The sequence below is a fragment of the Gavia stellata genome, chromosome 26 (assembly GCF_030936135.1).
Source record: "Gavia stellata isolate bGavSte3 chromosome 26, bGavSte3.hap2, whole genome shotgun sequence".
Classification (NCBI taxonomy): Eukaryota; Metazoa; Chordata; class Aves; order Gaviiformes; family Gaviidae; genus Gavia; species Gavia stellata.
The window spans coordinates 6982968-7044627 of NC_082619.1; the positions used below are offsets into that span (position 1 = coordinate 6982968).

General features: G+C 42.7%; 2 protein-coding genes across 3 annotated transcripts; one reads left to right on the forward strand and one right to left on the reverse strand.

The window, feature by feature from the left end:
• Positions 1-2419: 2419 nt before the first annotated feature.
• On the reverse strand, positions 2420-23267 carry KCNJ5 (potassium inwardly rectifying channel subfamily J member 5). 2 transcript variants are annotated; one of them, XM_009812549.2, is made up of 4 exons: positions 23081-23267; positions 22767-22941; positions 13959-14905; positions 2420-3206 (listed from the first exon to the last, which is right to left on the reverse strand). In XM_009812549.2, the coding sequence occupies exons 3-4, from the start codon at positions 14896-14898 to the stop codon at positions 2860-2862; spliced, it is 1287 nt and encodes a 428-aa protein (XP_009810851.2). In that variant the 5' UTR covers positions 14899-14905; positions 22767-22941; positions 23081-23267; the 3' UTR covers positions 2420-2859. The 2 variants fall into 2 exon arrangements, with proteins under 2 accessions (XP_009810851.2, XP_059685788.1); XM_059829805.1 differs by lacking the exon at positions 2420-3206 and adding an exon at positions 9893-10101 and having other exon boundaries at positions 22767-23267.
• Positions 23268-56235: 32968 nt separating this feature from the next.
• KCNJ1 (potassium inwardly rectifying channel subfamily J member 1) lies at positions 56236-57351 on the forward strand. Its single transcript, XM_009812550.1, has one exon. The coding sequence runs from the start codon at positions 56236-56238 to the stop codon at positions 57349-57351; it is 1116 nt and encodes a 371-aa protein (XP_009810852.1).
• Positions 57352-61660: the final 4309 nt, after the last annotated feature.

Below are 61660 nucleotides of genomic sequence, written 5' to 3' on the forward strand. Positions count from 1 at the left end.
TGATTGCATCACCAAAACCCACATAACCGATTGCCATGCTACACAACTTGAAAATATGGTTCCCCACCTTTTATATATCAAATTCATGTGCTTTCAGCTCTGGAGGATATCCTCCTCCAGATCTGCTCAGCTTATTAAAAAACACAGGAGGATGTTTCTCCTATTCTACAGAAGTCAGGGAAGTTATTTTGCTACTGCTCACGCTGGTGCTGTTTGAAGCATCGATTCAAGGAGGTACTGTGGCATATTTGCCAATTTCAAACTCAGAAATAGGCTATGAAGCCAACAGAGCACACAGCTGCTTAAGGGCTTTGCTCAAGAGGGGAGAAATACGCTTCTTGTCTTACTCCCCATGCACTGCAATAGATTTGCACCCTGCTCCACTACGCCCCATCCAGCAATTATTCTTCTAGCAGTACCTGATGTGCAACAACAACAATACCTAACACGCAGGATATATGATTTCTCAGACTTGACAGTATTAGGAAAGAGCAGTTTTGTGTGATGAAATCTCGAGGGCAATGAGCAGATGAAATAACTTGTTGGGTATTTGAAGATAGCTAGCTTCTCTCTGGAGGGTAACAACCATGAAGAAGAAAGGTGCAGAGGCAATCTAGTCCCATTTTCCAAGCTGTCTATCTCTGGCATCACGCAAGGGCCCCTCTCTCATGGTGAACTGAGCTGGGCAAGTCAGCTCGCTGGGTAGAGCTTACGTAACACCTCTCTGAGGGGCTGAAATTGCCTCTGACTTGCACAGATCAGTTACTGTTCTACTTTCCGTTACTACCCCCTACATTAGGAGTTCACTTCAGCTACAGAACAAAAAAATGCTGAAAACCAATTTTGACACATAATTCTTTTGCAGAGGTAGGGTGAGAAGTGAGGGTCTCAGAAAAAGAACAAACCCTTCTAAGAAACCTCTCCCATTTTTCTCCCTGTTTTCTTCCTTCTGTTCCTCTGAGGCTTAGTGTGGAAAAAGAGGAAGCTGAGCAGAAAAACTAAAATGAGACCTTTTTGAAAAACACTACTTGCTCCAAGTCTGCATGATGCTTTCTAGAACTGACGAGTGTTTCAAATGAAGTTACTTCACTTTGAAACTTACTGTATAACGTAACAGTAATTCCTATATCCTGGAGGCCAAGCTGACTGCTGGCTCTTAACATGGCACAACAGAGTCATGTCATGTTCATTTTTCCACCTCCCTCAGAAAGACATATAAATTTCTCTTTTATCTACATTATAACATTAGGTGTCTAATTAAATAGTACCTCTGACCCCTGTAGATAGTATTCTCTTCTTTGTTTACATGTCAATAAAACCATTGCTTTCTATTTCCAGTTTGTCTTGTCTTTGTATTAAGAGGCAAAACCGTATTTAAGATCCCTAGTGTGCAGCTCAGTCCAAGCCTACTACAATGTTTATTTCACAGATAACATACAGTCCTTCCTATATGAAAAATAACTCTTGCATATTATATATTCTTCATTCCATTTTGATAAAGAAGTCATTCTGCAGGTATCTTATATTTTCCACCAAATTTTCGGGGGTAAGGGAAGAGATTTTCCCCAACAAGGCCATTTTTTTGTCTGTGTTGTTCAAATTTCTGAAAATTTTTCATCTCGCAGACTTCACCTCTTTTCTGGACATGACAATCCTCTTTGGGGAAGTATGGTTCTGTGCTTACCTCTTTGTAAAGACCGAACTTGTTAACTCAGTTTGGTGCTTCACAGGAGTAGCAATCTTAATTGGGCTGCAGGACAAAGCATGCCTAGAACACTTCAAGACGTTATTGGCAGGTTAGCATGGGACCTCCAGAGACGTTGTTGCTTGCCACTGACAAAAGTGGGGAACTGATCCTGATTTTGGACACCAACTAACATGCTTGCACTAGCCTGACCAGATGGCTTCAGTTATGTCAGTGCATGTTCCTATTGCTATAGGAAGATCAGCATCTAAACCTTTAGTTTAAATACGTGCTTTACAGAAAAGCAGAGAATTTTGCAAACTGTTATTTACCCAGTAAGTACAACTCCAGGGACTCTGAAATTCCAGAACATTTCAAACTCCCAGATGGCTACGTACTTTGTTTTAAATCACCAACTGGAACTGAAACTGGGACAGCCAGGCCAGAAGAAACGTTCACTGGGACAAGATCTAAACTTTCTCTGATCATGGACAGCCTGTGAAATGTGTCAGAGATTCCATGAAAAGAGTACACAAAGATAGCACTTCAGTTTGAAGAGACAGTCAAAAATATTGGGTAAACGTGCTAAAGGTTTGCAGGGAAAGTTGTCCTGTTAATATCAGACATTTTGCAGGAAATAAATCATGACGACTGTGATCCTGGAGGAAAACGCTAAGATCTATTTGTAAATGCATGAAGGCAAAACACTTCACTACATACCAGAGAGTTTTTTTTTCCTCTTCTTTTAATTTAGCAGTAACAATGTCTACAATACATTAACTCACAAATTAAATGAAGGTATGAAACCACATTCTTCATACTGAGATGGGACATTCTGGACTTTTACTTTTTAAATACCCTCTCAAGGGGGAAGAGTTCTGAACAGCCAAAGAACATCTTTTGAAACAACCCGTGGTGGGAATTTCAGTTTTAACAGTGACCATATTTAGTGACCCTTGTCCATAGAGGTCAAAATGCTTTGCAAACAACTGTACAGATAAAAGGGGAGGGAAACCGAGGCACAGCACTGTGCAGTGACTCGCCAGGCTCAAGCAGCAGGCAGCAGAGATTTGGACATAAATCTCAGCTCTCTGACTCCCAGTCAGCTCCTGACTCGCCAGGCCACAGTCTCCCAGTAAGTGTACGTGGGTATCTACTGTCCAGCAGTTCATGTGTTACACAGGCATAGCTTCTTTCACCTCTCCTGCTGTCCCGTTGGCTCCATTCAATCCTGCTGGCTCCCTGCCTTCTTCCTCCTCTTCTTCTTCCCCTTTTCCTGTCTCTGCTTCTCTGCCTCCGCTCAGGAGGGTGGCACTGGAGAGGTGGCTGAGGAGCTGGCCTTCCCGGCGAGACTCGGCCAGCTCTTTGGCACAGCACACAGGAGTGTTGGTCTCATAAGTGCTATGGAAGCTGTTATAGTCGACTTCGTAAAAATCCTTCTCCAGGGTGAGGACAGGAGTGAAGCGATGTCCCCACAGCACCTCGGTGTCCATGTAGGAGCTGCGAGCCTGGCAAGTCATCCCTGGGTAGAAACAAAGGGTTGTTAAATGCAAAGCTTTCTTACATGTTCACCCAACCACGTCCTTCATTTAAGAGCACTTCCATGTTATCTCCATACCTGATTGCTCTGGGACACAGAAAAGGTCTTCGCTTTATAAGCCTCACAAAAGCCTCTATCATGAAAAAGCTGAGCACCCAAAGGAAAAGGGATGGATTCATCGCTGCGTCTTCAGACTGTTTCCTGAACCTTGTGCTTACAGGTTTGAAGTCTGGTACCACTAAGACGCTTCTCTCTGTCCTTACATTGCTCTGTTGAGGTGTTGCTTGCATGGCTGATACTAACAGCACTTCAGGTGAATCGTGCTGGAATGACATCCAACCCTGCCAATGCACCTCAAATCCTGACCCACACAGCCCCTAAGCTGAGTGAACCACTGCCCCACACTCCCCCTGTGTCTGACCCCACCCCTCTACAGCAGTGCCAGCAATTCCCTCCTGCACTTAGGCTAAGACACCAAGTCCTAGAGCCAGAAAGGTGGAGAGGGCCACAACTCATAGGGATTTATATGGCAAGCTGGCTTTTAGATACTTCTGGAGGGTTCAATCCAACAGTATTGGGCTGGCAGAACCAAAACCCACAACACCACACAGTCAAGCTCAGAAGCATATTGAATTCCATGTGTTAACGGATTTTGGATTGAATGAACGGTGGGCAGTATGAAACTGATTTTTGTCAAGATGCTTCTCAGCCCCAAGGATCAGAGTTTATTTATTTACTTTGAAACAGTTTAAAGAGAAGCTTTGCAGAGCAGGGATAAGCGTTCAGCATTGACGTAACTGTGAACAAATTCTCTTGGAATCACCTGCCAATGTCAAGGCTGACTTCTCTTCCAAATGTTTGTCTTCTGTTTGTCCTAATGATGTTATGATTTTGGAACTAATTCTAGTGCAATTTGGAAAACCTGACCTCACAAAGTCCTCCCACTGTTCTCTTTTGGAGGGTGAGAGATAGGCCTGACTGGAATACATTCAAAACATGCACTTGATCCAGTTCCTGGCCAGTACTTCCAAGTCTAACTCCTGCAGCCCAAAGTACACAAACAGAACTCTAAAGCAATGAATAGGGGGAAAAACAGCAGTGTCAGATGCTTCAGGGAAGAGCATATAATGTATTCTCACCACGTGAGCTCAACTAAGTGACTGAAATCTCAGAGTAATCAGAAAACTCCCTTCCTTAAAAAAAAAAAAAGCACCTTTGTGAAAAGTCGAGTATTTTGTTCTCATAATTGCTCCAGTCCATTAAAAGACACCCTAAAAAGCAAGTTCCCCGGAAAGCTTTACTTGTCTCTTACTGCTTTCTTTAGCTTAAAGCTATCAGGCCAGGAATATATAGTTGCTTTTGGTTCTTAAAAGGGGAAAAAGAGGGACAGTGACACATGCAACACTTTGAGAAATTTCCAGTTCTGTTTCACAGACTGAAAAGCCAATTTTCCCCCCCCAAGAAGATCTGCAGGAGTATTTGCTTCTGGGCAGGAACAACAAGTACAGAGTTAGTCACAGCGTTCTAGCGTGCCTGCTTCCTGCACCGGAAGGCACTAGGAAATGCAGAGGCTGCTATGAAAATTACCCCAAGTGTTTTTGCCTTAAGGAAAGGCTCTATTGAGGTACAGCATCTTTTCAGGAAACTAGCAGCTCTTGCTTTACAACTAAAAAACAGCGTGGAGACCACTCCTGACTATATGCTTCAGGTGACACCGCAACGTGCAGCGTCACCCGCCCTGGACTCCTCAGCCCTCGAGGTGAAGCCTGGTTAATCTTCCCTCCCTTCTATCAGCTAGCAAAGAGCAGCTCAACACGCAAGCAGCTCACGGAGTCCTACTAATTTCTGAGTCCTGCCACAGTTTTTCTCAGGATTGCTGTGTCTCTGACACTTAATCATACCATTGACCTCCCTGGGCAAGGACTTTTATCACAGGCTGTTCTGAGGGTCAGTAACACACGACTAAGCCCATTTTCTGATGCTCCCTCATGCTGGGAGGCCAGAATGCCATACAACCAGCAGCATGTGTGTGCATAGTAAGGAGACAGTTAAAATAAACTAGTCCTTTTTCCTTCAGACAGAGCTGGTTTTACACCAGAAATCACAAAGGCCTTCAAGTGCCTCCTCCAAGCTCCGAGCACTTTCAAAGCCCAGCAGAGAGAGGAGACCACTCAGGCTCACAGGATTAGGTCCTGTGAATGAACTGGCTGATTCTTGTCATGGCTTTCTAAGTGCTGCGTAAAGGTACCATGTAGCTGTCCGCAAGGCCAAGATGGGGTGTTCCTGCTAAATGTGGGTGCCTGACACATCCTAAGGGAACTCCTGCCTTATAATCAGAGCCTGAAATAGCTCCTTCCCTGGGGGGAGAATCTGACAGTGAACCTGAACTCCAGAGACACAATCATAGTTATCTCCTGCTGTAAGTATTCAATTAAGGAAGGAACAATAGAAAGCTTTCAGCAACCAAATACCGCACACTGCCAGCTTCCTGCAGTAGCTGCTTTCTGTAACCCCAGGGGTACAGAGAGCCAGCACAATAAGACAACTTGTAATTGCTCCATAATCCCATTCAAATATTCCTTTTTAGCACATGTGCAGTGGTGTTTTAATTGCGTGGGGACATACTGCTTGGCAACTCCTACATTACCCAGTAAACAACAGCATTGTCTGTGCTTCAAATTCCATTAAGTGCCTGCTTTGCAGGCTGCCCTGTGCTCTCCAGCCTGGTTAATTAATGCATCTGTAATGTCCCTAGCTAATTATTGCCTCTGTAACTGCAAAAAGATGACAGAAGAGGTGTGGAAACAATAAACCTTACTTTTATTAAGAGCATATGGATGCAGCCACTTTCCACTTGCGTACAATGTGCACTGTGGCCTCCGCGCTCTGAATATCTAAGTTTCAGCTTGCAGTGGGGCGGAGTAATTCGCTAAACTAACATCTTTCCTACATGGCTGTGGGCTCTCTGCAAAAGTCAGCGGTTTCATTTCATAAGCCTTGCTTATCCAAGTCCATGGGACATCTTGGGTGTAGGGACTCGTTATGCCGTATGCTCCTATCCATCAAGTATCACAGCAACTTTGCCACTGTGGTTCTACTTCAGTGCAGTAGCACTGTCTTGTGCAACCCTGAAGCACTGACATTTTGGAGAGCACAAGAAATTGAGGGAGATTTCAAAGTCTCAGAATTTCTTGCAAAAATAACCGTAGTATTTATGGCCCTGACAAAGGCTGTTAATTATTTTCTTAAAGTAGATACAACTACACATTTTGGGTTGAAATGGTGCAGATACTTGGTATAGAGAAGTGGTATTTGGTGACTTGGGCATTTCATTTAAACAAGCTTCATGCCAAAAGAATATCCCCATTTCCCCTTTGTCAGTCTAACTAGGTGTGCTTCAAAACTTATTTCATGGAATGGACTCATAGAATGGTTTGGGTTGGAAGGGACCTTAAAGATCATCTAGTTCCAACCCCCCTGCCACGGGCAGGGACACCTTCCGCTAGGACCAGGCTGCTCAAAGCCCCGTCCAACCTGGCCTTGAACACTTCCAGGGCTGGGGCATCCACAGCTTCTCTGGGCAACCTGTGCCAGTGCCTCACCACCCTCGCGGTGAAGGATTTCTTCCTAATATCTAATCTAAATCTACCCTCTTGCAGCTTAAAGCCATTATTTAAAAATAAAGTCACAGAGATTTTTATTTTTCAAGTGTATTACATTTTCCAGATAGTAAGACCCTTATAAGTTTAATTTTCTCTTAAATAATCTGTTTTAAAAATGAAAAAGTATGTTTAATATAAATTTGTACAATCTGTCAATTGTGGAAAATGTGAAATGATATGTGAAATCTTCAGCTTTCAAGTTTTAGTTACAGCTTTTCTCATCTCTTAATTCAGCAGCTTAGCTTTCAGCTGCAAACAAAACTCAATTTTAATTGAAACCAGAAAAAAGTTTGTACAAAGTTATAAGCAGATGCACCAAGTTTTCAATAAAGCTGGAACCAGTTCCAGGCTTTTTAGAAAGCTGGAGACCAGAGGACCGTCTCCTGGTTTCAAGTTCTGCAATAAACATTTCATAGAGTTTTAACGATAATGTCATTATAGCAGAATCCTAAGAAGTGGATTTTTAGTCTGTTGGCTGGAGTCACTACATCACAGATCAATAACAGAGTTTGTGCATGTTCCTGTTTAAGGCAGCCATAGATCCCTTCCTAAACGGCTCGTTTCTGGTTTCCAGTAGATGAAAAGATACAAAATATATTGCTATGTGTATTAAACCAGGTGTTTCATTACATTCGAGAACAGAGAGAGTCACTGAGGAAAGACTGGTGTGTAAAATAGGTGTCAGGGAACTCTACCAATAAGGAACTTCTCTGTCATCAAAATCAGTTGGGATCAAGCAGCTTACATTTTATCAAAGACAAAGGAATGTTAATACGTGCTGACAAAAAGCAGTTATTTGATGGCTCCCTCAGTAAGGAGCCTGGTTTTTCTGCCACGTACTCAATGGGAGTTGCAGATTTCAGAACGTTTCACTGCTTGCAATGCCACTGATTATGCAACCGGAGCAGACACTTCTGGCTCTGCCACACTGCTAGGAAAAGTGGAGATTGCTCCTGATTTCCAGGTCTTGTATACCCTTAGGTTACCAGCTAAAATCAAACTTCATTATCACAGGCCAAATCTAGCTGCATTTGCAGCTATTGGGTTATCCAAAGATGAACCAGCAGTCTCTCTCCAACTGTTGGAGGATGCATATTTTCATCAAACGTACCGTCATAGCTAGTAGATTTACAGGCAGTTTAACCGGAGAGGGCAAGGGGACCGTAAAGCATGACCCACCAACCCAAGAAATTGCCACAGGCTTCAATTTGATCACATCAACAGTATAGTTGAATCTTTCAGTACTGCTACACGGTCTGGACTTTCTCAGTGGGTAGAGATATCCCAACCCCTGGGGCTGTCAAGACGTTTTTCATCAGCCTAAAATTAACTCTCCTCATTTAAATGCCACAGAGCTCAGTGATTATCTGCTGGCAAAATGTCATGTGGATGCTGACTGTTACGTTAGCCATATTTGCTAGGCTCTCTCTGCAGTTCAGACACAGATATTGCTGGAAGTGATTTCACTTCTCTGTCCTTGTTTTCATACACTATTGTATGCAGGGTGACTTTTTCCCCTTGTACTGGATGCACACAAAGCTGTATAATACGCACTCCGCTCCTTCAGCTGAGCTCCACCTACGCTACAAGAGTACGGAGAAAGAACTGATGGACTCAGCCGTATACTGACAAGACTGATTGATATAAGTTAGGATGGCAAGGAGTGGTCATGAAAATTTTAAGTTCTATCACTCTAATTAAGCAATGCATGTCTATAGATTAGCATCAGCATTTGGATAGTTATAAAATTCGTTAGTCCCTTCGCGTTAATTAGACCAAAGAACACTGTAATCTCCAAAAAGTCAATATTCCTCCAACTTGAAAAGGAATATTGGAAGGTAGGAGCACGGTCCTCCAATTATTTGTGCTTGTCTCCTTTAGAGGAGGACATGTCTGGGCTTGATTCACTTTGATTTTTATGCCAGAGGAGAGTAATAGGATTTTAATTTATCTGAATGCTCTCCAGGCATGCGAAAGCTCCTAGGCACTGGAAATGAAAAAAAATAAAATGAAAAGGACCTTATGGTTTAAAGATCTTGGATTTCGTTGCCATGTCTCTACCAGGCAGAACCTGAGCACCAAGCTCACACCATGTAACTTTAGGCCGCTCACAAAGGTATTTATAGTGACTGCAGAGACACCTAAGATGACAAGCCTGCCAACGTCTACCTCTGGAGGACCATTCAGCTCGTGAAAAGAGTGACTTGAGACATCTCTATCTTCCCTATAATTATATAAGCAGTTTCTGTAACACTTCTGCAAGGTCCTTCTTGCAGAAAAGAAAACGTATTTATATGCAAAATGCAAAACAAACCAACAAGACAACCCAAACCAGATGATGAATGCATGAAAACTCCATTTAGTAATTTCACCCTTCTGTTGTTCTCCCATGAAAATCGTGATTAATTTTAGGATATCTTATGTTGTGGCTGCTTCTTTTTGTCCTATATTTACAGCCAGGAAATTTTACTGTGTCCTCTGCAAAGGTGGATAAATTGAGGTGCAGAAAAGCTGCTGTTTGCCTACGCTCTGACAGGGACAGGATGAGGTAAATTACTTCTAATTGTTAAACCACTTTTTATCACGCAGACTCTAAGCCAGAAATATACATGCCTATCCTTTCCTAAGAGTTTACTAAAACTTCATTTAGTGACTGGACTAATCAGGCATGTGGACTATCTCCTGTGGCTTATTTAATGGTGGTGGGAAAAAGAGGTAATGAAAACCAGTGAGGACCAGGAGTGAGGTAAGAAGCACTGCTACCTCTGTGCCCAGACAACAGCAATGCTGGACACTGTAGATAGAGAATGAGGTTTGCAGGACAGCTACTGATAACTCAGGGTTTGGTTAATTGTCAGTAAATAGCAGCAGAAGGGTGAAGTTGGAAGAGAAGAGAGCCTCTTCAAATTATCTGCCAGAAAGTCTTGTAGGATGTGCAGACTGCGTCATCACATGGAGTGATGGCTTACAGGAAAAAAAAAAATCGGACTCTCCAATGTTCTCTAATTGAATCAGCCAAATTCTTCACCATAACCCAGGTGACTCTGCATGCACATGGAAGGGGGGGTCTGAATTTCCACTGCTCTTCTACGTTCCAGCAGCCTTGCTTCACACACTACGTCCAGTTCAGGGTCAGGAGGGTGAGGGCAAGAGGGCTGGCCAACAACAGCCTAGGCCTAGTCTGTCAACAGGACGGCTCTCGTTTTTTGTTGCCACTGTGGGAAGCAGAAAGGCAGTGAAAGTAAAAATGTATTCACTTTGCAAACAGATTTTCCACCTTCACTTTCTTCCCCTTTATTGCAGGTCAAATTTGGGCCAGCTGATCTTGGCAAGTGTCCCTTTCAGATAAGGCAAAAGATAATTAATTCCCTAAAGTAATCTCTGTGACCAACTCATTAAGTAGGCGCTGTGAGTGACGCTGCTGCTTTCAAGATGCCCACGAAGCAGCACTGGAAGTCAGAACACTTGTCGTCTATATTGATTTTCTCTTCACAGTGGTCATTTCGCTCAGCAATGATCACAACAGATCTGCCCAGAAACTTAGTCTCCCTTTGGCATTTTTTAACCTCTCGTGGAGTCACAGTGCCTCAACCATGCTAAAATATTGATCAGAAAGAGCCCTGTCAGTGGGCTTTCTGCTGCAGCTGGCTTCATGGGGTGGTTAGTAGAATAGCTGTGGTCCCTGGAGAGCTCTCACCAGAATAATAAAATGTTTATTTTCTTTTTTGGCGAAATTAAAACATTGCAGTTTAGGCTGGCTGGTACATTTCTTGTGTGTTGCTATTCTTCAGTGTGTTGTTATTTATCCTTATAAAACTTCAAGTCATCTTGAAAACAAAAACATTGTTTTAAAACACAATGTTTCACTTTGTAAATAAAACAACTTGAAGTGTTTAGGGAATTCAAGTCAACTTGAAAACAAAAACATTGTTTTAAACCACAATGTTTCATTTTGTAAGAAAACCAATGACTTGAAGTGTTTCAACTCTTCAGAATCTGTTCTATACTTTTTGTTTGAAACTATTTACCATCTTTGCCTTCCACTGGATCAGAATTAAATGTCAGTGAGAAGAGTTACTTGTTTGAAAGGAGACAATACATTACATTTGTAATATGTATGTGGTTGGAAATAGTTACAAAATTGCAGTCCCAAATGTTTCAGTGAAAAATAGTCATGCTTTTAGTCCAGACATTACACTTAAATTTCTTCAGTCATTTGCATGTTGACAATTGCCATTTTGACCTGCTTTCAAAATACCTTATGAAAAAATACAGCTCTCTTTTCCCCACCAGTGCAGGATGCATTCGCGGCATGATTTGCTGTTGTCTCCAAAGACGGAATAAGTTTCCATTAATTTTTACTCCCGACAATAACTGCAGAGCTGAGGCACCTCTGAGACAGCATGCAGGACTCGCTTGCCTCTTGCGCACCATGAACGGAGCTATATATGCTGACCAGCTGTACCTCTGAACACTGTGATGGTGGTTCCTAATTTTTCATAGGGGTTACTAAAGGAACAAATGGTCTGTTGCATTTTTATACTGCCCTGAACCTGACCAGGTTGTAACAGTGTCATGATTTAATAGAAGTCACGTTGCAAGTAAATGATAGCATTCCCAAAAGCACATGGGGCTTGAACAATACATAGGAAGAAAAGAACCTAAAGAATTTGCTTGGAGTAATTTTTAAGGTATGGAGGTAGGAAATAATATCCCCCAAACGGCTTTATCATTATTACAAAGTGTGAGAACAAAGCAGGAAAGCACAAACACTGTGCTTCTGCAAGCCACTCTCATTGTGGCAAAATATAACAGCCCCCCAGTTCCCGTATGTCATTCAGAAATCCGTCTCAGCCTCTGAATCAGATAACGGCATCATCTGAGGTCCACTCTGCTCCAAGTTCGATGCAAACTGGCTCTTCTAGCCCCAGTTTTGGAAATTCACAGCCTGTCTTCTGAGACCAGGATAATTCATTTCCACAGATGTATGCTCCTTAATATCATTACACACTGGCCTGTACAATCCCTCTGGGACAGGAGCCCATTTGTAAAGCAATATTATTCCTATGCCATGCTTTTAATTTTGAGGTTGTTATTGATAATGACTTCCTCTCATACATATCTAGCAGAGGCTGAGTTTTCATAAGAGGAAGGCAGTGCAGTAGCTGTTCAAACAGAATTTGATAGTGTCACTGTGTGATGAGGAAAGAGGCTTTGGACAAACAAGGAACTGCATTCCATGCTCAGATTGAGAGATTCTAGTATCTAGCAAATGTTTAGGCTACAAAACAAGCTTCCATTACAAATCTTTGCCTTTGATAGTTTCTTCCACCCACCCCTTCTTTTGCCACATCTCTACAATACTCTGCTGGGAAAGAATATTTGCCTAGTAATGCCAAATGAATTCCACTTCTACAATATAGTACTCCAGCCTAGGTACAGTGCAGTCTATACATAACCTCCCATTAGTTCTGTTTGGAAAAGTCAGCTATTGCTATTCACCTAATGACTAAGGGGAGATACTGGGAAACTGAATTAGCTCTCTAGAGAGCTGTCTTTAAGAGCAAAGGTCTGAGATGCAGGAATAAGAGACTATTTCCCCTTCCATCTGGCTGTTAGCAGACTAACAAGGACAAATCTCAAGAAGAGGACAATATTAATAGTAAGCGAGGACCAGAGTCTGTGAGACAGGGTGCTGATAGCACTGAGTACTCGTATCAAACTGAAAACCCTTGCTAGTGTTTCAGAGAGAACCCATGCCTCATCAAGACGGAAAAAAAAATCCAAACACCACCAACAGAAAAAACTTGGGTTCACAGTGCCACCTCAACTAAAATCCTTAAACACCAAAGGGCAAAACTATTTATAAAAGCTTTTTTGCATCTGACTCTTTCCATGTTTCCACATCTCTAGATAGCAATTCTTTCCTCGGTGCTGCCTGTAGCCCCATTCCCCTTAAAGGCCCTGATTCGGCCAAGGCATGCTGCCAACCCCAGAAGCAGAAAGCCTGCCTGAAGGGAGCCTCAGCATCTCAGGGTGCTTAAACACACTTGCTGTGCTAGAAGCACAGCAGACAGAGACTGCCAGTTCCTCCTCAAAGCCCAGAATAAAGGAATTAGCTGCAAGTGGCAAGACGACCCCATTGTGCCATGTCTTCTAGGTGAGAGTCCAGAGTAAAAGCATCCTCCTCCCTAGCCAGACCCCCAGGAGATACACTGCATCCCACCCATGGAAAGGAGCCTGGAGGCCTTTGTGGCCATCCCTTTGCTCAGCTTGAAAGGCACACTGCCACCTCCCTTTTTTACACTTTGGAAAGCTGAGGCACACAACTTTTCCAGATTTATTATATACGGACGCAGACGTCTTTCATCGCCTGCCACAAATACACCCATAGGAGGAAACTGGGAATCAGCTGAGTATGTCTCTTAATCTACCCATTACACAGCATTGTTTTAAGCTGTTGAACAGCTGCTGGGTTGCAAGAGTCTCAAAAGTAGTTTCTGTATTTTTCCTCTTCGAGCTCCTTTTGAAAAAATATGTCCTGCATCACGTGCAAGTCATTCAGTTTCAGCACATGCTGTTTTATGGGATATAGTAATACTTGGGCACTTCCTTCATAGCCTCCATTAAAAAGCAACACTACAGCAATACCTAAAATAGCACAGTTACAGCCAATTTTTAATACAGAGGAGAAATGGAAAAAGATTTGCGCCATGAATTTTGATCACAGGAAACAGGACCATAAGAGACTTCTTGAATCCCCTTAGTCCATTCCTTTTTTCCCATGGATCAGTTCTAAGTGATTATGGACAGCTCCTAGACTAACCCCTTCATCTAAATCCTGGACTTAAAAAAACAGTGCAAAACACTACAACATGAGCTAAAGGACCCATCCTTTAATTGCTAGTTATCTCAGACCACAATATCCCACCGGAATCAGTCATTAGAGATAAACAAATCCCAACATGTTCTCATTCCAGGTGACATTGACAGTAAAATCTTAATGCCAAACTGCACTGCATTTTCCCCCTTCCCCCCTCAAAATTATGACTGACTTTTGTCAAGTCCTTACCTGTTGCTTCCACCATTCCTTCCAGGATGACCACAATTTCAAACTCCTCCTTCTCCAGTTGGGTGCGGGACATCTCCCAGAAGGGGCTTTTCTCATTGATTTCATGCGAGATGATAAGAGGCGACACCAGGAACAATCTGTCGTCTCCAGTATCAAATCCCACGTTGATGTCCGTTTGGTTCAAGGGGATAAACTCTCCTTCTTTGGTCTGTTTGGACTTAATCAGTTTGGCTCTAATGGAAGCCTCGACAATGTGGGAATTGCGGAGGTCTCCAACCCGGAACATGAGACAGAGCTTCTCATCCCTCATGGAAATCACTGCGTTGTTAGAAAACATGAGGGTTTCGGCCCTCTTCTTTGGTTGGCTGATCTTGACAAACATGCATCCCACCATGAACGCATTGACAATGGAGCCCAGAATAGCCTGGATCAGGAGCAGTACGATGCCCTCTGGGCACTTCTCCGTTATGACCCTATAGCCATACCCAATTGTTGTCTCAGTCTCGATAGAAAACAGAAATGCAGAAACAAATCCACTGAGATTTTCAACACAGGGGATCCAGTTCTCATCTTCAAGATGGTCCAGGTCTCCCCGGATATAGGCGATGAGCCACCATATGAACCCAAAAAACAACCAAGTGACGGTATAGACCATAGTGAAGACAAGAAGATTAAAACGCCACTTGAGGTCCACCAGCGTAGTGAAGAGGTCACTAAGGTATCGATAGGTTTCTTGGACATTTCCGTGGTGCACATTGCACTTGCCACTTTTCTCCATGTAACGCTGACGTGGCTTCTTACCTTCTGCTGATATGAGGCGGGTTCGGTCAGTGGCAATGGGGACATCATCCCGAGCCTGTTTGGGAATCTTCTTAGGCTCTCTGGATGTAACTCCGATGTCCATGTCCTGGTTCATGAAGATCCTAGAATCTCCGGCCATGGCTGGGCTGCAGGAGAACAAAGAAATAAAGTTTAAGATAGGAGGAAAGGAGTTGAGACAAAAGCCATTTCGTTTTACTGTCTGAACCATTACGACAGACCAGGACAACAAACATTGCAAATATTAATGCTACACTGACAAACTTTGCCCCATGCTAGTACAGGGCTGGATACTGGCTGATTCTACATCAGGAAAGCTTTTCGCTAGGGCCATGTCTTTCCTCCTAGTATTGATTTGGGAAACACTTTGAAAGGCTTCAGCACTTCTCTCACAACAGCTACTTGCTAAATATAATGCTGCATTGAACTGGATGTTAAATACTGATCCATAATACACAGTCTCTTCGAACATGAACCAGCTGCCAGTCACTTTGCTTAATGCACTACTGGAACCTCAGAAAATATGGTGACGGGCACAGTCTGGGAGTCATGAAATAGGTAAACCTCATTACATTTTTTTTGGGTTTTTTGTTTTGTTTGGTTTTTTGTTTTTTTTTTTTTTTTTGTGGGGTCCTCAGATTTTTTTCCACCAAAAATTTGCTTGAGATGACAACTAGGAGCAAAGTAAAGATATATCAACACATATTTTCAAGAGGGACTGGAGTTTTTTGATGCCTCAGGTTTTGGGTGCATACCAAGAGAAACCTTAGAAATTAATAGAGAACGCTGACATCTGACATTAGACAAAAACACCAGACACTTTCAGAAACTTAACAGACAGCTATTAAAAAGCCCACCGTCCACATGCAAAACTATGCTTAACAAGATGCAAATAAATGATACAAAATGATGGCTGCAATGATTTTTGCAGGTTATAATGTAACATCCTGTTTACCGAGATGATTAGATACTCCATTAAAAAAACCCACACACACCCCACTGAAAAATGAGAATCTTGACTCTGAATGCAGGACACAGACAAAACCTCTGTGAAAGACTACCTAAGAAGCCTTAGGGATATCAAAGATAGAGTAGCAATATTCTCTATGGCGTTCATTCTCTGCATTGTCCTCTGCAAATCCTATTAAAACCTAACTAAATCTATTACTGCTCCCTCTATCTTTAATCTTCTTATGCGTCTGTGAATGAGAAAAGGTGTAGAGATACAATTAAGAGTATCTTGGGAAAGACAATTTTAAGATTGAGCAAAGTAGCTTCATCTTTTCAGTATTAAAAAGCACAAAAGGTGGGTGGGAAGGAAGCAGAGGCAGGATGAATAAATGAAGCAACAAATTTCCACTTCCATTCTGCTGTAGCCAAGTCTGGTTAACAGCAAAGAATTACTCTTAGCCCTTGTATAAGTCACCATCAATCATTACTCCAATGAAGCGGCCAGAGCCTGTTGCTGGAACCATACCCGCTGGCTCTGTTCACTAGGGAGCCCAGCCATCTGTTCGCAGCACAGTCCCAAAGCTGCTTCGTGCTGGCAAATTTGCCTGGTTTGAAGGGTTTGGGCCCGGGCTGAGCCAGTGCAGCCACAGGAAGGGATAAATAATAGGGATTAATGGCGCTGGGACGGTAAGTTAGGAGGAATCAGGTTTGCTACCCCCACTGCATACGATCCTGGGCGTGGGATAGAAAACCCCAGCACTGTGCTGCTCCCTTCTTCAACCAACAACGTCAAGTGCTTTGGCAGAATATTAATCTCTACCTTTATTTCTTTCACTTCTGAAGGTAGGACTCCTGAGAGCTGGCTCATGGTATATTTAGATATATCTTCAGCCATTTTCTACTACTTGTTGCAAATTCACATCTCCTGGACCACCGGTCTGGCTCTCTGCTGCCTTATGGTGTGTGTCTGTTTACATGCGTGCAAAGTGTCTGCCTAGATGCTGTCAAATTATAAGGGTACATATTGATTCTCACTTCACAACATGTGAAAGCATATGCCAAGTGCAATTCAGAACAATCACATACTTTTTTCTTTCCTCTTTAATAGGGAAAGAAGCATCCCATCCACTGACTTAAAGAGAATTAGGTACAGAGAAGAACCTCTTCGCTTTCTTCTTATGAATATTACTTTTGATCTTAGTTTGCATTTTTTGATTAATCTAAATTTACTCCATTTGGACTAAAAAGCTTTTGATCAATCTACGTGTAGAAATGTAAAAACAGGCAAGTGTTGCATGTTTTCAATTCAAAAAGAATTGTTTTAAAGATAATTTTGTTATAGAAGTTATATTTGAAGCTGAGTTTCACTTACACTGACACTCCGTAAGAGCGAACAATCGATTTCAAGACATTAATCTATAGTGTAAGGCTTCATATTTTAGATTCATACCAAAGAGACCAAAAGGATCTTCAAACATATTAAAAAGAACAGAATAGAATAAAAACAATCAAAAAGCCTAAATCCCTAGAAATATCACTCTGGTGAAGCAGGCTAGAGGGAGTGCCCATTAATGAAAGTACAGGGAAACTTGCTTTCACTAGAACACTCAAGGGACTGGCAACATCACTTTTCTAATGCTGCTGATCTTTAACAATAGGTCAAGTGAAATCTTTCTGGAAACCTTCAGGAACACCTTACAAGTGGTCCATTAAAGCAGAAAAATTCCTGCTGTATATGAACTTTACTGACAGCTTCAGTGGCATTACAATTTCTCCTAATATTTAATCTTAAACTCTCCCATCATAGTATAAGCATAACCTCAGTACGTGGTTATTGAAAATAATCAAGCAGATGAATATTTGCATTAGATTCTTTAAAAGGAATAATATTGGTTAGCAGTTTGTGCACAGGTCTGGATATCTGAAGACTAGCCAGCTTTCTGTTCCAAATGATTTCAGTACTTTTTCTCTAATTCAGAGCAAATCACTGCTTTTCCCCCTGCCTAAATTCCCCAACTCTAAAATTTATGATACGGATATGAATGGTCTGTGAGATCCTAGGCACAAGAATCTTCTAGGAAATTTGCTATCATTCCCTTATTATTTTAACTGCTCTGGGAATCTTTAGCACAAATGACAAGATACTATAAAAGGAGCACTGTACCTATGTAAGGATTTGGTTAACTCCTTCACCATATAATATACAGCCACTGCTATCAAGCATACACATCTTTCCCAGAGAATGGTAATGGCAAGCGTCTCACAGAGATTTAGACTTCAGTTTGTAAATCACTGCTCCCTCCAGCAAAGAGATCTGTGAGATGAAATTGCCTCTTATAGTCACATGCACCGTCCTGTTTCATTGGCATTTACCATCTTTGGTTAAACGAGGCCAGGATAATAAAAATGTCACTTTTGTGCAAAGCTGCTTTCCTTTTGGACAAGCTACTGCAAAAGGAGATGTGAGTCAGTGTATTATCAACCTTGCAAAGAGGCTTTTTATCGGTCGCTGCTGCTCAGCTTTTGCCCAGACGACAGACTCGGGGCAGGCGGTGACATTTAGGGCTCTTAGATTTGCTGAAGAAGAGTCAAGCTGGGGTTAGCTAAGTATCTTCAGGAGGCATTGTTTTGCAGAGCTGTCTACAAGCCCTGCCTGACAGAGCTGATGTACCTCCTGATAGCTCCAAGTCTTCAAGATAGAAATTTGCTGAAGACATGGTAGAAGGTAAAACAAGAAAAGTCTGCAAGAAACTTTTTTCCCCTGCTGACCATGGTGACTTTTTCAATTTAAACGATCGCTGAGCTCACTTAAGTAAATGGAAGTTTCAGTGGGGATAGGATTTGCTTCTGGAGAGGTCTAAACTGGCAGGCAGGAGGAGTTCGAAGACATGAATTTGTCATCAAGTCTGTCTGTGTAAAAAAATACTTCTTTTTGTTTGTTTTAAACCTGGTGCCCACGTTTTCTTGCATTATGAGAACAAATGAGCAACTATTCTTTAGTAAACCCCCCAGAGCTTCCCAAATCAGGATTCCACTTAATTACGTCCTCTCTTTGCCCAGACAGAGAGTCTTGTACTACTCAATAAGCAATGAATACAGCAGTAAATACTCCACAGATCATTACTGAAAAACTTGACCTGGTTCTTTTGCTGCCTGTTGGCCCACACCACCTAAAACAGAGCCTAGGTTACTGTCCCCAGATTCCCCGGGGGCACATATTCGCCTTTGAGTAACACTGCTGCAAGGGAATGAAATTCTTAATTGACAGACACTAGCAACATGGGAAAGTTGGTAGAGGAATAGAGCAAATTAAAGCAGTAGCACCCAAAGAGAATAAAAGATTGCTGAACACCGAGTGCTAGTGGAAAGATGGAGGAAGAAGAAATATTAGGGAAAGATGGCCTTTGACAATCTGAAGATAAATGGCTGTTAGCTAGGCACTGACTGACAGGTGGGGCTTTGATTTCCCTGAGAAAGGCATCTTTCCTGCTATCCTTTTCTTTACTGCTTGTGTATGACTGAGACTGAACAGTCAACAGTGCCAACACGAGATTACCTTTCGAGGCCTACATATACATGTGACAAAAAGAAAGGCAGATAGATTTTGTGCAAATCATGTCATCTTTCAGTATTCTGACCTATAAATAGAGATTGGGGTGGCTGCCTCTTTGGAAAGTGCTTGGAGATCCACAGGTGGAGGGAATGGTGCAAAAGAGTTACGCTATTCAAAAACCAGGGCAAAACATTTAAGGAAACTGCACAAGGAGGGAGACCCGTGGCACTTCACTAATAAACATGTGGTTCACAAGCTCCCTCATCCAAATCATTGCTTTTCAGAGTGTAATCTCACTCAGCACTGAAGTAGGAAGATGCCTCTCATTTCCTCTTTGAGTTTTCATTAAGTCGCAGCACTGCTTTTCTAACATGCTGACAGGCATGATTCTACAAGGGAGTTCCTCTGGGGCTAGAGGAGACACCCACCCACCAGTACACCAAAATGGGTGACTGATGATTAACTAGGCAGCTACTAAAGAAGCAGGATGACTCTGTGCTTATTACAGAGCTGGGCGGACGATGGCACCCGTCTGCTTAGAGTTCATTAGGCTCAGAAATACCGAAAGAGGAGGTGTTCGGTGTTTCAAAAGAACATACCTTGTAAGAAAATCTCTCTGGGTAGGAAGCTAATATGACACAAAGAAGGACAGAGCTCATGGACATGTGCACTTTACTGTATCTGCTTACTACCTCCCAATCTATCCTTCTCCCCAGCAATGCTGGATAACCACAGTTCTAATATCCCTGAGCCCTTTCACTGTCAGTTGTGAGGTAGCGATGTGGCCCCCCATTCCCAGAGTATCCAAATGCTTCACAGTGTTCAACACAGGTTTCATGTGCTTTAAAATTGTATTTATTTATTTATTAAGGTCTATGGAACAAGGAAGTGCTCTGTTTCCTCACGTTGGGAGTCTGTGACAGGGCAGGGAATTAAACCTAGAGTTTCCAAAATCCTAAACGAGTGCCTGTAATCACTGCACCACTCTTCTTCCCTTCCACCAATCCAGCAGCAGTGAATACAGTCCCTGTCTGCTTCAAGTGTCTCTGAAGATTACTCTGAAAAGCCTACATAGCCTGATCTAGCAGCATGAATAACCTAGCGAGATTATTTCTAATGCCAAGAAGTAATGTTTCTGTTCTCTTAAGTAGCTATAGGTTTCAAATACATTTTTCCCCCCAACTATAGATTAAAGTATAAAAAATCCCATACATAACACAAGTTTGCAGTTACATTAAATATATTGACTTCAGACCAATGCAGAAAAGAGTGGAGAAACTAAACTGTAATGAGAATAGAGACTGGGGTGGGTTGGGTTTTTTTTTTCCCGTAAAAAAGATGAAAACTAGAAAATGCCTTATGAGACATCATAATGACCCCACTGTACAGGCTATAATAATTTTTTCTAGAACAAGGACTGGAGAACATGGAGTTTCCACAACGTAAGGGGTATCTGCTTCTTGATATACCACAGTTCAAATGCATAGGGTGGATGGGAGGATATAATCCGTGTAACTTTCAGTCAATTACCTTATGCTTTATTGAATTAAAGAAGTTGAACCTGAAAAGCCCGGGTGCAAAGACGCAATCACAATATTATGCTCTTAGGGGTTTTTCTTAATTTTGAACAGTCAAATGATATTTTCTTTACCAACAAATAAAGCCTGAAAATAAACCAGTTTGATCCTTCCACCTCCAAGGAAGTGACTCTGCCTGAGGCACTCTGCAGACTCTCTGTCCTTTTACCCCAGACTCTATTTTTAGGGGGACCTTATGGCATCATTGAAAATTTGATCATTATCTTTCAACCAACACAACTGAACAAAGAAAAAGAGACACTTTTGTCCTGATAAGACACTCCTGTTTCTCCTGCTACTGGCTGTTTACACACACCACCCACTGAATATTGGGGAAAGCAGAACCTCAATTCTAAGAGAAAATCCTGCCCCAAGTGCACTAACATCCCTGTTCTCCTGAAATATCATTGTTTAGATATTGCACCATTACGGCAACTGAGAATCACTATGTTAATCTGCAGCTGGCTTAAAAAAATAAAAATTGAAGGATGTTAATACCACTTCACACTTCGCCAGTGACTTGCATCCAAACAGTTCAAAGATGAATTGATCAAATGCAGGCTCTTTCTGCCCCGAGACGTTCAACAGTGCTACTGAACCCACTGCGCAGACAAGAGAAGATGAGTCACAGCAGAACAAACTGACCTACCTAATACCAAACTGCTGGTTAAGTGCCAATGCCCGCCCCAAATGTCCGAGTGGCTCTCCTGACCTCAAACTGAGTAGAAAGTCAGTGACTTATATAAAATAGTCTGGAGATTTGTCTCAGAACACGACTCCAAAACTCTCTTTGCCTTTTTCAGAGTCTGTAAGTAATGGGGCTGGAACCTTCCAGAGATGGAGAGTTTTCTCTCATGGGAACCAGAAATGATCCTGATCCTTTATCTCCAACTGAGTAGGAACAGTGGGGGAAAAAACTGTTACCCCAGAAGTGAAGTAACTCCCCCAACACAAACACTGCCAGACACACTTCCCACATACTATAGAAGACACTGGTTGCTTGGATTGGTCAGAGAACTAGTGAGAGAAGCCAGTTTTGTTTCCCTCCAAGCTACTCTACTATAAATCCAAGGTAGTTGCCTACTTAAAGGGTGCAGGAGGAAGGATCTGCTTGATTACAGAATCCCCAAAAGTCAGATGGTAAGCTTTTTGGGACAGGGACAGTTTCTGCCAATTCTTGATTGCTTCCTGAAACTCTCAGGTCAAAACCAAATGAGAGACATGCTGTATAAAAGTTAGCATGTTACTCCCAATTAGCATGTGCTAATACAAAAAGGAGGATTCCGGGAGCCTTTTTGACTGATGCAGCAGGACATCAGTAAAAAAATTAGTCACGCTTTTACCTCCCAGAACCATAAACACCCCTAGGGATTCCCAATGCATTAAATTGCCCGGCTCCTGCAAGGGCTGAACATGCCACTTCATCGTCTGGAGACTACACTGCAAGGGCTCTTTAAACCCCAAGCTGACTAGTAAGTATCCTAATTATAAAAGAATGTAATCTATGACTCTAGGTGAGGATGATGGAGTCACTCCATGCATTTCAGGGCCGCTCCCCGATCAGTCTCCCCCTGCCCACTCTATTCCAGTGATCTCCACTAACTTGATATCTGAGCAGTTCATAATTTTTAATGTCTTTTCCTGCGTAACACCTTTACTAGATCTGACAGCGCTTTTGCCCAAGATCAACATCTAATCCCCGGCTTCCCAAAGAGTTCCCTAGCAGCTGGTGAGTTAGACAACAGCACATCTCTAGCCTGCGCCCAAGCAGGTTTGGGCATAGAAACCTGGTGTTCAGCTGACCTAATACCTCAGCCGCTTGTCCTCCTGCCTTCTGGGCTCCTGATCCTTTGCAACCAGAGAAGAAAAGAAGTGATCTGGAAAAACAAACAAAATCAGGTAACTTACTTGTTAAGAGCGGCTCAGCATCAGTCTTGTGCCTTGGCACGTCGGGGATGCTGGACAGTGACGGGACTGAGAGGTAGGTAAAGCAGCTGCTGGAAAAGTGTCCAATCCATGCCATCACCAGAGAGCTGGGCTCGTCTTCTGATCCCCGGGCTGTCTCCTTCCTTCTTCCCTCTGCCTGTTATTAGAAAACATTTATGTGGCACTGAAGATTTAAATGCACACGCCCCTGTCCCTAGGTATCCCTGATTTCCCTTGCTCTGTCAGAGCTGACACAGGGTGCTCCAAACCCTCACCCTCCACTGCTGCAGTGCTACCTTTGCCTGTCAAATGCCTGCCTTTCCTTGTTCCTGCTCTCTCCCAGACAAATGCGTTCTTGGTGGTATAAAGCTTTTTAAAGGGCTGGGGCAGAGGGGAGGGAGAGGAGAGGACTGCATGTGACGGGGAGCATCATCTCTTCTCAATGAGCAGCAAAGGGAAAGGTGGCGGGAGTGGAAGCGGAGAGGGGAGGGGTTTCAGCCGCTGCTTTGCACAGAAAGCGCTCCTGGGGAGGGGGAAGAGAGGCGTGTTCGGTGCCTTCAGAAAATGCGAGGCACTGTGCTCCCCTGTCACCACATGGTCTTCGCCTTGCTTGCCGGTTCCCCAAGCGCTGTGTGTTCACTTCTCCTCCCCTTGCCCGGGTTCCCCTTGCCCGGCTTACTGGATGGGCTTTCATTTTTTCAGGGGTGGGGGCTGACGCTCTTGTTTTAGAATCACACAAACAGAAAGCAGTTCTTAAAAGAAGGGCAGGGAGAATGCAGAAGCTGCACGTTTACGGGGAGCACATATGCACATATTCATCGGCGTTGTGGAAACTCTCTCGTCCAGGCTGGACCAAGGAATTTGGGAAAAGTGGGGAGAAGGAGGCAGAGCGCGATTCCTCTGGCACTCTTCCCTCGCCTGTCAACCATCAAGCTGCTGAAATGGTGTTTGCTGAGTTGTTTGCCTGTGATCCAGCTAGTCCCAGGGAATGCTCTCAAAGCTCTTCAGTGCTTTGCTGTATTTTTTGTCTTTCCCTTTTTTATTCTTTTTTTTTACCATCAATAATAGCACACTGTCTCCCTAGCTTAGTAAAAGATTCCCTCTTCTGAAAAGCAAATGTCAGGTCAGCTGCATATGAGATAGATCTGCCTGGTGACTACAGGTTACCTTCAGGCTTTGTTGCCCTGTTCCCCTAATCCTGTCCCCCTGTCCTCCCTAATTCTCTATGCCAGGCCCACAGGCATTACAGCCCATCAGAAATGCTTTCACAGAAGGTCTTCTGGTCAGGAAAAGAGAACTTGTCAAAACCAAAGCACTGTACAGGAATATGTTAGTGTTGCTGGAATCTGAAAGCTATTTTTTCCCTGTTCTGCTTTGAATGACTTTCAATTTTTACAATTTTTTTTAAAGTTACACTATCACTAATGAAATATGTCAGCGTTAGAATGATATTTTTATTTTACTGTATGGATATTTTGCAACTTATTATTTGCATTCTTGTTTTGGAACAGGAAAAAAATTGAACTAGTGGAACTTCCTGTAGATCGGAAGATCTGATTCCTCACCATCTTAAATCTAGGATACATAACAGCTTATTATGGAAGCTAGACTGGAAAAATTCAGACAGACACGCTGAAGAAAGGGAAATAAGCACAGCTTTGAATATCATTAATAGTCATATTGCACAGGGGACTGGGTTAGGAAAGCACATCTCTATACACGTAGCACTTTCTGCCAGTGTTCTTGTTCTCTGATCTGTACGTGGAGGTTGGATCTGGCCAGATAGGATAGGAATCCGGAGCCAGACCAAGGACTTAGGCCATTAAAAATTAGTTTTGCAGGTGTAATTTTGCTTTTCCACTTGTTGTTAGTTTGTATTTCCCACTTCACCACAGAATGGGCAATGAGATCAGACTAGCCAGTTTGGCTCCTGTTTCGCAGGCATTAGAACAGTGCTACCCCATTTAGGGTGCAGACAGCACAGAGAACTAAATTCAAATCAGCAGCGAAACTATTTTCAATGAAAGTAAAAGGCATGGTAATAAACTGTTGATTAAATCCTATGAAATTATGTTAGATCCTCTACCTGCTCATAACAGTTAGGAATGCTCTTTTCGGCAATATTTATTTTACCTTTCAGGAGTATGTCTATGATACATGGAATATCCTTGTAAAAGTGCCTGGGAGGAGTACATTAACAGTTTTGGTTTTTTAATAAGCATTCAAACGTATTTAAAAAGTACTAAACAGTAATTCATACAGCATGAGAGTCAGTCCCCCCTAAAATCATAACGTTGGCTTTCAGAGCAGGTTAAGTCCCTGGATGCTCCTTCACCAGCACTAAGGACAGTGTCACCTTCATAAAGGCATCAGCTCTGCTTCTTCTTTCATTTAATCGCTTTTAATAAGATTTAGAATGAATTTTTGTGCTAGGAAAAGCTGCCCAGCCAGCAGCCCTAGAGGAACAGAGTCTCTGCCATTCTGCAAAGCTAGTGTGACACGGTCAACATCAGGAGAAGCCTTCCTTCCCACCTCCCACACACGCTTATCCCGTGCATCTCAACTATGAACCCAGTTGACAGCCTCTAAGTGGGCAGGGGTCTCCCAGGCGTGCAGAGGAGTGGGCTCGCAGTAGGGTCATTTCTGTGGTGACCGTTTGCCCACCGTGAACTACACCATTGCATTGCTCATGTGCGAGAAATGGCACTGTTTCCTGCAATGTAAATAAACACATTTTCACGTTTAGAAGAGACTCCTATTTCTTCTGACATGAGCGAAACTCTGCTAACAGGCACTGCCATCTGCTGGCACCTCGTCCTGCCACCGATTTCCCTACAAACACTGGCAAAAGTGGGGCACAGTGAGGGTTTAAAGCGGAGTCTGGGTTTTCACAGCACCCACTAATCTGCAAGGCTGCGGAAAGCCCTGTTTCCCCAGCAACTCACATGTGTTACTCAGCTGGGAAAAAAGAGACCTCTCCCCTAGCGAGGTTTGTCAGTTCATGAGCAGACACGTAATTTTGACCCTCTTCTCTCTTTGCCACAGCGCTGCCAATACCTTATGCAATTACACAGTGCTGTGCGCACACCTCTGTCCAGATGTCAGCTCAGGGGAGAGAGTGGGATTGCAGCACTGATCTGCAGATGCCACCCCACACACCCCCTAAGTGCATTTGTGTGCTGTGGTTGCTGTCTGTCACACGACCTGATGCACCAGACACATTACAAAGCACAGCGAAGGCCACAGAAAAGAGGGCACTTGAGAGGTACCTACTTCAATCAGCGCTAATGGCCTTTTAGGAGCTATTTATTTCATCGCCAGAGAGGTAGTACCTTTTGCATGGGTCCATATGAGTGCATGCGTCTTGGTAGACTTTTGCTTCTTTATTCCTACACTGTAAACTGGTGCATTGTTTCATGTACTATTTCAATAGACATCTTCCAATTTGTACTGATTAAAGACAAGCCAGACCTGAAAACAGTTTTCAGGTGGAAACTACACTTCAGTGAGTCAGCGACACCAATGTGCCCTCGCTAAGGTGGTTAAAAAGTTGTCAACAGCCTCACAAGTTTGAAGTATGTTAAAGAACTCCAGGTATCGGCTTGCTGCAGAAGGGCAGGTTTAACACAAAATGGCAGTATGGTTCGGGCATAGTCTTGGACCAGTATGCAAACACAGATTGCTTTTCTGAGTTCTCTCAGTGTTTGGGATGGGATTCAGCTTAGGCAGTGCCATTTAGGATGCGCTGGTCCGCGTCTAAACAGGCATGCTACTTCCTTTCTAACTGATGCAGAGAGACAGTATCAGAAGGCATCTAAATTAGACCCTTACGTTAGAATGGGATGAACGATCTAATTCCAGGAGCGCATAGATACAAATTTCACTTCAGTGCAATATCTTGATTTTCCTGGGGGTGCTCACAAGCTCTAACAGCTGTGCTTCACTGTTCAAAGGATGTACAGGGCTATTTACAGGGCTGAAATTATGGCAACTGTGGAATGCTTAGCTCCTGGATTTGTAAACAGAAGAACAAGATGTGGAAGAACAAACTTTAATCTCATTTTGGTATAACTAAATAGCTCTCTGAGGACATTTAGTATATAAAAAAAGTTTTCATAAAACAAACAGTCTGGATTTTTGCTGGTTCCTATAGAATGCAGCAGGGCAATCCAATTTTTGAGCCTTCATGAACCAAATAGGGAGTAACCTCCATTTCCCTGGGGTTTCACTGCACATAAATGATCCACGCCCCTGAAGAGCACAGACTGGCCCATGACGTTTATTACCCAAAGGGACAGTCTTCAATCTGAGCACCAGTGACAGAATCTGTAGTTGCTCAGAAATCAGTGGGATCTGTCTTCAGCTTTACAAGTACTGAGAGGAGAGGGAGCAACAGTGCCTTCAGGGAGCATTTTAATTTGTTGTGCAATTTGATCTCTGGAATGAGAGATGTCTCCTCCCGTTTGTCAACTATTAACCTACCATCCCACTAGAAGAAAACAGAGTTGTAAGAGCCAGTGCTGGAAACAGCTTCTAAGATTGTCTCATCCACCGCCACTCTTCCCTGGTGCACTAGACGGAACAGGAGCTGAGCTTTCAAGTCAAGCTCTGAGAACCCAGATGTGACAGTCACCCACTCCGTCTCGACTTCCTTTTGTGTTTTGGGGCTTATTCAAACCCCAAACTTGAAATGAAACTTGGGAAGTAGGAAGAGAGGCAGACAAGGGGAAGGAAAAGTTCCTGCAATAAAGCCAAACTCCCCCGCCTCTGTGAAGCGTGTGTGGAGGAGTCTGCTTGCCATTTCCTTTGATATGATAATGAGGAGCTAATGCTAACCTGGGGAAAGAGACTCTTCTCACATATAGCTCTTCTCACAGCTATATGGGGCTATTGCCTAGCACTGATCTTTGCCAGCCAACACACATCCCAAGTCTTGCTATCCCTTAACTTCTGATTGCCCGCAAGTGTGTTAGTCCAGTTCTTGGTGAACTGCTGTTATAATTAACACTAATTAAGCTCTCGTTTTGCAGGTGCAGCAGCAGAACCTAAGGCTGAAGGGCACCCAGAGACGAAACTTCCCACTGAGGCCCACGGTAGCTGCAGGGCTAGAAAACACTGGCGAGGAGCACTGTTTGAGCGCGTGTGAACTCGCACACGCGTGACATCTCTTCTGTGAATAAACCAACACTTCAGCTTCCAAAGTGCTTGGCTGTTTGCTGCCTGTGAGCTCAGAAACAACAACAACAAAATGCAGTAGTCATAGCATGCTGCTAATAATAGCAAATTTATGAAAACAATTTCCTTGCTAGGCAGTCAGAATTCAAAAAGATTTCTGACAAAAGCAAATGCCTTGGTTCTTTGAGGTGGGAATCTTGTTGCTTTAACTTTCCTCGTAAAAACGTACAGCCTTCCCCTTGCAGAAAGGGATGGCTGCATCCAGGAGGTAACCAGAAAGGTACAGTCTGTTTCTCAAACTCAGCCGGTAAGTAGCCCCTTCATCGAAAAAGGATCTCACCTCTAGCTTGTGTTTTTCCCAGCAATGGTAAGAGATAGACAAGAGGTAGAGCCAGCAACTCCTTCATAGAGCTATGAGGACTCCAGCAGGGTACTTAGTTGATTCCAAGGGATTCCACAAAGGTCTTTGCATGCGAGTGTAATAGACTAAAATTTGCTTTTGGGCACAAGTAGGAGCTCAACCAAAGCCCAGCGCGCACACCTGAAGTTCTGAATTGTTGCCCTCTGTGAAACAACGATCCACTGAACATCACAGATCAGCGCAACATAAAACAGTCACTTCCAGCATATTCTGTGGTTACTTAGCAGAAAGCACAATCTACAGGGCAAAAATAATATTCTGAAGATAGATTTTAAGCAATGCACATCAGCATGTCTAGTTTATTTAACTGGCATATTTTAATACTATTTGCAATTCGCTCTTAGGAATTAAAAGCAACTCATAATTTGTTATAGCAGTTCTCATATGTCATTGCTCTGAGTTCACGTCAGGATTCTTTTCGGCTCTACTCTGGCTGCAGAAGAAGTGACCCCCACTGACTCTAATGAAGTCTTTTTATTACTGTTTAATCTCGTGTGTGTGTGCCTGGCAGCAGACTAGCTGCCCTGGGGACAAAAGGCCTCTATTTAGCCACAAATGGGTACTGTATGGACAGCCTTTCCCCAGTGCTGCCCTGTCACTATACCCCAAGTGTATTCAGGTGACCGGACAGAGCAGCTCTGGAGCCAGAAGCGGTCTGTTAGAGAGGCTAACCAGCACGATGCATGATAGGCAGATTAGTTGGTAATACCCAGGCAATTAACCCTTGGCTTCTCTATTTCAATGAGCAGCGGCTGTGGTGGAGCTCAGAGCCCTGTCCCTTAGGATCTGACTGACGTCACTAGGGATTTAAAGCTTCAGTCATGGTTAACCTAGGCTAGATTTGAACTAGAGATCTGAAGGTGAAAAATCTTCAAACCCCATTTTAAATTCACAATATACACGGCTCTGAGTTTTAGTAAAAGACTAAACTGTACCTTGCACTAGGATCCTTTTGGTGTGAGAAGGGTAGCGGGAGGGTCCATAAAAGAACCAAAACGTGAATTCCTGCTGCCATAGTGGTTGCTGACCACACAAGACTCCAGCAGACACTGCCTGCGCACTCTTTTCCCCTGCAAGGGCTGGAAGTGCTCTACCAGAGGAATTTTTTACTTTGTCAAAATTCTAGCACTTAAGCTGGGCAGTGGATCTCCTCTGCAATTAAGTTTTATTCTTTTACATGCAGCAGACCTTCAAGCCAATTTCTGAGATGCATCTTACTATAACAACTCCTAGGCAGTCTTTAAGAACAAAACCAATTGTGCCATGCTTCCCCAAAGTGCCTATGACCAGTAAGCAACTTGCATGGACCAGTTAAATTCAAGAACTATGACTGTTTTTTAGAAAATCCCAGTAACAGTTAGGTAACTTCTGAGCTCTTGGATTTCCACATAATTTACTAACATGAGGAAGATTTTCAGCAATTTTTCAGTCATTTGGGAGCTTAAGAGAACCATTTCTAGAATTCTTTTTCCAGACCTCACAGCAGCATTCAATATTTATAAGGAATTCCCTGCCTTGGTAGCAACAACTGACAGTTACGAAAAATAAGTACACTATAAAATGCATTAATATTTTAAGTCTGCCAAAGACTGCTAGACAAAGATATTTCCAGCTTTTGCCTGAATGGTTGATATTTAGTTCAAGCAAATAACTGACAAAAGGAAACATATCTAGGAGGGAAAGGAGAGGGTGTATGGGAACTCGCAACAGCTACAGTAAAAGATTTTTCTGTGTTTACACAATAAATCAGCAGCAGAATCACGAAACGAACCAGTCTTCTGGTTTCTACTCCAGCCGCTTATTCAGGGAACCACACTATTATGCGCTCAGATACCGCTGTAGGATTCTGTAGTACATGAATAAAAGCCTTCCTCATCCTCCAAATAAAATTTTGAGATTGTGCTGAATCTAGGCTTTTCCACAAAAATGCGGATAACTCACGTTTCATGATGCAAGGGAGAGAAAAGATAAATCTTGATATCACTGTAATAAAGTGCTTTTTTATGAACACTCCTGTATGCTTGCTGCCTGACAATACTGGACGTGATCCAGATCTGTTTACAGTGCTAGCGTGTCTGTGTCCCTGACTCCTGGCGCATCTGTACATTTTGTTCTTGGCATATTTGTATCTATGGAGCCAGCTGACCTTGAAACTCTCATCAGAGGGGAAAAAAATGATAAAAAAATCAGCAGCCAGAAAGCCTACCACCCCCCATATATTTCACAGCTATTATCAGAATATTTTTCCTCTGTTCAATTTGCACAGAGATGACACTCAATAACACTGAAAATGTTCTTACTGTCCCTAGAGAGGCCTGTTCAGAGTAAAACCAAAGGAAATTAAAGACCTATCAAGCAATCCCCTGATACAGGTTCATAAATATAAAACTGCAGGCACTGACTGGCTAAAGCGCTAAGGACAAAATGTGCTAAAACTCTTTGACCTGCGTCCCTCTGTTCCTGCCTCCCCCATATTCCCTGCTCGGCAAGGAGATGGGGTGCGTTCCCTACCACTTGTTATCACTGCATGTTCACGTAAAACAGAGAGGATGAAGCATTTGCTGTGGGACTAACATGCCATAGTGCACCGCCTCTGTGACAGCAAGGCTTTGCAGCCATCTCTAAAAATACACTTCTCTTTCAGACGGCAGCCTACTGCTGCTGCCTGCTGTAATGACTCCTTCCCTCAAGTAATGGATTGGTGTGTGATGGGACACACTCAGGCAGCACACTAGAATGCCTAAGGCAGATGATGCTACAGACTGTAGGATCTGAATTCCCCGGAAAAACGAGTGACGCAGACACCTTCTCCTCAGTCCTGCCAGACCCTCTCCCTTTACACAGTCTGTAAGCGGGCTGTCCTGCCTGGAACACAAACTGCAGAATTACTTTTGGGGAATCCTAAACTTGCAGACCTTCCTTGAAGTGTTTCCCATCCTCCTGAAGAAGGAACAGATGAGTTTTGCTGGGACCTGCTTTACAACTGTATGAAATCACGAGGCAGATCGGTGACGAGGACCTTTCAGGCAGTCCTGAGAAAGACACTGCACTGCTGCGAGACAAACTGGGTCCTCTGCCATCTTCCATCTCTGGAAGTATGCTGAATTTAATTACACTACTGTGCTCACTAGTGTGCTCCCTTACATGCTGTAACTTGTGCAGCAAGAGTTCACTAACATTGCAGCCACTGTTGGATTTACCCTGCAGTCATTCAGCGAAGCTTTCCTTTCTGGTTGGATTTGCCTGGGGCTTATTCCTTTGCCACTCGATGCACCAACTCAAAATTTCAGATCTGCCTAGTGCTAAAATTGTACAAGAAAAGATGCTTCACCCAAATGGGTGAAATTTACTTTACTTTTCTGTTAGTCATGAAATTTGTCCACTGTTCGATATATCTGAGCCCGAGATTAAGGAGATCAGTGGAATCTCAGGCCATTATAAAACTTTCTCAGCGTGCAATAGAACCATAGAAATAACTCAAGATGACTCTACGAGTCACACTGCTCTCTGTTGTGAGAGCAGACACAGGAATTATTGACTAGATTTCCCAGAATGTACCGGTGTAAATGAGGCGTAACAGCAGAATTGTAGACATGTCAAAAAGCATAAAAAGAAGTTTTCCCACGAAATATGATGCTGTACGGACATGGTCTTTGTTCTGGTGAGGCTTCTTTCAGTTCCCCAGGGTTTTCTATGTCATAACGTTTTCTAGCAAGATGACTGGGTTATGTCATCTCAGCACTGAAATTGCCTTGGGCTGTGGTGTTTCCACGCTGACGATACCACTGGAACTTGCAGATTCAGTACTGTCCCGTTCACAGAGAATTGATTCATTTGCGCTGACAGCTTCCATACACCTTGTCATACAATAAAGTTATTGAAACTGAATTGCCAGAAAAGCTACGATCATAGCTTTGGGTGATTTATCCAGGACTTATTCAGCACTCTGAGCCAATGCCAAGAAAATTCCCTCATCTACCTAGACCAGATGTTGTTCTCATCTGAACTATGTGAAATCTGAGATAAAACTACTAAAGCCAACAGACATGTAGTGCTACTATCACCCTTGTTTCAACTCAGAACTACACTCCCCTCTGTGTCCACCCCATCCCCCCAAAAATCAGCAAAACAACCACAGCTGGACAAAAAGTTCAGCCTCTCTGATTTCACCTGTTTGCTGTGCAAAATGATTTTGGCATATAAGAAAAGGTTGACTAATTTTTTTTTTTTTTAACTGACGACACTGGCCCTAATTTAAAAAGGAGTTTTTGTGAGCTTTGTGGTACTGGGGCAAGTCTGACGTGAAAATGCTAACAGAAGTGCTTTCTGCCAAAAGCTTCACCTTCACCCCCCCGCACCTTTCTTTCACCCTTTTAAGAGATTTGGCCATCCCATACAGAGCCAGCATTACTTCACGCAGTCCCTGCACAGGCCGGGAGAGGGTGGTGGGCAGCCACATTGGTTTTTTACTCTCCTGATCATTCTCAGAGGCAAAGCCACACATCTCTCTGAAACATTATTTAACCACACACCCTATTTGCAAGTACAAAAGGTTAAGCATGAAGCAGGAGCTTTACTGAAATAAAGTCTTTCCCCATAGCTTTTTCATGGAAATGATAACATGCCAGTTTTAGGTACTTTACCCATATATGAGGAGTATATATGAGTTTACAGTTTTAGAAAGCACTTATGAGTTACTGTGCAGGACAAGCATGTTTTGGCACATCTACCATTTGCAGAAAAGGCTGTGCAACGCCGAGGTTTATCTCAGTGTGGCTGATGGAGACCTACAGAAAATCTTGCTACAAGAGATGCAGGTGCCTGCCTGGGCGTAAATTAAGCTCCTCTTCAGAAAGCACCTCATGGCTCTGTGGAAATAGACATGACAAAAACACATTGTAAAGGGGAAACATCAGCACAAAGAGACTTTGTGGATGCATTGTGAGAGGAAGGACAGAGGACTGTCTTCAGCTACCTAACCTGGTCATTGAATCTCTTACGGCATTATGAGGTCAAGAGTTGGCTAAACTCCTGCACTAGAGGCTGTAAAGCCAGCTGCCTCTTGAAGGAAGCTGTGTATTGCCCAGAGCAACTTGTCCAAAACTTAAGTAGGAACAGTCCAGCCAGAGCTGTGCCCACTATATCACTGCCCCTCAAAGACCATGTTTTTTCCAGCCTGCATGTTAAGCCTTACATATACGAAGACACACCACTGACCATTTTCATTGCTCATGCAAAACTAGCAGGCTATAGCTGATACTTCAGGCTGCTTTCTATTACCAAATGTGGTAACATTTAGTGGTGGACTTAGCAGGGTTAGGTTTACAGTTGGACTTGATGATCTTAAAGGTCTTTTCCAACCTAAACGATTCTATGATCCCATGAACAGCTCTCTGCTCTCAAGCCTGTTCTTACTGCCGCTCCGAGTGACTCATTTTGATGGGTTCACTCATCTGTAAAACAGTCATTCTTTACATGGCTATTTCTAATGTCCTGACCTTCAAAAGCCAAGGCCCAGGGTTTTTGCATGATCGTCAAGTAAATGTACTTCTGTAAAGACAGCATGTAGCCAAAGTACCTGCAGTTCTTTGCAGGGAGAAAAAAACCAGGATGCTTCATATTTTTTTCTTTCGGTAACAGCAACCACACACAAAATCAATGGCAACTTTTATGGGCACAATGTGAGACTGTCAGCCCACTCTGCTGCCCTTAGAAACAAGGATGAAGTTACCACCCAGCTCTGTTATTACTAGTGGTAAAGGGTCAGCTGTGGATTTACCAGAGGGAGGGCAGGAACTACAGGGGCTATAGTTCCCATTAGCACTGCACACAAGGTATACATACTCTTCAGCTATGCTTGCAGCTGCTCAGAAGTGCAAACTTAGCTCCTGGATCCAGCTCTCCCTGTAGAGGCATTGCCCAAATTTCACAAGGCCAGGCTCCATGGGACTGTGAACTAAACTCAGACAACAATCAGTGATAACCCTTTTCCCAGTGAAAGAACAGAACAAAGAGCATAATACATGTAAAGAGGATGTGCTGATTTCTTCACTACCCTGTCCTATGACTGTGTTGCCTCTGGGACCATATTCCTACTCTTGGGAAATAACTAAATAAACGATCACTCCACACAACTTGCTCACTTCCTTACTCTGCCTAACACTGTGGGCTCCATCCAACCCATTAGCTGCAAAGGGAATTCAACAGAGCTCTAATTCTTTCAAGCGATATGCTCTCAGCTTTCTTCATGACTCCCATGAGAGATCAATGTCTGACTTCAGTGGGTCGGGATATCAAACCAGGCTTTCTACCTTGCTTTGCCTTTCTCTGCCTTGGTTATCATCTGTGAAAAATAGGATGATGACTGCTTCCTGTATCTTTCTCTCTCTCCCTTGCATTCTGAAAGAGAGGGTGAATTTCATTTATTAATGCTGATAGAGTCCATGGAGACTTGCAGATAAAAAGACTCAATGTGAAGCAGAATATAATGTTCTACCTTGCAGAAAGCTTATGCTTTAGTATTTCTTTTCAAAGCACCTACTGGCATTGCTAGGCAACTGGGACATTGTCCAAAATAAAAACAGTAATAATAATCAAACAAACAAAACCTGAGTCTAACAGTCTCTAAAATGCAGCTGAGGGCTGTCAGGTAAACAGACAACAGATGGAATGAATTCCTAAAGCTGGAAGAAAGAGAAGGCTAAAATGGTCAATTGTCAGTTGACCCAAAAAGTAACCTTAGAGATACATCCCAAGGGGGACACGACCACCATCCGGAAGGTCCTGCCTCACAGGATACCAGAAGCATGGTAATATTTGGGAGCTTTTGAGGAGCAGCAAGATCAACTCATTGGATTGTCAAGGAACCTTAAAGAATGGCAGTACAAGGGGTTGTCACTCTTGTGCAAAGAATAATGCAGTGTTTTATCTATATAGAATTCTTCCTTTCTTCATCTGCAAAGTACAAAGGGTGGAAAAACTGAGGCACAGACAGCAGACTTACCAAAAGTTCATATTTGGTTCTCCAGAACCCTGTTCTCTGTTCTCCAGAACTAAAGTTCAGAAACCAAACTTTGCTGGCAATATTTAACACAGCCCCAGAAAGGCAACTGCAAGTAAGTACAATATACCCTAATCTGCTTATTCCTGTTCGAATAGCTGCCATCTGGCAGACAGGAGACAGTCCCACGCAGGTAGGCCTGGCTGTGCAGCGTGTGCCATCCCGCTCCTTATCAAGCTATCAGGTTTGCTCAAGCAAGCAGGATATCACATGCTCCAGAAAAAGCCTTTGGCTAGACACATCTGTGCTCACAGCAAACCTGGACCTGATAGCCTCAGGGGCTCTCAAAGGTTGATGTAGGGACAACACCTTGAGACCAGCATTTTAGAAACATCTCATGCCCTTGAGAACAACTTAAACTTCCATAAATACCTTTTTAGAGCTTACAGAAGCACGTTGATTTGGAAAACAATGAGAGAGGAAACACGTAGAGGATGAAACAAAGTGTGATCCCATTTTAAGGCTTCATACCATTTGATCAACTGCAGCTCAAAAAAACCTTGTTAGAGCACAGCATGTACCTGAGACATCTGTGCTCGTTCTTCTACCAGATTAATAAACATTGTCACCGAGTTGCAGCTAGTTACCACTTTTAATACCATCATATATAACAGAGGGATGAGAGCTCTAATGTCTAATGCAGAAGCCTGATGCTACTAGACAAACCTAAATGAAAATCTAGAAACAAAACTTCAACAGGTGTTAACTGGTGACACCGGTTGTTCAATGACTTCAAACACTTTGCTACATACAGTGTTTTAAACTTCTATTTTCCTAGCTTCAGGCAGAAAAAAATATTTCAGACACACGCGAGTCAGATGTCAATGTCATTGTTCAGAGCAATCACTAGGTTTGTAGCATCACACACATATTTTCGTCCAGATTGCCTTGCTTAGGAGTGCCGAAGAGAAGGGGCGAGGTGAAGGTGACAAGGACACAGCTGCCAACATAAGAATATGGTGCTTTCTATCAATACAGGTCCTATCTTCTCCTCTGTATGCTTAGCTTAACTTTTTAAAAGGAGGATTCAGTGACTAGAAAAAGGGAAGTGACTCATGACTTAACATCCCTCACTGTATTCTGCACGGATCATTACGCACCTCTGCCCAGCTAGGGTCTACTCGGAGGTGCTGTTAGCTCACTGATCCAGCTGCCCTGCTCCGTGTCCTACGCTGAGCTGGGTGGCTCGCTCTCCAGCAGCTGAACAGCATTGTGCTGAACACCCAGCTTCCCACAGCCAGGGAGGAAAGAAGTGCCTTTGTTGCAGTCCACCCATGCCCTACATTTTCAGGGGAAGTAAGGACTTCTCTGGCACTGACCTCCTCTGCCAAGCAGCTGAATTACAAGTAAGTACAAGTAATGAGCTTTACTCCTTCCAGTGAGAAGTTGGCATAATTTCCTCCATGAGCAGAGTTGCATAAAACCCACTTTCCCCACAGCGCATTATCAGCAAAGGTGTTCTACCTTGTGGGCTTGCCAGGGAACTGGGGGGGGTTCTAGGCCACACTGTTCCAGGAAATCTTTATTGCAGCTATGCTGTTCTAGCATAACAACTTGAAGACAGTGCTGAATTCTTGTCACCAATTCTCTGTGCTTTCTGAAAAGTCACAGAAAAATTAAGTGTGTGAACGTGCCTAAAAGACACAAAACAACTCGACGGTGGGCAGCCAAGTTTCTCTCTCATGCTATGAAGTCACGAGTACTGTTTTCCCCTCTCCCAAGCCCACCTGCACTGCTCTGTAAAGAAGAGGGCAGATAATACGAGGCCTCTGTTGCTGTTCAACTACTGACTATGACTTCAAGGAGTTAAATAACACAGGTCTCTGCCTTTCTGGATTTCCACATGCATTGCCAAGCCAGCACTACAGCCAGCTTTGTTCTTGAATTTAAATAGCCTATGCATTTAAATCTTGTCATTACAGTTAACAGAGGAGGCCAAGGGCTTCAGCTACCTGCTGTCTAAGAATAAGGAAGGCTGAAGTGATTAGCAACTTTTTACTTTCATTAGCAGCAACGCTTGAAGGTGCTGGAAGGGATGAGGGATATAATCAACTTCATCTATTATACTGTTCTTCCATTTCAGACACTTGCTGTCCTAGAGCTTCACACTTTCTTCAAGCTTATCTGCATGCTGGCATGTATGGCTATTTATTTAAGGAAGGGTGTCGGTGACACTCCCTGCTAAAAGGAGCAAAAACCCAGTTCTCATATTTCTCTCTCAGCTATGATGGTGCTTGTTCACAGAAAAGAAAGTGTTGGGAATGAATTACAACTGTACACACATCAGACTGACTATTCAGTCCCCCGTTACTGTTACACTCTTTGCTACACAGCTACCTAGAATATGCTCAGCATTTTACTCAGACAAAATGAGACATAACTGGAAGGACAGAATCATCTCTCCGGGGACTCAGAATAATATTGCAATGGATTTCAAATCCCTCCCCATGGTAAGCACAAAGTAAATAAGTAGTGGAAGGCTGCCAGCCTAGCTACACTGAGGTTAATGAATAAACAACTGCCTGCAGTACTGACTTCCCTACTATACTTAAAATAGGTATCTTTGATTACATCCTAGGGAGACCTCCTCTTCTATAAATAACCATTCCAAAAGATAAAGGCATTAAATCTTTTTTCCTTTGACAAAAAGGAGATTATCAACATTTATACAGAAAAACTGCTATTAGGCAAACAGGCTTTTCATAGAGGACGTGCTTTTTATAGAAAAAAAATGGAAAAAATGGAAAATGGAACACTAAAAACCAAGAAAAAATTGCAAACCTAGCAAGGGAGATTCTGAACATGTTAGCTCAGTCACACCTCGTTTTCCCCATTTCTTCTTTATGGGAGATGCTCTCAAAGCATACATTTCCAGGAAAACAATGAAGCAAGCTCAGAAAAGGGGATATCATTATGAATTAGGAGAGCTGCTGGCATACCGAGGTCCCTTCTGAAAATGGGATTTAATTGCTTGGTTATGGATGCATTTTGGGAAATGTTACCCTAGGTGAATAAAATAATCAGTTTAATGAACACAATAGTTTAGATTTCCAAGAGCGTCTTGGGTGATTTTGAATGTCCACCATGAGAGACAATAAAGAGAAGTCATTTTGCATTGTACTTTGTGGGAATCTCCGCCATTTAAGGGGTCTCAGACAGAGCACCTAGGAGTCATTTGTCACTTGTGAAAATCTAGGTCATTTACTCCCCTCCTCCTGCTCTGCTTTTTTCATGCCAAATATAGAAAGAATTTTCAGGCTTGCGACTGAACAAAGTCGTTAATTACACTCTTTCCTAAAAACCTGCAATTGAAATTCACTTGGGGAGTTTCTGAAAGCTGTGGAAAGCTATTCTTTTTTATAATATTCTTTTGACATGTCTTAGAGGAAAAAGGAAGAAAGCCCATTTGCTTTTAATTTCTCAGTTTTGAGGATAATATTTAACAGAAGTAAATCCCTTTAAGGGCTCAACTATGCTCTTTGAAGCTAGTGGGAAAAAATCCCATTGAGTTTCATTGCAGGAGAACTAGCTTGCTTCTTTGAAAACTTATGATAAACAATCTGCAGTATGTTGTGTGATGCAAGAAAATTAATTTGTGCCATCACGAACTGCCAATAGGTGAAAAGGACAGGATTCCTGCATGTACTAGGCACAGTATAAAAATAAGCAGATTATTTCAGAGTATACCACATCAATTAGCTCCTGGTAAAAGTATCTGGAGCAATGCCATAGTCAGTTCCTGGTGCTATAAAAGCCTATATGTGTTGGTATCACTAACACCATACCTGCCTCACAGGAATGTTAAGCGCTGTAACAGATGGATTAACATGCTTTGGAGATGAAAAGTGCTGCTTGAGTATTATCAAATGTATTATTAATGACAGAGCTATTAAAACAATGGGATGGCTAATAACAGAGCTTAATCCCTTGTATCAGCGCTTTTTGTCTTCAGAACACTCTGGGGCAAACGCTTGCGTCACTGAGTCACAAAGCTCCTGTTGGTTTAACAGATCTGGCTCTGCCCAAGCGTTAAATAACTTTTTTTTAACATACAAATCCGGTTCCCAACCTCCTCCAAGACTCAGAGGATCCTGCCTGCAGGATATCCTCCACCTGTCCCTGGTAGGTGGCTAGAAGCACTGGGTTCTTATTGCTGTGTAACCAAGGGAAGATCAGCTTCCAGCCTGGGGAGTTTAATGTTGAGGGTAGAACGCATTTATTTACAGCAGGCCTCCAAAAGATAGGGATATAAACTGCTCCAGCCATCTAAGTCCTCTCTCTACTCATGGAGAAGGATGGGCACCTCTCTACAAGGCAATGTGTCCTTAGATGCCTGTCTTAGAGTGAGAAGAAATGCCTTCTGAACACGAGAGGGAACCAGAAGAATCAGCTTTATTAGACACCTAACTTTTGTGTGCCTGTAGGTAAGTGGGATCATTCCAGGCTTACGTCACTCGGTCCCTTATCAACAGGATGCAAAGGCACTCCACCAAAGGACTGAGAAATACAAGAGTCGCACATCTCTTTAAGCTCCAAGATGACAGCAATGCAGAGAGAGAGTAACAGCAACTTTACAACAATGAGTTAACTCCTGCAGTCAGTCCTCTGCAAAGAGTTCAGATGGACTCTGAGTTTCAGCTCAAATCTAGGAAGGAAAGTCTAAGCAGGAATTTGGGCAAGGGCACACGTGTTTAATCTAGCACAGACCAATAAATCAAACTGCAAAGGGTTCTGCAGAATATGGGAGGTATGAAGAGGCATCTGGTTCTTTCCAAAACCACAGTGCCCATGCAAAGAAAAGGCCTGATCCTCACAAGCAGTCAAGACACTTCTGTTGTGCTTGTACTGGTGGCATGGGACAAGAGACTCAGATGTTGGCGACAGTAAGAGTCACATCAGCTTCCTCAGGTAATATTGCACTATTTTCCGTAACTTTGGCAGCTCAAGACTTCTGCTGTGTTTTTTATCCATCCAGCAGCCATTCCTCTGCCTTTCACACACAACATATAAACCGAGCCACAATGTTAATGAGCCATTGCATATAGATGAGCTGGCAACCAGTCTGAGCTGACACAGCCTCACATAAAAGCCAAAGAGGGCCTTGGGCTCTCTTCCGTTGATACAGAAGCTGTTGGACCAAAGTTCTGTGGAAATTGCGTGGTCTAGGGGACACGAAGCTGGACGGCTTTTTCTCCCATCTCTCTTCTGCAGTCTCCTTTAATGCTTAAGACACAAGGTAAGAGGCTCAGTGCCATAATGTTTCTTGATAGCTGACTGAGAAAATACACGATATTTCCAGATAGACTGTCCCTTCTGTTTCCTTATACAAAACTGTCAACTAATGACTGCAGCAAGGGAACCAGGGAGTCCTTTTTTGTAGAACAGGATGTTTGGATTCTAGTCTGCTTTACTCACTGGCTTACCTTTCCTTGGGCAACCCTCTTGAGAGTTCTCTGCTTCAGTTTCTGCTCCCATAGAACAGGGTAAGGAAAACATTGCCAAAGAAAACCTCTGCATCTCCTGTAGTCATCTCAGATACAGAAGGCAGAAAACGGCAGTTCAGGTGTTACTCTTCTTTGGGAATGCTGAGTGGTATTTCTGACAGTGACATGGGGCTGGAAGGGCCTTAAAGGATGGCTATGCAAACAAACTAGGTGGGAATAAGCTGATACAAGTTTACTGCATACGAGCTGTTGTGTGGTAACTGTCAGTACTATTGTTTTAACCCTGTGATGGTACCAGCCAGCCTGTCTTCACCTCATAGTTATTTAAAGGCTAAGCATATATGACTGGACAGTTAACAATTTTCACAGCTATACCTTAAGTTCAACCTGTTTCAGTTTAACAGCAGTAACCTGCACATAGCAGAAGTTCCCTACATTCCAATGCACTGAGATGCTCAGAGGCTACAAAAACGAATTTCTCAAAACTACTGTTAAAAAAAGTAACCACCCTTAAATTATCTTCCATTTTGGGCATGACAACATGTAGTGCATGGTTCACTTCCTTAATCTCACAGTCAATTACTTTTCTCAACCTATATAAACATCAGCAGGGAAGAAGAAAAATCTGCATATGTGTTAGTAATAAATTCAAAAATCAGGGCATACCACTTAAGGGTTGACTTGTCAGAAAATGGTAATTAAAAGTGTTCCAGCTGACAGTGCCCCTTTAATGAATTATTAGTAATGTTCTCTGAGAACATTTGATGAAAGACACCATAAGAGTTCTTACTTAAACAAATCAATTTTCTGCATGATGCAACTCCACTGCACAAGAGGGGGAAAATCTCCATTATAGAATCAAATTATGAAAATAACAAAGTAATGGTTTGAATGATCAGGAAGTAACAGGTGCCCCTTCTGTACTGATTGCCTCTATTTCCTATACCACAGTTTTTTTCCATAGGCACTTATCTAATAACTGCCACTATGTTGTTTAATTTTGTTCAAAAAGCCCAATAAGGTGTAGAGTAAAAGAGTTTCGGTTACTAGTTTCTAACCGTCAACATACATACTACAGTGACTGACCAGCTCAGTTTTAATGCAGATACAGCAATGCCCAGGGACTGATCCTTTCGGCTAATACCTAATCACGCCAGCGGCTTCTGAGCAGTGGTACGTGCATTACACAAACTTCAAAACAGTCAGCTCGTGCTGGGCAGTGTCAGCAGCAGCAAGCACCCTCTCCTTCTATGCACAGTCTTATAGGTGCCTTTGCATAAGAGCCTCAGCACATGCCGATACATCTGATTAGACAGAATTTGGTGTTGTGCATACCGGCACGGTTTGGGCTGCTGGATCCTGACCCTGCTTTGCTGTGCTCCTGACTGAGGACAGGGGAGCTGAACAAGGCACAAAAGCACATGGGTGAGGAGGGGTATGCTTGAGATGGATGAGCAGAGGGCATTGGACTCAGGCTGGGCTCTCAAGTTGAGAAGCAGATGGCAAACAGCTAGGGGGTACATGAGGACTTGGAAACACAGCCCTGTTTAGTGGGAGCAATGTGCAGCGTGGGGAAGGATGAGGGCAAAGGGCACTAAGTCTTAATCATGGATTTGTATTTGGGTGTGAAGGAGACGGGGGGCTGGGAGGTGGTGAGACAGGTGGTGGAAAGAGGCTCTCATGCCTCATTTCCTCCCACTGAGTTTCTTGCTGGTTTCCAGCTCCATCCAGATCTGTTGTTTGTCCTTGACTGTTTCAGCAGAAATGTAACAGAGAGCAGCTCTGGGAATTCACGTTTCTTGGCAGAAGTTCTGTGGACCCTCCCCTATAGCTGGTAAGCAGTGATATTCTGGGGTAACTGGGTGGTTCTTGAAGGGGGGTGGTCATGGTGAAAACACTTTCCAGCTATGGAGTTCAGAGCATCCTGCACCTGAAAGCTACTCTTGTGTTCCAGCTGTAACCAGCAGCTCCCTTTAACATGCGATAACTAAGGTGCATCCTTAAGTCTCTGGGCTACAGTGGGAATGAGAGGAGTTTGACACAGGCATGTAGATTTACCTTCCAAGCCAAGTTGCTACGGAGGTGCCAGTTGTCTATTCCCTCAGCAGCACAATCCACCAAAAGAGGTACCAGCAGTATATAACCTGAGGCTCTATTTCTTGTCCGTGAAACAGGACTGTAGTTCAGCCTGCATACTGGAGAAGGAGCTTCATAGTTAAGATTCAGAGTATTTTGTTAGCCCACCCAGAATATATTCACAAGTCTTTTCTACAGAACAGGTAACTTGGACCACATTTAGGCTGTGGGTGGCTGATGAGTTTGCACGCTCCATACTGAGTGCTCACAGAGGTAAGATGGTTTTACTTGTTTCACAACCCAGGGTTTTGACTTGTGAACTTCTTTCTCTGCAGTATCCCATGATAAATGCAAAGTAATTTAAGTTGGCTCATACTTTAATAAACCCTCTCGACTACCTTCTGTGCTGTAGGGAGAAATGTGCACAGAGTAACCGTGGAACAGGTAATGAACAGCAAGATATTGTTTGAAGCCCTAGGAATTTCTGTCCCAAAAACAAGCAGTTACACAAGTGACACTTGCATCACAGGATACAGCTACTGCCATCTGAATGGCCACCCTGTATGTGAATGTTTGCTGATATCAAGAGATAAACAAGGAAGTTAATCTCACTTCCTTTATTCATCTAAAATTTGGAGGTTATGTCCAGTCTTGTCACCCAGGTTGCTCACACAACCTGGTGGTGGGCAGGTGAGATGAGATACCGTGAAGAATAGCTACTCCAGTCCTCATACACGCTCCAACTCTTGTCTCTCTCTTAAATTAGCTGCCTGGGCTTTTCTAACACGTTGAGGGGTAAAGTGAGGTGTGAGTAAATCCTTCGCTGGGTTTGCACCACTTTACTAGGACTCTGAAAATCTCAACTCACATCCCGAGGTCTGCTACATAATTGAATTCTGCATGACCTAGAGCAACCAATACAAGATTTTTAAAAGCTTGGCAATAACTGAGGTAAGAGCCTCACTTTTGGAAGTAATTTAGTCCCAGGTTCAAATTAGGCACTTAACAGAAGCAGAAACTTAACTCAAAATAGGAGTCTTGGTACCTAGAGCTGCTTGTGTAGCTGGAGACGCAGGTAAGTTTGAAAGGAGTAATCGGATGGAAGCAATTCACCTTGAGATGCCAGTTTCTAATGACCGAGAGGAACTCTGAGACACCTGAGCTACTAATGTGGGTACTTCAGTAATTTCCCTCAGGTTGGTGGAATGAATTGACGTCGTAGAAAATTCCAGCAAGACTTAAGCTCCTAAATGAATGGGAAAGATGCAAGATGTCTGTGCAGGTTAAACTATATTTTCCACTCAAAATGAGACAGTAGGCTATTTGTAAGGTGTATCTAAGAATTCAACAGTCTTCTCACTTTTCTGTCTGGTTTTGTCTGGAACATAAGGACCTCCTGCAGGAAATGCATTAGATGCTGAACAATAAGAGGCAGAAAGAGCCACTGGGCACTTGGTGATAATGTAATTTAAATACAAAGACTTGCACAGTGTGGGAACTCATAATAAATCTAAACATTAGACTTTCATTTGCAAAAGCATCTGCAAATCAGCTTAATATTTGTCCATCTCAAAAAGCCGTAGTATATTCCCCTGTTTCACTCCTTGCTGAGAATATTAAGATATTATGCACACAGAAGCTTTTCTTTTTCTTAGATAATAAACAAGTTTCTGCCAAGATAGCAACTGGGCATCTCATTAATATTCTCTTAAAATCTGAGCCCCATTAAAATTCTGACTACAGCAAGCTGATGATGTGTTGCCAGTCCACAGCAACATATCCAAGAAATCTCAAAGCTTTTTGCAGTCATTGAATTTATCCACACAACACCCTAGTTTTGCTTCCATCTTATGAGTTGATGGGGAAACAGACACAAGGGGGAGAACGCTTCTCCCATAGTACATAAAAAAATGTGAAAAGCCAGGCTCAGCTATTTGGAGTCTCCAGGGAATGCTTTATAACTTGACTATGTTTCCTAGGTCCTGCAGCCAGAAGCCTTCTTACTAGGGCAGAGTAGTTTGTTAATGGGTTGAGACACAATGTGCTCACTAAGTTTACTCTTTGTTGCAAAATAGCAAGGAATAGAATGCGCTGAACACTCTCTGACCTTGGTAAGAAGTTGATTTAATTTGATTTGATTTTTCAAATGTAATGTCTCAAGTCAGCCATAAACTCTGGAATTAGCATATCACATCTTAACACAGGAGAGATTTTAAAGTAGCATAAGGAGATGAAGTCCATGCCCAATGAATTTCAAATTACACTGAGGATGAACTCAACCATATGCATGTCAAACTAAAATTGTGCAGGCTCCGAGTGCATCAAGCAGCAAAGTTATTAATGGCTTACACTTGCTATTAAGAATGCAAAGTAGCTCTTTTGCACCCAGTTTGTTCATACGTCTCTTCACATCAATGACCCATGCGATGGGTCAATAATTCACTCAATGCATACTGAAAGCCAAGAATGTCTTGCAAGTCAATTACACTTATAGAAATAATTAGGAACAGAAAAGTAACTGAAGGATTGGAATAGAAAAAGCTCTGCTGGTGAAATAGAGCATACCCCAGGGATAGCAGACTCTGTCCCTGTCTTCAGATTTGCAGCTGGTGTTCCTCAATACCTTCAAAGGGCACTGTGCGTGCCCCTGAAAGCAGAGATTAGCCTTGAAAGGGGCAATTTTGAGTTTTAGTATTTCAGGGAATAATCAGGTACTCATGTAACTAAAAGCTATTTGCTTCCTGCAGGAGATGTGAAAAAAAGTAGGATATTAGGCAAATAGCTGTGTACTGAGATTTGATCCTCAAGATTTGCTCCTGGAATTTGTTTAGCTTTCGTGGCATTCCAGTGTAATAAATCACAGGAACGTTTTAACCAATCTACTAGGCACAAGGGGACTCTAACTCAGATGGGCAAAATCTTCTTCATCAGACCTTGTATGAAAGAGCACCAAATGTCTTTAATACCTATGACTTCAGCTGGAAATCTCTGATGTCAGGCTTTTTCACAGCCCATGTCTCGGGACCACAAACTGACTTTAAAAGCCATGGCAGGGGCTGCAGGCTATGCTATACATCCCTACAAAAGGCACTGGAACAATGGCTGTTACCCACCTCACGCTGCAGCAGCCAAGAAGAGATGAGGGAAGGAAGCTATTGAGACGAGACTGTAATGGGACAAGATGTATCTAGACAGCTTGGTTGAACATCACAGAAACCAGGCTTCAGGAACCAGAGGTGGGACACAATCTGTCAATCACAGTCTGCAGTGCTGCCAGCACTTGTGATGGGAGCGCTATATGATGAAAAGAAATCCTCCAAACTACAGGTGTCTGATACTCTTATTGTTGAACCTCAACTGATTAAACATGCAGCATCAGCCAGCAAGTGCCAGCCTACTTTACAGCTGCTATATGACAGACTTGCAGGACCAGTGAGCAGAAAAAGGAGCATGGAAGATAAACAGGTAGCAGACGATGTGCTTCAATATAAGCTCAGCATGTCAGATGGACAGATACATGAAGGACCTCCTATAGGAGAGAGCCTATATTATCCAAAAGGGAACAAGAAAATGTGCATCCGTTCAGGAATGCAATGAATCCTTTCCCTTTTTAACAATTCTATAGTTTCATCATGGGTTTCTTTGCTTTTTAGATGTACACTAAGAATTAAGAGGCTACATTCTCCCTCCCAGATGCTCCCATTCCCTATGTTACCAGCTGTAGCCCAGCTGACTGATTAGAGCAATCAGGGTGGTTCTTTATACTTCTGAGGCAAAAAGCAAGTTCAAGAAAATTAAGTTCAAAATGCCTATTAATGGAGAGCAAGTCTGGAACGATACTCCTTTCAACACATCTGCTGGAAAACTTCTGAATGACGGACAGGACACAGTCAGAGGACCCGAACACATGCTCATGAAGGAAATTGTCTGTTAATATCCCTGTCTAAGAGAAACTATGATCTTCAGTACAGAAATTCAAGAAACAAGGACAACTCGGTTGCAAAACAATGACAAATCAAAGCAGCTAGCAAAGAACCAGTGGACAGAAAAGTAGCAAAAGAACTAATAGTAGAAAAAAGCTGTATAAACTATATATGTGGGATTAATTTATGAGAGTACTAGTTATTAAAGGAAGGGGGATGAGAAGTGCTAAGTAGTAAGTGGTATAGAACTTATGCTGCAATGTAGCCTGCCTTTAATCTCTGGCAACTGAGACATGCAAAGACGGAAAACTACTTTACACACAGTGATACCGACTATCCAAGGAGAACGCTACATGTGTACACACACTTTCATCTTGACAGAAAGCTTTCCTCAGTTTGTTCTTTGTTTACCTTAAGAAAGCAATAGAATAAAGTATGAAAGAACTACCTTCTATATGGGAAAAAAGCAATGATTTGTATTTATAGCACACCATTGCTCCTGAAAGATCTCAAAATACTTCGTAAGTGACAGCTGTATTCAGGGATCATTTCAGTTCCTACCAAAACAACATGCTACTCTAAGAGGGCAGGGCAGTCCAAGAGTTGCTTTGTAATAAAATAACACTCTACATCATGAAAAATCATTATCAACATTAAAATAGCCTCACAGTCACATGTAAAGTAGTGGAATTATTCTTATTTCCTTTGCAGACAGGGAACATCAATTAGAAAGCAATGGAAACAGTCTGAGACCACAGAGTCAGGACTACAGCTCAACCGCTGCCTGTTTCCAGACCAATGAATCGAACTTTCTCCTCCTCACATCCTTAACCATTTCAGGAGAAGCTGCAGGCTAGTGCTGCAGAATGCAGCTACCATCTATCATGTCATCTGGTACATACCTAATTCTTTTCTCTCACAATCCTACTATCTGAGAAACGCTCGGGGCTGGGGATCCCAATGGGAACTTGGCAAAGCAGGGATTCGAATCTGGCTTGTCAAGACCAACATGATAGTCCTATCTACTCAGCTGTGGTTGGCTTATTGGCACAAAGCAGCAGAGCATAGTGCTTTTTTGCCAGTTTAGAAATCAAAGTCACCTTGATAACCTCAAAAGACAGGGATACTGAAATTACAGCCCAGCTGAAGCTAAGGACTGTAATAGGACAGTGCTCTTAATGCTACATGAAAATATTCCTAAACTGCTGACTAGGATAACCACCCACTACACTGCAGTGTGCAATTCATACCATGACTTAGAAGCACCTGGCCGGAGCACCAACAAGCTATGTACAGTCTATATCATAAAAACACAGTGGCAGAATTCAAAAGAACTCTTCCTACTGCAGTATCATCCAGGTTAGGTGCTCATTTGCCTTACCCTCAACTTCCTCAGGTTCACACAAGAGGGAGTATTACAGCCCTGACAAACGGTACATCAAATCCCGTGTCTCAGGCTGAACGAGCGTGCCGTGTATGATCACACAGCAGGGCTAGCAAGGCTGTTGCAGTCTGTTCTGAGTATTCTTTTACTGTGTCTCTCCTCTGGAGCTGGAATTGGCTATTCCCTGTGATGTGAACTACTACTGCAAGAAGACTTTATATCACGGCAACATTCACTTTCTTGCTTTTGTTCCTTTAGCGCTGCACAGAGTGCAGAGAGAGCAACTTCATGCTTTTCTTGTGCATTGAGTAAGCAAGACCTTTTCCCAACCACACTGAAAGCTGTTGCAACAGTGCTAAAAGTTCTCTGTCAGCAATCTTCCCCACCGCCAGAGCTGGGTCCTTTTTGGTGTGCTGTGAAGCCACTGTCAGTTTAATTTACCAACACTTTAGCAAGAAAGAGTGTACACGAATGGAAGCTTTTCAACAACAAAGTAATGCTGAATATTGAGGTACCTCGAGATTAGATGCCAAAGCAGGGTCAGAACTGTCAGAGTGTTCGGAGGTGGTTTTGCCTTAGGTCATGGCTGTATTCTAGCTGTGGCGCTGATGCCTGAGTCAGCTGCCGCATAGCCTTTGGGGCTTCTGCAGAAAGCCCTTTCGCCACGCCGTGCTGGTGACTGAGACTTGACATTGCCAATCTGTAGAAACAAATTATGAGTTAATGATTCAACCCCTTAAATACTTCAGTGAAGAAAAACAAAATGCGAGAACGCGCTGAATTGGCTCACATGACTCTGTCCATTTTCCCTGTGACTTTTATGGTTGGTGTTTATGCAGTGTTGCCTCCCCAGCCCACATCCTTCTGCAACACAGCTCTTTGGTTACAGAGAGCTTCTGCTCTCAGTCATACAGGTGAGAACTTATTACAGTCTGCCCTTCTCACACATTTACAGTACAATGCCTTTTTCTGGCAACAGACAGGAAAAGTAACTAGACAAAACCTGCCTTTCTCTTTAAGAAAGTTTCAAGAAAAAGCAAAATGTTTTATTTTCAAGACTTCTCAGTAAATCAAAATTAATTCTCTTGAAGTAGAATACAAAACTAGCATAACACTGTTGGTGAGTCAAATCCCTAATTTTTTTCTCTGGCAACCACAACAACACATCACACTGTCCATGGCAATGAGAATTCTTTTTGCCTTTTTTTGACCAAAGAAAAAAATCCCAAAAGATATAATTTGCTTGAGAAATAATTTCTCCCAGAGAGCCACTTCCTATTGAAAATTTAGTATTTTCAGTGGAAACCTAATTGTCTGAAAATAGAAATAGTTCTGTTGGGAAATCCTGCTATATAGTAAAGACAGCTTAGCTCCCAGTCCTCTGTTCTCCAGAGGCAAGATACCCATGACTGCATATCTCATGACACACCCTGAAGGTGAAGTGGATCATCTGCAGCATGGGAATTCTCTTGTCACAGAAGAAGGTGCTTTGGGAGATACAGTCTAGCTGTGTAATTAGTCTGGCACTGCAAAAATATCAAATAATGAAGTTTTCTTTAGTGCCTATGAAGTGATCATTGCTGGAGCGTGCTGGCAAATGTTTTTGTCTAGACAGAGCTATTTTTCAAGTGCCATGTTTCTAGTAAGTGGCAGAAAGGGAGTGACTGTGGGCCAGGGCTGGCCTCTTGCCTCCGTGGCACATAGGGCAGGAAGAAATACTACTTCTGTAAATTTGCCAAAACCTTAATGGTGTTTGCTTATATGAGAGGTCATTTGCTCTCCAGTCAGCTGAAGTCTTTAGACTCTCTCCCCCAGTAAACACAGTCATGGATTAATTTTGTGTGCAGCACTAATTACAATATTATTAATTGCTAACAATGACACTAATGGCTTTATTGCTGTAAATCCTTTGTTTATACACCTGAAGTAAGTATTTTAAGCTTTGAGGACCCCAAACACTCCTGAGCTTTCAGAAAACATGATTTCCTTGAGTCTCCACTGCTGCAGTGCCTGGTCTTTCATTTATTCATTTGCCTGTGTTCTGATGAATGAATTATTTCTTCAGGTCAGCTTTGTGAGGGGACACTGCATCCTATCTTTTCAAATCATGTATACATGGCACAGCACGAGCAACATTCCTGGATGCAATTAGCTACTGTTTCTTATCACTGAAACCTTACTGGAAGGTGCGCTCAAGTGACAGGGGGGCTGCTCAGCAGCAGAACGCATCAGGTAGCAATCTCTACAAAACATATACAAAGCATAATGAGAAGGAAGATCCAATTTTCAGGCAGAGGTTTGGAAACCCCCTGCTATAGGCTGGCAAGGTATTACAGCAGTCTTCCTGAAGTGACTTAGTCCCCAAAGTAACCAACAGCTCCTGTAGAGTCCATACAGCCCATACATACATCAGAGCATACAGGTTTCCTTTCCCTTAGAAATCAGGACATGGGGGAAACAAGGGAGGGTTAGCACACGTCCTTGTTATATCACTGTCAGGATGGCTGGAGCAGTCCTGGCTCACCCAGTTTAAAAAACCAGAAGGATGAACCCTCCCGCCCCTCTAACTACAGAGGAAAGTTGGGCACTTAAGAGGACTTCTTCATTAGGTACTCACATAAAGCTGGCTAGATCACACCTACATGTTTACAGTAATCTGAGGTGAAAGATATCTCTTCTAAAGATATTTCATATTCACAGTGGATATCGTAAGTTAATGCACAACCCACAGGTAGGCAGGTACCACTTTGCCTCTCCTGCTGAAAAATGGCCATCATTGCGATGGAAAAAGGCAGCTCTAACATCTTACAGTAATTCTACTTAGCAGGAGAGAGGGCAAGGCAGGGGCTAAGATCCTTTTGTATATCTACTAGAAATTCCAGTTGGACTTTAGGTTGGCAAAATGTAGTCACTTGGACTGGAGCTGTGACAAGACTCCCAGATTAGCATGCTGAGCTGGATTGAAGGATTTTATTTCCCAGACGGAACTGGCATTTCAGTCAGCACTTTGGAGGCATAGCCACTGCGTTCAGTGCTCTGGTCTGCTATCAGGAAAAAATACTTAATGATGACATTGCCAGGTCCAAGAAGAAAGCTGCCTGTGTCAGCTTGCCAGTACCAGCAGGTCTGGTCCCTTTGCTAACATGTCCATCAGAAAGACAAAGTGGGCATGGAGGATGGTGTAAATCAGATTCTTTTTAGACATACCCCTAGGGATAACTGGCAGCTTTAGGCAAGCTTATATTCTTGTTATACTTACAATTGAGTCAATAGAGAGCCAGCTCTCTTTGGCAGTCCTTCATTCTGATATAATTTTGATATAAGCAGCAAGACAGGGAGACAGGATGCTGTAATTGTCATCCCATCACAACAGGCACATTCCTGCTCTACCCAGGGCAGCTTGTGAAGGGCAAACGAGCTATACTCTCCAAAGGTCTCGGTAGTAAAGCAGAGAGCAGATAATGCACTATGAGACTAAATGTTATCGTTTGCTTTTCTAATAAAAAAGGATTTTAATAAGGTATTAGGAATTGCTATTTCACATACTTTGTTCAGAGAAAGTTCAACAAAGAAAAAGACAGAAAGGACTGAAAGAAGATCTGAGTTTTGAAAAGAACTGAACAGTTCTGAAAAAATAATCTTTTAACTTGGTATCCCCCTTTCTTCTACCTAAGCTGCTTAGAACTTCATCTGAATCCCTAACAAAGATGTATTTCTAACAAAAGCTGCGGGTTCAGTGGGCTGCTTTTTGTTTATGCTGTCTCCCCCTAATGATTCGGTTCTGCCAACTTTGCTCATACATCCATTGCTGCAAGGGAAGAAATACTTGCGAAGCCACGGATATCAGAACTTCTGTTAAATAGCAGGTGATGGAATTTTATTCTTGTCAGGCCCCCATCAAGCATTAAACACCTTCCCCTTCCTTCACTCACTGATCTCCTCACGTGCTGCATGTGGCCGAGATTAAAGCCATTTCCCTGGATTAATGTGCTCCGCACACAGCGTTGCACAAAGGACTTACCCAAAGAAAAATTAAAGCGCCTGGTCATTATCCCCGACATTCAAACTTTTTCAAAACAAAACAATTGAAAGCAAGTAAGAGCAAAGAGGACCACTCAGTTACATTTCTGGGTGAGCAGAGGAACTCCAGCTGGTATGTAGCAATCAGGAACTGTAATGATTGTTGTTACCTACTTGCAGGAATGCAGAGAAAGGAAAAGGTGGAAATGCATCTGTTAAGAACTAATTTATCAAATATTCTGAGTAGAGGGACTGACAGATTGTTTAGGAAAGATCAGGAATTTGAGAACAGAAATCTAAAAGTTTCTGCTTACTCTAGGGAAGCTGAAATAGGAGACTGGAACAGGGAAGTGGAAACTCCTTGTTTTCATAGCCAACCTTGACATGTCATCTTTATTCATTGAGTACTTTTATTGGTAAGCACCCCATTGTTTAAGAATACAAGCAGAGCAGCGCACCTTCTATAAACATATTATGCCTGGGGAGAGCAGCAACTTTGCTAACTCCTGCCACAAGGAATTTCACATGCAAGACAGACAGCAATATCGTATTTATTTGGGCCCAACAGGAAACATATCCTGGTAAATATTGGCTAAGATGTAGTTGGGTTACTTTTGCTGATTTAAACTGAAAGGACTTTACACACTGTATTATATAACTCGCTGTATATAATCTCCTCTAGACAGTCTGTGATGTACTCGCAGCATGCTTATACAGGAGGGATTTTTTCTCCTGCTGAAGCAAATCAACACATTCAGTTGTCTGTGGGAGCAAGCAAGATTTGTTGGAGGGAGAACTCCTTTGTCTTCCTGCCTGAAGAAGGGTGTAATTCTTCTGCCTCTTTGATCTGCTTGGGGGTAGCTTAAGCAGGGCTTGTAAAACAGCCTCTGAAGAGGGCATGTAAGATTTAAAGAGGCAGGAAAAGAATGGTAAGGTTGGGGATCTATTTTCAAGGTTCCAGTATGATGACCATGCTGATTAGCTTGATCTCATCTGTTCTGTGATTATCATCGGTTGAATTGTATGTCCAGATCTGTGGTCAAATTCCCAAAGATTTCCAATGAAGGCTAAGTCAGACCTACCAGAATTGTGGTAGCAATTTATCACGACCCCTAGCATGAGAAGATGAGTAGATTAAAAACACGAATTTTTCTTCAGATTTCTTCCCTTCGCGTCTGTTCACTAGGATTAGGAGCAAGTCTGCTGTAGCTCACCTATGCCAAAGGTACATGCGTATAGCTTACGATGCGCAAGGTGCGGTATCCCGGCGTTTTGCACTCTGTGGCTATTCTGGTAATGACAGTCAATGTTGACATTATTGCAGAAAAGGACAAAATGAATGCCAATGACAGCTGAAGCTGCACGTTTTTGCACAAGAAATAGGGGTGTTAAAAGTTAAAACCTGGAAAACTTCTTGGAATAGTGTGCTGCACAGGAATATTTTATTTTTGCTCAAACTATGCATGAACATAATAGAAGCACGTCAGGAAAATAAAACTTGAGGATTGTTTAGAAAGTGACCTCATTCCCCCCTTCCTCCGTTACGTACTTAAAATTTAACCTTTGTCAGCTACACTTGCAAGCAATAAATTCAACAACAAAAGTTTAAAACAGTGAAAAGCTACATTACAACAAAATTTACCTTCTTTATTTCATTCTAATCTTAATAAGCACAGGAGAAAGGTGATTTCAGTCTAAATGCAGAAAGAAGGCAACCGTACAAGAAAAATTCATTCTCAGGGCTGTTGGTACAAACAAGGACATTAACCAATAGAATTTACTTCTGGCTTTACAAAATGTAATTAATTTGTACTTAGACTCCATCACCGATAATTTAATGTTTTCCCTTTGTTACTGATTATTATATATAAAGGTTTTATCTGGCCCCTGTAACTATGTCTAGTGGAAGGATTTCTGTTTCAGCCAACTAAAACATTAGGCAGCTTCTCTAAGGTAATCTAGATGCCTACAGAGTAAAGGAAAGAGACTTTGCCAAGCAGCAGTTCATTCCTTCATAAAACAATTGTGGTGACAAGACAAGTGGACCCTCAGAGGGTGCATATGCTTCCTTTACTGTCAATTTGGAGTCAGCTGTACAACTGGCATAGGCAATTATCTAACATTTAAATGGCTGAAGTTAAATGAGACAAATTTCATACTAAATAATTCACATCAGTATATCTAATCCACTACGTGTCTTTGGATTATCCCCATTTTGGATATATGAAATTGGGGTTTAAGGGAGCTAAACAAGTCTTGCCGCAGATATTTAAGCACATTATTCCCCCCTGAAATCAAGCAAAATTGGGGCAGTCCATTTGACAACAATTTGAGCCCAAGCGTTTTGCTCCTAGCCAAAAAGGAAGCCTGGGTGGGACAGTGATATGATACAGGGTTTCAGGTAAGTGTTCTGGCACCTCTAGCTTGCCTCTTAAAAAAATCATTCCTAAGGGTTGTTTTAGTGTCACCTTCTATTGGGAAGGGTAGTGCAGCAGTAAAGTAACAGTAGCAAACAATTACAAAGCCCCCAGCATCTCCTGATCTAAGATGCACTCTTCAAGTCCATGTCCTTCTATAGAAAAGATCATTCATAGCAGCTGCAGGTCCCCAAAACATTCAGGTCTCTGTGTGGCTGGGGACACTATGTCCTTAGAGACACAGTAAACTTGGAACATCCTTCGTGTGAGTCAGCAGTGAGAGTATTTTCCCTCAAGTTCTTAATTTATTTCAGTTGTTTTTAAGCTGAAGCATTTTGCCCCCAAGAAATATGATTACAGTACACAGTTAAATTTGGCTACTTGAGAAGAATTTTGTTTAACAAAGGCTAAACAGGCACACAAGGGTACACTTTCAGTGTGGGTTAGCATTGTGCACTAATCAAACATCCTCCCTGGCAAGGAAACACATTTTATGCTTGAAGGCTGATCAACTCTGAAATCAATTATTTCTAAGAACATTCCTAAGTTTTGGGTCAAAATCTGACCCTAGATCTGCCTGTGAACGTAACAGGCAATCTCTAACTCTACAATGGATCAACCTCTCCCCACACCTGCATGTCTGAATAACTGCAAGACTGGGAATTTTCCAAATGTAGGTTGATCCAAATTCCAGTCTGAACACATCTGTAGTATTTTCTCCATCAATGACTTTTATTCCCTGGGTCACTTGTTAACATGGCCAATCATAAAGGACAAAATTAAAGGGAAGCATAGCTCTGCGTTCCTGTTAAGAATGTATTTCAGATTCTGATCCTTCGTTTTAGCACGACCTTTGTGGTGAGTAAACATTCAATTCTCATGCTGCTGAAATTTTATCTTTCCTTTTATTGTCACCAGAAGTCATATCTGAGATGCTTTTGCGATTCCAGAGTTTGAAATTCACACCCTCAAACCCTATCTATAACTATGCTAAAAATAGCCACATATCTGGCTTAATTATGCCTTCTGCATCTACTCTCATTTCTTCCTAAATTCGCTATCCACATCACATCTAGGGTCTCCTAATGCCAACGTACACCCACACATTTGCATGGACAGGCCCCACTTCATCTTCTAAAAGGCAGAAAGACCTCCTTAAAACCCAGCCATTGCCCACCAGTTTTCCCAACGTGTCTCCACAATGAAGTCACCTGTTTCTCTATGCCTCCACTTACTCAACTGACCAGGGGACAAATATTAACAGTTAACTGATTTGAAGTTTACCGAGCAAACCAGAATGATTATTTTTTGCTGGAATGCTCCTTAGGCAAGAATCTGTTAGTTTCCTCATATACTCACTGGAACTTTTTCCCACCAGCTGAGGGAAAATATGCACATTACATAACTTTTTCCTAAACAAGTATCTTGAGACTTCGTCAGAATTTACTTCTCGCCTGCAGGTATAAACAAGACCTGCATTACCCATAATGTTTATTATTTCTTACTCTCCAGAACACTATCAGCAGAGGGAATGTTCAACTACCTCCGGAAACGCTTTACCAGCCACATCAGAGAACGTAGCCGGCGAAGAGCAAGGCTTGTCTCTAAAGATGGAAGGTGTAACATAGAGTTTGGCAATGTAGAACAGTCAAGGTTTGTCTTTTTGATTGATATATGGACAACTATCCTGGATCTCAGATGGAGATACAAAATGACTATCTTCATTTCAGCATTCTTGGGCAGCTGGTTTCTGTTTGGTCTCCTCTGGTACGTTGTGGCATACATACACAAAGATCTTCCAGAATTCAATCCTTCCATAAATCACACCCCCTGTGTTGAGAATATCAACGGCCTGACTTCAGCTTTCCTGTTCTCCTTGGAGACCCAGGTAACCATCGGTTATGGCTTCAGATGTGTCACAGAACAATGTGCCACTGCCATTTTCCTGCTCATCTTCCAGTCTATCTTGGGGGTAATCATCAATTCTTTTATGTGCGGTGCCATCTTGGCCAAGATATCGCGGTCCAAAAACCGGGCTAAGACCATCACCTTCAGCAAGAATGCTGTCATCAGCAAACGTGGTGGGAAGCTCTGCCTCCTTATTCGGGTGGCAAACCTCAGGAAGAGTCTGCTGATTGGGAGTCACATCTACGGAAAGCTTCTGAAGACCACCATCACCCCAGAAGGAGAAACAATCATTTTGGACCAGGTCAACATAGAATTTGTAGTTGATGCTGGCAATGAGAATCTCTTCTTCATTTCCCCATTAACTATTTATCATATCATAGATAAGAACAGCCCATTCTTCCACATGGCAGCAGAAACCATTCTGCAGCAAGATTTTGAATTGGTGGTGTTTTTAGATGGCACTGTTGAAGCCACTAGCGCTACCTGTCAAGTGAGGACATCCTACATCCCAGAAGAGGTGCTCTGGGGCTACCGCTTTGCTCCCATTGTGTCCAAGACCAAAGAAGGGAAATACAGAGTAGACTTCCAGAACTTCAGCAAGACAGTGGCTGTGGAGACTCCCCACTGTGCCTTCTGTCTCTACAATGAGAAAGAAGCTAAAGCCAAAGAGAAGAAAGGTTATGACAATCCTGGTTTTGTCTTGTCAGAAGTTAGTGAAACCAGTGACACAAAAATGTAGTTCTAGATATTCACGGGACTGTATCTTTTTTCATAATGAATTCAATCTTGAAAGGATTAATAACTTGGTAAAACAAAAAAGAAACAGGTTTGGTTTTACTCTAAGACTTCTCAAAAGCCTCAAATCAAAGAGGAACAGAATACCAGTGATCTCCAGAACACTATTTAACTACATTATATATTTCATAGAATTTCTATTTTTATACCTATGGGACAGTTTATGAAGCTGCTATGTTGGAATGTCCAACTCAAGTTCCCAGAGGCATGCAGGTCTGTTAAAAAGCCTGAAAAGACAGAGAGAAACTTTAGGACATGTTAAAGATACACAGCTGTTGGAATGAGAGCATGAAAAGGGGAGACAGAAGGCAGAGCTAAAGAAACCTAAGAGACTTAGGAGCCAAAACCTCAGAAAATGTATGTTTCTGGTTGCCAAAGTCCTCTATGAAAGCAGACTCTCTGGCTCCAGAACACTTGAGCCCTTTTGAACATTTTGAAACAATTCCTTCTTTCTTTGAGGCTGGTACATCTATGGAAATGGAGCATTAAGGGATGGTACATGCTTGGGAAGCTAGAAAAGACAAATCTTGGGCCATCCTGCTGCATCTAGAACTCTGTAAAATACAACTTCTCTCCTGTGAAAGCTTTTGATGCCTTTCAGGGAAAAATAGCCAAATAAAAAAACAAGGAGAAGCAGAGACCCACTATGGGAGAAGAAGAATTTTGCAGCTTATTCCAACTGTCTCACCCTTCAGGTACTCTTCTCTCCACTTCCCCAGGAGCTGTCTAACTGTGAAATTAGGCAACCTCTGAAGACAACTGTCCAGAAAGACAGTGAGCCACAGTGGGGAGATGAAGAACACATTGATTGCTTCACACCTGGCAGAAAAGCAATCCACTGGGAGAAGAGAGGAAATCCCCAGCTCTAGATGTATCCTTCAAAAAAATCCACAGTACAAACACAGATTATCTTTTCCTTTGAAGCACGAAGGTCTTATTAAAACAAAAACACAGCATAGGAGCCTCCCACCTACAGTGGGCTTCAGATTTAGTTCCAAACCGTTCATCTCACCACAGCAAAATTGCAACCCTACAGGAAACAAGTTCTGCCCAGCAGTAGCTAAGTAGTGGTGAACATTTTCCAGGTATGATTTTTGACATTTGAGTTTCAAATGCAACAAGAAGCATCAAGAACTTTTTGGTGAATTTCCACTTCCTCACAGCCTTTTTTTCCCAACTAGTTCTTTTGCTGAGAGTTCAAGTGGCAGACCAAAGAGAGGTTTTTTGGGAGCTCTTCCTGGTGATGTAATTCAGCTCATCTATTTTCAACACTGTGGTAAAATGGAAGCATCTTTTTAAAAGCTGCTGGACTGAGTGGTTTTAAAAGAAGGGGAGATGATAACAAGACAAAGTTATTTTGGCAATGAACATAATGTGAGTACGGAAATCAAACTCTGGGAACCAAGAGTGTTCAGGTCTCAGTCCCAGTGTAGTATCAACTCCTTTGTTGGTTCAGAACAAATCACTTAGTATGTATCTCAGATTTGCCATCTGTAACACGGGACGTAAAGTACTTACGCTGTACAAACAACAATGTTATGAACAATTGTGTCACTAAAGCACTTTAAAAGCCAATTCTCAACTGTCTCAATCTTTTCTCTCTTCCATGCATCACTGTTACACCCTTCTTCACTTCTAGATGAAAAGGTCAGCACAGAAAGTTCTGTTCTCATCACACATCAGAATTACCAAAAATTGCTGCCCTATGGCTAGAACTACAGAATGCTAGAGCTGCCAGCCGAAACCTTCACGGTAATTCACAGATACCGCCCAATATTTTAGGTGTACCGTTTTTGCAACCTTGCGAAATAACTTTGTCAACTGTAAAAATATTTTTACAGTCCCAATCACCACCGCATCTGATCCCCTCCAACCATTAGTGCATCTCAGATTGTCTGCTTGGAAGGACAGTTGTTTTATCCTCTACTCTGAATGGCACACCAAAGCACAAACAGCGAGCGATTAGGGGACATCCACGGAAATCTAGGAGGGAGCAGGGAAGTGAAATGAAGTCTCAAGAGTCCCAGGCTTGTCTGAACCAAAAGGCTACTGTGCTGCTCAGTCCTTCCATAGTTGTTGCTACATTTCCTTTCTAGGCTTCCCGCACAGTTGCCCTGTGTGTAACTTCCCTAGAAAGCAGTACTGTCAATATTAAAGGCTGACAAGTTACACCCCTTACCCCTGGGAGAACAGATGCACCAAGATGCCCTTAATAGCAGTAGAAAGATGGTCTTCACTGTACAAAAAAAGCAAGTCAATAGGAAATCCATTTAAAAGGTCAAACTCAGCTATGCAATGAGGAGACAGGAAAGATTCCTATTTTCTTTAAGTAAAGCTGGTTTGGGATGTTAGTGCTGGGAGGGGGGTGGAATCAAATACTGCTCCAGTGCCTGTCCAAGAGGTGGTGTACATCCTCCAAAGTTTAAAGGGTCCCTCAACAATGCACTTTGAGGCACTGCCCTTGGAAAGCCATCTCAAAATCCTAAGCCTGTAAGTTCATGACACAGCCTTTCTAACCTCTTACCCTATGTCTCCACAGCACAAGTGCGAGGAGGCGTTACTCTGTGTCTAGAAGTATTAAGCACTACCACAACTCAAATAGAAGATACTTGATCTCACTGCAAGGATGATTACCTGTTGTTCAGTCCATTCTGACAGTTAGACCTGCCTCAAAAGCTAGCTATGCTGCCTACAGTAAGGGAAGGGTGATTGTATTCTTTCACATGTTTTGGTGTTACGGGGGGGAGTGGCTACTGAAAGAACGGAGGAGATATGAGGGGGACATATCCAAAGTTGACAGGGCCACGGCTGAGCTATCAAGCTTACTTAGGGGGGGATCATACAGGACCTAAATGGGAATCTCGGACTGAAACCCTCCTCCCACAAGCCTCCTGCTGATTGTCACTTCAGGAAGAGCCCGCCAGCCCCCGCCTGCCAGCGGTGCACCGAGCAGGAGATAGAGGCTGTAGTCATAGCCCAGCAGCAGGAGAACAATGAGTGGAATTTCCTCTTTCTGTCCGGAGAGGGCTGTTTGTCACCGGAGAGATAAAGGCCCAGGGCAGGGAAAAAGGGTTATCGGGAGACACGCCACACACAGTGCCACTCAGGACAGACTCCGTAGGAAATCTATTTTGGGGGCTATCACCCCTACTGCCATTAAAAGAAAGTTCAGTTAAGAGTATGAAAATAAATTTAATCTTGCTGAGCAGAAGTGGCTGGAGGGAACCACAGACCCGATACTGGAAAACAAAGACTGGTTTCTTTACCCCTGATACTGTTTCATTTTTACATCTCCACAGCACTCTTCTAGCCTTACGGTTCTCTTCTCCCTCCCTCCTTGTCCATCCAGTCTGCAGGCTGCCCATCCTGTTGCAGCAACAATTAGTCCTTTCCACAAAGTAGAACACACTATGGAGGCCAACAGCCGAGTCCATACAAAGCAAAGGACTGAAGAGAAAGTCCTGTCTCTTCAGGAGAAGAAATCAGACCATGTACTTATTGCTGGATTAAGGCCTAAAGGCGTTAGCCATGCAAGTGTTAGCCAAGCAGCTAGGCTTGGGAATAATATGTCTGCACTAAACTTAATTTATCTTCTCATTTCACAAACAACATGTTTCTTCTACTGTATTTATTTTAGACATTCATTCAAGCTGTGCATAATATTTCAATCATTTTGAAATAGATCTACCCTCCTGCTGGCAAATGAATAAGGCATCCTGCTGACTGCTGGAGAAAGGGCCATGAATTAAAATAACTGCTTTTAGTAAAGTGACATGTGCTAGTTAGCTGTCTCCACACACTCTTTGGTAGTAACTGGTGAAAAGAGAACCCTAAATAATAAAAAAACAAACCCTGGCAAACTGTTTGGATACTCATATTGACTTGCATTGTTGGAATGTAGCAGACCGCTGCTAACTAGCTCACAGCAACTGCCTGGATAACTTCTGCATGTGCACGCTTCCTTGTAAACTCAACTACTCACCCATAAACAAGTCAGCAGTGAGCAAAGCCCCGACACAAGTGAGAGCAGCTGAGGTGTCATATTCTCTTTCCTCTCCCCAGGCAGCAAACTGATGTGGTTAGACTCATGTGAATTCAGCTGGGAAGAGCCTTTATTTCCCCTTCCCTTTTATTTTGCCCCCTTCAATTCACCCCCGCCTTGAACTGTCATGGTGCTGGCGCAATTCCTGTTCCCCACACAGGCAGGGAGAAACCACAGCACAACACAAGGAATGTGAGCAGAGCCCCTGCCG

Coding starts and splice junctions, on each gene's coding strand:
- KCNJ5 (XM_009812549.2), bottom strand. CDS start 14,898: ATGGCCGGAGATTCTAGGATCTTCATGAACCAGGACATGGACATCGGA. Junction 3,207..13,958: donor AGGAATGGTGGAAGCAACAG/GTAAGGACTTGA, acceptor GTTTCTACCCAG/GGATGACTTGCCAGGCTCGC.
- KCNJ1 (XM_009812550.1), top strand. CDS start 56,236: ATGTTCAACTACCTCCGGAAACGCTTTACCAGCCACATCAGAGAACGT.